The sequence below is a fragment of the Solanum verrucosum genome, unplaced genomic scaffold, assembly GCF_900185275.1.
Source record: "Solanum verrucosum unplaced genomic scaffold, falcon-dt-bn FXZP01000064.1, whole genome shotgun sequence".
In the NCBI taxonomy this organism is placed as follows: Eukaryota; Viridiplantae; Streptophyta; class Magnoliopsida; order Solanales; family Solanaceae; genus Solanum; species Solanum verrucosum.
In genome coordinates this window covers 1219632-1287502 of record NW_026020144.1, presented here as the reverse complement: position 1 = coordinate 1287502, position 67871 = coordinate 1219632, and the positions used below count along the sequence as shown (strand labels likewise).

At 33.9% G+C, this 67871-nt stretch overlaps 12 protein-coding genes across 16 annotated transcripts in view; 7 read left to right on the top strand and 5 right to left on the bottom strand.

The window, feature by feature from the left end:
- LOC125827683 (transcription factor E2FC) overlaps positions 1–1883 on the bottom strand; it is a 6750-nt gene extending 4867 nt beyond the window's left edge. The window contains exon 1 of the mRNA XM_049507002.1: positions 1664–1883. Within this exon, the coding sequence (XP_049362959.1) occupies positions 1664–1873 (210 nt within the window). The 5' untranslated portion in view covers positions 1874–1883. The remainder of the gene's footprint in view (positions 1–1663) is intronic.
- A 1532-nt stretch (positions 1884–3415) lies between these two features.
- Positions 3416–10409, bottom strand: LOC125827676 (uncharacterized). 2 transcript variants are annotated; one of them, XM_049506994.1, is made up of 13 exons: positions 10140–10409; positions 9860–9987; positions 7812–7920; positions 7289–7370; positions 7148–7218; positions 6451–6492; positions 6037–6161; positions 5625–5718; positions 5427–5493; positions 5123–5310; positions 4933–5038; positions 4280–4366; positions 3416–3890 (listed from the first exon to the last, which is right to left on the bottom strand). In XM_049506994.1, exons 1-13 carry the CDS (start codon positions 10271–10273, stop codon positions 3783–3785), a joined length of 1341 nt encoding a protein of 446 aa, XP_049362951.1. In that variant the 5' UTR covers positions 10274–10409; the 3' UTR covers positions 3416–3782. The 2 variants fall into 2 exon arrangements, with proteins under 2 accessions (XP_049362951.1, XP_049362950.1); XM_049506993.1 differs by having other exon boundaries at positions 3563–3890; positions 5625–5721.
- A 3771-nt stretch (positions 10410–14180) lies between these two features.
- LOC125827674 (uncharacterized) lies at positions 14181–17861 on the top strand. The gene is made up of 4 exons (XM_049506991.1): positions 14181–14618; positions 15129–15380; positions 15485–15585; positions 17022–17861. The coding sequence occupies exons 1-4, from the start codon at positions 14290–14292 to the stop codon at positions 17705–17707; spliced, it is 1368 nt and encodes a 455-aa protein (XP_049362948.1). The 5' UTR covers positions 14181–14289; the 3' UTR covers positions 17708–17861.
- A 4729-nt stretch (positions 17862–22590) lies between these two features.
- On the top strand, positions 22591–23004 carry LOC125827726 (uncharacterized). Its single transcript, XM_049507054.1, has one exon. It carries the CDS (start codon positions 22591–22593, stop codon positions 23002–23004), a length of 414 nt encoding a protein of 137 aa, XP_049363011.1.
- A 698-nt stretch (positions 23005–23702) lies between these two features.
- On the bottom strand, positions 23703–25255 carry LOC125827717 (WEB family protein At1g75720). The gene is made up of 2 exons (XM_049507044.1): positions 25043–25255; positions 23703–24164 (listed from the first exon to the last, which is right to left on the bottom strand). Exons 1-2 carry the CDS (start codon positions 25187–25189, stop codon positions 23703–23705), a joined length of 609 nt encoding a protein of 202 aa, XP_049363001.1. The 5' UTR covers positions 25190–25255.
- A 1748-nt stretch (positions 25256–27003) lies between these two features.
- On the top strand, positions 27004–30957 carry LOC125827667 (hexokinase-2, chloroplastic). The gene is made up of 8 exons (XM_049506984.1): positions 27004–27341; positions 27984–28134; positions 28224–28406; positions 28956–29030; positions 29129–29284; positions 29370–29701; positions 29814–29895; positions 30342–30957. The coding sequence occupies exons 1-8, from the start codon at positions 27058–27060 to the stop codon at positions 30678–30680; spliced, it is 1602 nt and encodes a 533-aa protein (XP_049362941.1). The 5' UTR covers positions 27004–27057; the 3' UTR covers positions 30681–30957.
- A 1446-nt stretch (positions 30958–32403) lies between these two features.
- LOC125827725 (AP-2 complex subunit sigma) lies at positions 32404–36034 on the top strand. The gene is made up of 6 exons (XM_049507053.1): positions 32404–32543; positions 32697–32795; positions 32881–32931; positions 34133–34306; positions 35240–35299; positions 35782–36034. The coding sequence occupies exons 1-6, from the start codon at positions 32541–32543 to the stop codon at positions 35821–35823; spliced, it is 429 nt and encodes a 142-aa protein (XP_049363010.1). The 5' UTR covers positions 32404–32540; the 3' UTR covers positions 35824–36034.
- Positions 36035–36816: 782 nt separating this feature from the next.
- On the bottom strand, positions 36817–40876 carry LOC125827656 (uncharacterized). 3 transcript variants are annotated; one of them, XM_049506970.1, is made up of 11 exons: positions 40425–40876; positions 40278–40335; positions 39778–39899; positions 39436–39643; positions 39172–39338; positions 39042–39096; positions 38849–38918; positions 38682–38772; positions 38235–38585; positions 37975–38166; positions 36817–37384 (listed from the first exon to the last, which is right to left on the bottom strand). In XM_049506970.1, exons 1-11 carry the CDS (start codon positions 40518–40520, stop codon positions 36953–36955), a joined length of 1842 nt encoding a protein of 613 aa, XP_049362927.1. In that variant the 5' UTR covers positions 40521–40876; the 3' UTR covers positions 36817–36952. The 3 variants fall into 3 exon arrangements, with proteins under 3 accessions (XP_049362927.1, XP_049362925.1, XP_049362926.1); XM_049506968.1 differs by having other exon boundaries at positions 36819–37384; positions 39172–39350; positions 40425–40874; XM_049506969.1 differs by having other exon boundaries at positions 36820–37378; positions 39172–39350; positions 40425–40874.
- A 3931-nt stretch (positions 40877–44807) lies between these two features.
- LOC125827718 (mediator of RNA polymerase II transcription subunit 7a-like) lies at positions 44808–47505 on the top strand. The gene is made up of 5 exons (XM_049507045.1): positions 44808–45196; positions 45792–45861; positions 46397–46563; positions 46670–46743; positions 47109–47505. Exons 1-5 carry the CDS (start codon positions 45062–45064, stop codon positions 47167–47169), a joined length of 507 nt encoding a protein of 168 aa, XP_049363002.1. The 5' UTR covers positions 44808–45061; the 3' UTR covers positions 47170–47505.
- Positions 47506–47875: 370 nt separating this feature from the next.
- Positions 47876–52583, bottom strand: LOC125827659 (probable alkaline/neutral invertase D). 2 transcript variants are annotated; one of them, XM_049506974.1, is made up of 5 exons: positions 52217–52583; positions 51104–51579; positions 49887–50318; positions 48466–49024; positions 47876–48306 (listed from the first exon to the last, which is right to left on the bottom strand). In XM_049506974.1, exons 2-5 carry the CDS (start codon positions 51527–51529, stop codon positions 48011–48013), a joined length of 1713 nt encoding a protein of 570 aa, XP_049362931.1. In that variant the 5' UTR covers positions 51530–51579; positions 52217–52583; the 3' UTR covers positions 47876–48010. The 2 variants fall into 2 exon arrangements, with proteins under 2 accessions (XP_049362931.1, XP_049362932.1); XM_049506975.1 differs by having other exon boundaries at positions 52196–52303.
- Positions 52584–55025: 2442 nt separating this feature from the next.
- LOC125827693 (uncharacterized) lies at positions 55026–58589 on the top strand. The gene is made up of 5 exons (XM_049507011.1): positions 55026–55312; positions 55432–55543; positions 57280–57353; positions 57489–58064; positions 58403–58589. Exons 1-5 carry the CDS (start codon positions 55109–55111, stop codon positions 58514–58516), a joined length of 1080 nt encoding a protein of 359 aa, XP_049362968.1. The 5' UTR covers positions 55026–55108; the 3' UTR covers positions 58517–58589.
- A 5623-nt stretch (positions 58590–64212) lies between these two features.
- LOC125827708 (uncharacterized) lies at positions 64213–67198 on the top strand. The gene is made up of 4 exons (XM_049507034.1): positions 64213–64567; positions 64645–64767; positions 64849–64919; positions 66843–67198. The coding sequence occupies exons 1-4, from the start codon at positions 64307–64309 to the stop codon at positions 67162–67164; spliced, it is 777 nt and encodes a 258-aa protein (XP_049362991.1). The 5' UTR covers positions 64213–64306; the 3' UTR covers positions 67165–67198.
- Positions 67199–67871: the final 673 nt, after the last annotated feature.

The following is a 67871-nucleotide window of genomic DNA, read 5'->3' as shown; positions in this document are numbered from 1 at the left end:
CAGTTTAAAAAAAAAAAAAAAAAGCATCAATGTACCACATCGGGGAGGGATGAGATTCCTGAACTCCTTTTAAGGATTGGGGAATCCTCCTCCTTTGCGCTAACTTTTACGGAAATCATTTCATTTAAAATAGGAGAAAAGAAAAGCTAAAAAAAAAAGAAGAAGGAGAAAGCCTCGGTGTACCACATCGGTAAAGGATGACATTCCTGAACTCCTTATAAGGGTTGGGGAATCCTCCTCCCTTTGCGCTAACTTTTATGGAAATCATTTCATTTAAAATAGGAGAAAAGAAAAGCTAAAAAAGCAAAGAAGAAGAAGAAAGCCTCGGTGTACCACATCGGTACAGGATGAGATTCCTGAACTCCTTATAAGGCTTGTGGAATCTGCGTCCCTTTGAGAAAAGGAAGGTAGAATCGGTAAAGCATTGGAAGATAAAGTTTAAGAAAAGAGGAGAAAGCCTCAGTGTACCACATCAATGATGAAGGATGAGATTCCTGAACTCCTTATAAGGCTTGTGGAATCCTCATCTCTTTGAGAAAAGAAAGGTAGAATAGGCAATTAAATTCAAGCATTGGGAGATAAAGTTTAAGAAAAAAGGAGAAAGCCTCAGTGTACCACATCGATGAAGGATGAGGTTCTTGAACTCCTTATAAGGCTTGGGCCTCTCTTTGAGCTAACTTTTACGGAAATCACTTAATTTAAAAACAGGAGAAAAGGTGAAAGGAAGGTAGAATAGGCAATTAAGTGCAAGCATTGGAAGAGATAAAGTTTAACTTGGATTGATAGAGTTACTATGTATCTATGCTGATCGAGATGAAGGATGAGGTTCTTGAACTCCTTATAAGGCTTGGGCCTCCTCTCTTTGAGCTAACTTTTACGGAAATCACTTAATTTAAAAATAGGAGAAAAGGCGAAAGGAAGGTAGAATAGACAATTAAATGCAAGCATTGCGAGAGATAAAGTTTAACTTGGATTGACAAAGTTACTATGTATCTATATTGATCGAGATCACAGATACACAACAAAGAATGTACAAGAGTCAATTAAGTGCAAGCATTGGGAGAAAAAGTTTTTTAAAAAAAGGAGAAAGCCTTTTTCTCATTATGTATAAGATTGGATTCACATAGCTACTCCGTATCTATGCTGATCGAGATAACAGATACGCAAAAATCAACTGATATGTGCACAACGGTACGGAAATCAGCTAAAAGCTTTTTCCTCATATATCTAAACTTGGATTGACAGAGTTAATCCGTATCTGTGTTAATCAAGATTCAAGATAACGGATACACAACAAATTAACTGATATGTGCACAACGGTACAGAAATCAGGTAAAAGCTTTTTTCTCATATATATAAACTTGGATTGACAGAGTTAATCCATATCTGCGTTGATCAATACTACTCATCGGAGCAAAAAGGAATGTAGAACAGCAAGCATTGGTAGATAAAGTAAGAAAATTAAAGCAGAAAAGCCGTTTACTTATATATCTAAACTTAGATTGTCCGAAATACTCTGTATCTGCATTGATCGATCGAGATAAAACGATTCTCAATTAAAAAAAAAAAAAAAAACTTAGATGCGCACAACAGTACAAAACCGTACGGAAATCACGTAATTTTAAAACAGTAGCAAAAGCGATGAATCCACAATTCAACTCACCGGAGCAAAACCGAATGTAGCAGATGCACGAGGATTTCCGGGGACAACAGATAGAGATTCCGAGCAAAGATTGGAGAGGAAACGGGGATGGCTCCGGTAAGGTGAACTGGCTGTTACAGCAATGGCGGAAGGAGAAGGCGATGATCTTAGATGAAGTGGTGTTGCTAGTGATAAGTTGAGATCAACGTTTTCACCGGCGGTAGCAGACATAATTGAGCAGGCAAAATTATCAATGGCGGAAAATAAAATAAAAGAGGGCTTCAAAACAGCGGGAATGAATAGGTGGTAAACTGTGAGGAGGCGCTGAGTTTCGATTCGAATAAACGAGGGCCCGCTTCCGCGCCTACCTTTTATCAATATTTTCGGAAATTTATGTGAGCCCAGGCTACTAAATGGGCCCATATCTCTCTGTAAACCTGATTCTAATTGGGTGAAGATAACAATAATAAACAAAGCTAGATCTCAGGGATCTTTGCATTTTTAGCTTACTCTATATTTTCTCCTGTCTTGTTAATTTTACTTGTAATGATTATAGGTTAAAGTTACTTTGACATTTTAGAAATCAAGATAGAATTTTACTTATTAGGTTTATTTTTAGTTGTTACGTTTCATGTTATAAGAGTTAATTTGATGAAGCAGAATTGAATTAGATTAGATCAATATTTAGATGTTTGAAAATTATAAGAAAAATACTATAAGTTGCAATATTTTTTTCTATCCTAATATGATGCATGATCAAAAATCATGTAGTTTGACTCTTGAAAAATGAAACGTGAAAAAAAAGTGGAAGAAGAAAGTAATTGATTTCTACACTTTTATTCTTGTGATAATTAATGTGGTGAAAGGAGAGTATTAAATTGAGATCCAATAATAAATTTATTGATTTAGTGAAATTTATCTGTTTAGTTAGTGATTTTTTAAGAGAAGTGCGAGAAGTAAAACATAATAAGTAAAATGAATCGAAGGGAGTATATGAAAAGGGTAGAATGTAATAAGTGTAATCAATGTTAATTGTATGATAATTAGTGATTATACGGGGTAAAACTTATTTAAAAAAATAAAAAAAATATTGTTATATTTTTGGGTAGTAATCTTTATTCAACTTCTTTGAGGTGTAATAATTTATAAATTTTCATATTCAATTAAACTATACCATTTAAATTGAAACGAAAGCGTACTAAACCTGTCCACTCCTCCAAGGGTGTGACATGAGTCATGACAAGTGTGTTGATAAACCGACACTCCATGGATTTTTTGAATTTCAAAAGCTTGCGTCTTAAAATCTAGGCGGCACTCCGCACAATCTGCTCATCATGTTTAACTTACTACTCCAAATTATTTTGGCTAGCGGGATAAAGATAATAATTTCAGAATATTTTATAGAATTACTATATTTTATATTTGATCATTAGTATTATTTAGTTTTGGAATAAATTTATTCCATCTTTTATGTAAAAATGATAGGATAAGTTCTCTCATATAAAAGGTGGATAAATAATTTCATAGAATATCTCAAATCATGAAATATCCTTATCTATCCTATCCTACGGAGCCCCAATCAAACAATTCATCCTAATAAGAGATCGTGTAAAGATTATTTACATTTTTATTAGTATTAGGTTTCTTACGCTATAAGATTTTGAATTCAAGGCCTGAATATGAAAAACTCCTTAGTAGGTAGCAGCAGCCCCTAATAGAGGTGATTAAAAAAAAACATAAATAATAATGATTCATATAACTAGCCTCGATTTGTTTGGAGTTTGAAGAATAATTGTTAATGTTGTCTTACATTTTTTATATTTCTTCAACAAAACACACTTCAATTGCTTACTCCAAGAAAGGCAACAATATAATTCGACGATTTACCACTTAATCTTCAAATACTATATCATATAAAGTAAGAGGAAAAAGACTCTTTAGTCTATTGATTTTACAGAATTGCTCATACAAGCATACATCAATCAATGAATAAAAGTACAACATGAGTTACCTTGATTCAGCCCCAGACAAGAGACAAGATAATCCTACATCTATTCTAACAGACAATATTCTCGAAAGAGGAAAATGGTATCGTCAACACGACATGTACAAGCAGAGTGAGATGCCAAAAAAAGTTATCCTAGTTGGAGCTGGTAACGGAGTTGCTGCTAGATATTTTCGTGCCACTTAGTATATAACCACCAAATGCGCTCATCTGCATATGTGGATGGGTTCTTGATGGGAGTACCTGCATATTTTCAAGTAATTCAGGCACAATTAACAAGCTAGCAAACATAGGTAGATCTAGAGCTGGTTCAGTAGGTTCAACTGAACACATTGTTTTTGGTTCGATCCATAAGTACACATGCAAAACATGCAAGTTTTTGTGTGTGTATTAGACTCAGTTTAAACCTATTGACTTTAGATCCTAAATTCTGATCGCAAGTATAGAAAAAGAAGTTGTAAGTAAAAAAAAAGTGTATGCATGTCAAACAACTTCAAGTGGAGCTATTATTAAATTTCGATAATCTGCTCGACAGAATCTGCCTGGAGAATGCAAATAAATATGAAGTTAAGTAATCGTGCAAGTGTGCAGATTCCCTTTTTCGGGGTGGTTTGGGTTTAGTTAAAACAAACCTGATATTCACGTAGCCAAGGTTCAGAAATTTGTAATCCAATCGCCATTTTCTCAATCTGCAGGTTGTGCATACACGTAGCTAGAGGCTGCAATGAAAACAAAGGATCAGTTTTATCTTATTTTTCCAACAGAAAGGGAAGGTGATGTAAGTCTGTAACAAGGAGTGAGCTCCAATTAGTGATTCAACAGAAGACACAACAGCCGCCCACCTACCCATCCACACCAGCTAATGGGAGAAAGCAGAGTCTTTTAACAAATTTAGCCAAAATATAAGCAGTGTCGGGATCCTATTGCAGGATCTCCTCTCGAATACCTTGTATCGCTCAAATGGAACATGAGAATGATACTTCTAAAAATCTGTTTTAGTTCTTTGACTTATTTACTCAGCTTTGGACAATAAAGAGCAGAAAAAAGGATGTTGATTTGCTACCACATGATCACTACAGGATAACTAAATCCAACAACGTAAGGTTTTACTAAAAAAAAATGTTTATCTAAATTTCATTCGTAGAAAATTCTTTTCGACATATAAAGAACACAGAAGTTGGGCTATTGCATAATTGAATTGAATAAGAAAGGGCTTGTGTATGTGAACAATGAATGAGCAGCCTGGCAGGCTAAGAACATTAGATTGGCAAGTGAAGAACAATACCTGAGCATACTGGTGATAAACAGCAAAAGGAGCGGAAAATGATACAAGAGGAAGCACTTCTTTAATAATGCCCCATGGGTCCAGTTCCGGAGCAGCAATTATTAGGCTGAAATATTAAATTGGAAATGAGATAGAAGGCAGCAATATTTTGTGTCAAAAGAAAAGAATAAAACCCAGATTATATTCAAACCTGGAAAAACCATTTTCTTTCCACAACTTGATGGCCTCGAGAGGTGCTTTCTGACCTGGTTTTATGGATTTAACAGGCTTGATTATTGGAGAAGGAACTCTCTCAGGTGTTATATCCATGCCACCATCTACAGCTGACATACCAACTTCTTCTAGACCGCTAGAATGAGTGACAGGTAAGGTTTTTTCCTGCAGGAACATGTTTTATTTAGAGAGAAGTTTAAAAGTCATCCACGGGCACACTTACAGAAGACACAATTTACACCAAAAAAGGATCATTTTTTTATATTACAACTTGATTTTACCTGACCCTCAGACACTAAAGCTCCAGTTTGAAATGAATTCAGGTCGGTCAGTGATGCATGCACAGTTCTAGACCCGTGGACAAACAGCAAAGATCATAGTTAGTACCAATGTAGTAAAACATATCCACTGAAATATACAATTTTTTTCATTGTGTACTAAATGGGTTATTTTTCTATTTCATTGGAAAAGAAGTGCACCTTTTACAGATTTCATCACTTAAATTAAACATCCTTGTGATATCAACAGGATATGGTGACGATCCACGATAAGTATTGCACACATAACCAGTACCTGCTAATATCATTGTCATGAAAAAATTATAAGGTCATTAACTTCATTGCAATTAGCACTATTTGACAATACGATAAGTCTATAACATGTTCGACATGGTTTCACAACTATGAAGCATCAGCGCTGTGTACATCATGATAAATTGACAAACATATGATCAGTATCAGTAGCAATAATCCACAGGCATGATACAATTTCCAATTAGTATAGGCTGCAAATCTGCATGATCAAATTTTATGTGTATAAAGCAATGATCACAATTCACAAATAGCCCTTGATGTTCTTAATGTAACTACAGTGAAGAACAAATAAACATACCTCCTAGTCGTTCCGCAATAGCACCAGTAAGAATACCACCGAGCATGTCCACTACAAGTACATCTGCATTTGCAGTAACATTCCCCAAGCAGAGTAGTAGAGATAGTGCATCCACTCGCATGAATCTGATGGAATCAAGAGAATATAAAATCAACCCCCTCGTGTGTCAAAAACCCAGAATCATGCAAAGCAAGATGAACAAGATATGAAACTTAGGGTTATTAGACTACAATGAGCATCTGAACCACAACGACAAATAGTATCTAGGAGAATATATCAGATTTCAAGATTTTCTGATTCTAAAATAAGTTATCAAAGTCTATCCTTCTTTCCCTCCCATCAAAAAGATAAATCACAACCAGAAATAACGGATGAAGATATTTGATCAAACACAAGAAAAGACCATATTATTACCCGATTTTTTCAGGATGTTTCTTGAAGTAGGCCTCACAAATGCTGAAAAATGCAAGATACATGTTAGAAATTAAAGAAAAGATCGAGGAAGACAACGACTAGGGGATTTGCAACTAGAAACCAAATGTAGTATTACGACTTTCTACAACTGACAGCACCACTAATAGCTTGGGGATTTCAAGTTCAGAAATTAAATGCAGAACAATCAATTATATGATTTAAAGAACAATAGTGCTTAGAAATTAATGCAAAACTACCACTATGCTTTACTTATCACCTGAATTAAAAAAAGAAAATCATAAAAAGTGAAACACAATCCACGAGCCCTAAAATGCTTTACTTATCAAAAAGCAATACGAGGACATACTCATCCACAGAAAAACTGAGTGTTCCACGTGAATGAAGTGGTATAATCTAGTTACAACAAATAGACAGTTACTGGATCATTGCTCAACTAAGAAATACTGCCTTCTTCCACCTGGGGAAGGCGGGCAACATTTTGCAGCATATGAAAGTAACTTGTTTAATTTTGATTACGTTACCATTCTTAGAGTTTTATTTACTAAGCTATAATAAAAGAAATGCAGTGAAAACATTATCCAATCTCGTTCCCCCTTCCCCTTCTCCAAAGATGAAGTAGTACATCTAAATAAAGATCTCCAGAATAACAAAAGGAAATTTAAAGACAGGAGTGTACCTTCGTGCAAAGGGACGCCTCAATAGTACTCGAGGTGCATATTTCTTCTGTTTCTTAACCCTATACTTTTCCTGCAAACAATGAGAGGTCAGCATATTTTCTCAAAGAAAAACTAATCAACACCAAAAATGCCAAGCTCACTTGTGAAAATAATGTCTTCTTCTCAAAAGTTGCACTGTTTGCAATGAGTGCTTCAACTATTTCATCCCCTTTTGCTCCCTGCCTGCAACATAGTCAGATTAATACTTCTCTTCAAAACTGCTAAATGAAAACCTAAGAATCTTGCCGCCTTTTCTTTTGCTTAAGAGAACTCTTTTGCAACCAAAATTTTGTTCAAACATATCAGAAGAAAATATAATATAGATCTAGAGAAATTCTGGATTCAGAAAACCTCCAATTTTTCTGTTAATATATCAATGAAATTGGCCAAAACAGAGTGAAACAGCGGCAGATGATGCATACCACCATTCCAAACTAGTTTGTAGTTCCCAAACCTAGAGGTCGTCTAATTAACTGAAAGTAGACATTATCAATATCCACTAAAATAGAATCTTGAAACTGCCCGTGAAAGATTCTTATGCAAGGTTTTCACACATCTCTTGAAACTGCCCACTAAAATAAATAAACAATACCACATAAAACCATGAACCTCTGACAAACTCACTTTCGCATCTCGTCAATATCTTCACTAGTGAGACTCTGAGCAGTATTATTATCAACAAGCGCACGGTTGTCTTTAGATCCATCCACATCTTTTTCTTCAAGGTCGTTACCTGATAATGAAAATGCACAAAAGTTACTATCAATTCCACATAATTTGTTAAAAAGAGACTAGAACAATAAGAGAAAGTAACACGAGATGTATAAGGGTAGATTGTCTACATCAAACTCCTAGGGGTGCAGCCCTTCCCCGAACCCAGCGTGACACTCGGGATGCTTTGTGCAACGGGATGCCCTTTGAACATGAGATGCATAAGCATATTTAGTTTGGTTTATCTTTGCATATTAGCTTGGTCAAAGAACTATATACTACCTCTACATCCTAGTCTTCTTGTCCCGCTTCAAATGGTTCTTTCTCCCAAAAGCTTGGAGAGAGTAAGCAAGAAATACACTGTAGTGAATAAACACAAGCTAAAAAGAAGACTAGTTCTGGTTTTACTAAAAATGTTTGAGTGCGTCATGGAAAGCAAGGGCTCATTCTTTGGCACTATTCAAAAACAAGATATTTGCAATGTGGCAGTAAGGTCCACAAATGTAACCCCTGAAAGTCATTTGCACAGGCAAAAATATCATCAACTGCAGTATAAGTCCTCCATGTAATCTTCCTTATTATAAAGTAAAAAGGTTATGTTAATCGTGCTTGCTCCTCCGAGTCTAAAAGAGTCTATGATGATGATTATCCATACAAACCAATGCATTTTTCTGAGAAAACCTTGCATTAGAATCTTTCAGATGATATTATAATTCTATAACATTAAACATAATAGGCTGATTATCCATATTATCTGTAATGCTATATAATTACATTACACATAAAATTGTCAGTCTGTCGCCATTTTTTTTCAAAATAGTGATTGGCTACTTCGAAGGGGAGTCTTGATGTAATTAGTAAACATGTGACCTCAAGGGTTCGAGATGTGAAAACAAACACTTGCAGAAATGTAGGATAAGGATGCGTACAATACACCGGGATCGGCACATAGCAAGAGCTTAGTGTATCAGGCTGCCTTTTTTAGTTTTTGACTACTTCAAAAACTAAATACTCCCAGTAAATGACTACCGCCCCAAGTTGAATAAGCAAGGTTCCCGCGGTTTGGTCTGTTAAAGAATTTCGAGGTATTCTTTATTTGAAAAGAGGGTATATGCTTTTATTTTGTACTCTTTGGTCATTATCCATATTCTCTTCTTTTTTTTTGGAATTATCTCTTAGACGTTTTTTTTTTTTTGGTATTAGTTGCAACTTAAAATTATTATGAGACATTTTTCATGTGATTAACAACCAAATATCTTATTATCTCTTATCTAAAATAATTTCAGGAGCATGTGTATGTATAAGTCATAGATTCGACTTGTGGAATCAGCTGGTGATGCAACTCTAATTGCAAGATGCTTTGGGCAATGATCTGCCTTTCTGCAACTTTGACTACTTTAATTTCTGCATTCTTTGAAAGGAATGGACAGTGGGAAACAAGACACAAGTATAAGGGGAGACATTGTGTGATTACTATGATCTTTTTGTCTGGTTGTGCTAGTCTCATTGAACCAATGACATGGAGAAGTGGCCCAAATTCCTAGAACTACTACTTTTTATGAGTTATAGTCCGCACTAAGCTCCCACTATGATCGGAGTTCTAAGAAGGACCAGACCAGAAGGGTCTATTGTATGCAGATGGATTTTATACTATGCAAGTGCAAATTAACAGCCAGATAAAAAAGGCTTAAAGTTCCCTTAGAAGTAGAGAACAGTACAGGAGAAAACATTGGCACCACAAAGTTTGACTCCAATTTATTGATACAGTCATTTCCAAAGAACAAAATAATGATTCACTACATATAGTATAAATTGTAGTCAGACACACATAAGAAACTTATATAAATACTTATATCTGAAAGCTTAGTTTCTCAGTGTTTGTGCGTAGCATGTGAGACCGATAATAGGTAACAGAGATAACAGCATTCAGAGCAGATGAAAAAGCTAAGTCAGAAGAATACCTTCTGCATTCTCAACAAAACGAGTCAAAAAGGTTCCTTCTTTTCCCGACTCCACTTGAAACAGAGACCCGAATGGACAACCTATAAGAGGCTGAAGAGAACACTTCTTATTCCCAATTTTCAATGTCCTGAATGCACAACACAACTTCTCCATCAGTTCAAAAATTCATAATCCAGTTAAAAAAACTGCATCTTTATGCACTAAAATCAATCAACTATATCTCAATTACAAAACTAAATGCAGCAGACAGAAGCAAAAAAATCGGAAGTAATTACTTACGAGGCAGCAGTAAGACGAGAAAAAACTAAACGGTCGCCATCATTGATGTCAAGCAATACATTGCAACCTTCATAAGTTAATCTACTATTATGATTTTGCTTCAAATCCTCATCAACTGCTTTTTCAATCGACATGTTGTTGTTTTTTGCTGCTAAAAAATCAATCTTTAAGCATTAGATGAAGCAGTAGAGAAGGAAGTTACACTATAAGCTTCAGTTCTCTGTTAGTTTAAACCCTAGAACCCTAAACGATGGGTAATTTACAAAACAGGGACTGTAATTTAAACAAATGAATATTTGGGCACTAAAATGGTGGGGGATTTAAAATTGGGATAATTCACGAAAGGGGAAATTTCAATTTGCCCCCTAAACTTTAGGTATTTGGTAAAAATCCTCGAAAGTTTTTATAGTAGCAGTATTACCCCCTAATTTATGAAGGTTGACTTCCAATAGACATCAAGCCCAATGTAAGTCAATATCATATATTAAGGGTCAACTCAATTTATGTTAGATCTAGACTTATTTCAATCCAACTTGTATCTAATAATGTTTTGTTAAGTAAATGTTAGTATATGCTAAACGAGAATTCAATTATTTATTATTTACTCAAATCATTGAGTTCGATTGTTTTTTATATATTGGCATATTGAAATATCATAATATGACAATTTTTATGATGTATATATGCATAAGAAATCATAAAATATCAAATATCGTGTCTAGAGTGAGAAATATTGTATTAAGATCAACCAAATTTCTAGACTCGGCTCTAGATATAACTATTTTGTATGAAATTTCATAATAACAAAAAAATAGATCTACTTATATACTTTTGTTATAGGAATTAAGGGTATATTTTTGAAATATACATGCACATATAAGCAAGTGAATATGAAAATTAAATGTTTATACTGGTATTAAATCTGTTGATACTAGCAAAAGAGTTGGTATTGGTAGTTGTGACTAAAATTAAATCGATTATTATTATTATCCGGAGGATGGAGTAATAAGTAATATATTATCACTATAAATTATATTGATTAATATATATAAAATATTTGCATTATTATATACTTATAGTGTCCATTAGTGAATTAATTAACAATTGTATTGTATGTGGATGAGATGAGAAAAGGGAAATGGTGAACAGGTCCGCATATTTTGGGACGACAAGGGAACACCTTCTGCAATATCTTCTCTTAGTGAATGGTTGGCCAAATCAACATCTGACTTCTAACCACTCCATTAAGATGCTTGCATTTTTTAATAATTAACTTGATAGTAAAAACAATAAATATATAGAAAATAATATCCGTAAGGGGAGTCTTGAAGCAACAATAAAGTTGCATCAGTATAACCTATAGGATCACGACTCACGAGTTTGAGTTGGAGAATAACTGAGTACAAATTCTTACATCAAGCTAAGATATATAAACTGTCTACATTAACCTCGTTGGGTGCAGTACGTCCCTCCTTGGACGATGCAAACCATAATTTTGAGTTGTAGAATATATGAGTTATTGATGCTTGCGTCAGGATAATCTTAGCCATTCGTCCAACCAATTTTTTACAGCCAAAAAGATAGTAATAATAAATTATTTAATTAGGGAACAAGTATTTAGTTAAGTATTTTTTTTTCCTGAGGTTTTTTGTTTATCTGCTGGCTATCCACTTAAACTGCAAGTTGTCTAGATCTATAGGCAAAGCATGTTCCAATTTCACATGTTGCTAAGTACCTAAGGCCCTAAAGTGGCTAAAGAGAGATAGGAAGACATTGTGGACATATAATAGGGATGTTTTTTGGGAATTTGTACTGAAAAGAGAGGCACTTTGTTGAATTTGAGGGACCTAAATGGATATATATACATATATAATAATAATAATCATTCACAAAAGTCAGTCACCCTGTTGGTGTTTACTAGTTTTCTTGGCAAAATATGTGTGGTTTCTTTTGTCATTTTTCATTTTTCATTTTGCTAATTATTGGAATCTTCAAACCCACCATGTGTTATGAGGAACAAATTGACTAGTCATTCCAAACTAAGGAGAAAGTGCGTACATATAAACATTCAGAAGCTTCCAAACGTTTGAGAGTGATCCCATATAAGATACACTCCCTTCGTTCCCTTGTGTCATATACGACGAGTGTATCTCACGCGAATTGTCATGTACGATTCATGTGTTACCTTGTTTAATTTTATCAAATTTAAATGTTTACTTGTGCACATTCAAAATTTGATTGTATAGATGTAAACTGAGATCAAGTTAAAGAATACGTTTATGTATTATATCATGTCAAAAAAATAGTGTGTTAATATTAAAAACGGATTAATTTCGTCGATTTTCTTCAATTCTGTAATTATAAAATGCATCCATAGATTTCCAAGCAATTATTGCATGCGAGGAAGTGCGTAGATATAAACAATGAGAAACTTCCAAAAGTTTGAGAGTGATCCCAAAGGCCATAAGATGTATAAAGTGGTGAAAGAAAAGATATTAATGTGAAAAAATGGAAAATGACTTAATAACTTGTTCTTTCTTGAAGTCTCTTCTTTTACACTCAAAGTCATTGATTCTTGATTTTTTCTATTATTAAAAAAAAAAGAAAAAAAAAGAAGATAAATTTATGGATTTTTTCGAGTACTATTATACAAAGCAAATTTAGAATGTAGAGTTAGAAAGTTTAGAATGTGTCCAAATTTATATTATACACTTACATGTTTTGAGGGTTTTTTACTTTCTTCTTTTGCATGTACATACATATAACATATCTCACGTTGTTCATAATTCGTCTAAAACACAAATTATTTGGACTAGTATTCTACATGCGAGGTCTAACCGAAAGCAAAGAGTACATGAGTAAGTGATTAAGAAAATAACGTAGAAAAACTTCATAATATCATACTCCTAAGAAAGAATTAGATATAGTAACATTTCACATTAAGTGAAACTAGTTATTTGAAAAATAAGAAGATAGACCAAAATGGAACAAATTAAATTGCACGTTATGTACTATGAATCTGCCTATGAAGTGTTTTAAAGTGATTTTTATTAAAGAAACAAAAAAATGTGGAAAGAAATATAAAATTGAAGGTGCCTTTAGTGTGTGTATATACTATATGTGTTAAATTTAATGCAATTTTCTTTAAAACGAAATAACTTAAACCGGTAGTCAACATTTTTAAAATCGAATGTGTACATTTAAGTCACTTCATAGTGTAGACTCCACTATGGTTGATCAACTATCAATTCACTCGGTCTTGCCAAAGTCAAATCTAATTAAATTAATGGTTGAGATTAGAAGGGAAAAATCAATTTGATCAAGTATAGATTAATCAAGATATACATCAAAGACAAAAAAAAGTAGACAAATCTATGTATACCATCAAAAATTATATGTGATAGAATAAGATTCCTTCATTTTTAATTATCAATCTCGAGTAGTAGTGGAGTAGTAAGTATTTTTGCATTTTTAATCATAGGTCTCGGGTTCGAGTCTTTTTGGGTATGAAGTCGTGTTTGTTAGAGAGCGTTCTACCCCAATATTGAACCTCCCAACGCGAATTCGAATTTAGTCGAGCTCCAATGTGAGTATCAGATACCGAATAGGAAAAAAAATATCTCAAGTTCACATTCTAGTTATGGAAAAAGTTTAAGTAGAGAGTTTTCCCCCTTTTAATAGGTTTTAAGTGATGCTTCCTTAATCAAAAGTCTCAGCTTCTAAATATGAAAAAGGTTCCGGTAGAAAGCACATCCCTTTTTAATGAGCCTTACACAACACAACGTGATGAATAGAATTATTCTACCTTAATCAAAAGTCTCATATTTTGAGTAAAGAAATTTGTGACAAGGAACACGTTTTCCTTTAACATGTCATACGTAACACAAATCTAAATTAGTCAGACTTCAATATGAATACATTACACCAGAGAGCAGTAACTAGAAAAAGACAAATACATCAGGATTATATTATTATGCTAAGAAGCAGCAAACAGAATATTAAATACAGTAGAGGGGGAGTAGATAATAAAGAAGCCCAACTTTTTTTTTCCCCATCTTGGATCCCTCTCCATTAATAAAAAGAAAGAAACTACACACTCTTTTACAGTAATATAGAAAAGTTAGAACAAACTTCTCTCTCTTTTTCTCTTATGAAGAAGAGAACTACTTCTTCTTCTTCAACAATTCCTCTGTTTTTTTTCCATTTTCTTGCTCTGTTTTTAATGGCACTTTTAACATTTTTACCAGAAAATACCCAAAAAGATCAACCTTCAAAGAGAAGGAAAAAACAACAAAAACAGAACAAGGAGAAACAAAAGCAGCCATCTTCATGGGATCAATTCAAGAACTTATTGACTTGCAAACAAATTGAAAACTCAACTGTTCATGATCCTGCTTCCAAGAACCCTCCTTCTTCTTCTAATGCTCCTGCTGGAGCTTATTCAAAGTTGAGTTCTTGTAGCTCCATATGCAGTTTCAGGTATTAATTACTTAATTATATTATATCTCGGTAACGTGATTCTTTTTTCATGGATCAAATATGTGGGATTTTTTTTTACAAATTTGAACATCTCCTTTTGTACCATGTTGAATGCGTAAACATCTTTAAAAAACATTAAGTCAAGAATAGCCATTTTATGATCTTGTAATTAAAAAATAATCATATATACTATTTTTTTTAGGATTCATACATGCATTGATCTAATCGAATAATCTGCGCTATCTATATGCACTTTCTTTTTTACCATATGCGATAAAAAAAAATCATTTTCATATAGAAGCAAACTCTTCAAATTAATAATAGAAACTTTGTGATTGTATCTTAAAATTTCATTCTAAGAATTTGAAACTTTATAATAATGATTATTTTTTTCAATTGTATTGACTAGAAAGTGATTATTTGTGGATATTATCCAATTTTAAGTTGTTAGAAAAAAATTACTTCGTATAATTTTAGTTATTTAATTATATTATGTCTCGATATCATCAGGGATGTGGTACATGGCAACACAAGAGTGGTACATAGAGCTGATAATTCCCCAGAAAGTAGCAGTTTAGGCCAAGAAACTCGTCTTCTAAGCAAGAATAAAACATCTCATCATGGCCCTTCATCTTCAAGTTCGAGGTCTCTTGCTAGATCAAACGGTGGTGGTAGCTCCACGTGTACTACTTCATCAAGAGGAATGCAGTTTCGTAAGCTATCTGGATGTTATGAGTGTCACATGATAGTAGATCCTAGCAGGTATATTTTTAATTTTAATTTCATTTTTCTAATACATTTTATTTGTGATTAATAATCTTGATATATAGTATTAATGAGTGAAAATATTAATTAATTTTTTATAGGTATCCTTTACCAAGGTCAACAATATGTGCATGTCCTGAATGTGGAGAAGTTTTTCCAAAAATTGAGAGCTTAGAACATCATCAAGCAGTTAAACATGCTGGTAAATCTTTTATTTTCTTAATTTCTTGTTTTATGTTTGAAAAATCTCAAATACTCCCTTAAAAATAAGTATAAATAATTTTCTATAAAAACTTTTATATATATATATATATATATAAATTAGTATCCTGAAAAACATATGCTTTAAGAAGTTAAATAGATACACTTAATAATATCAAAATGATTGTCTATTATTCGTATCTATAAGTTAAATCCTTATATATTATATTTTCTTTCCTAGTTATACTCATATTCCTTTTGTTTAGCTTAGGGAGGGGTGGGAGTGGGGGTTGTGTGGAAAATCTCTTTTAGAAAAGTGACATAAAGCTAGTCCACACAAAATAATATATAATCGACAGATATATAGTATATACACATTATATATGTATATTAACTAGTAAATTTTGATATTTTTTATTGAGCAGTCAAATGTGTAACTTTTCGTTTTTAAATACTTAATTTGCTCATATTTTTCCTAGAAAAGCATGATTTCAATCTAGTAAAAGGAGACAAGCTTTAGACAACATTTAAGCTTTGAATTGTTTTAGGCAAAGTTCAAATTGTGTTAGTGGAAGCAAAACGGAATTGTTAATACAATTTTTATAAAATAATAATGTAAAGTACGTTAATTAAATGTATATTTGTGATACACTGGTTGAACCCCCAATAAATACTTTGCTTTTTTTTTCTGTGGACCAGTACTTAAATATTTTAAGGACCATCTAGAGTAATATTTGCCAACTACCTCTTCATAAAATTGAAAAGAGCTATACAGTATATATTATTACATGTAGGAAAAATTTAATTGCCGAATAATTATTTTCTTTTTTTATTATCATATGTCACACCGACAACATGACACCCTAAATTACTCATACTAAAATTAATTAAAATCTTAATTAGTTTAATAATGTTGAAGATTATTTTATTTTGTTTAATTAAGAATGCATACATAAGAAGAATCGAATCTTTAATACTGAGATATTACTTGTCTTTGAATCATCAGCATTTGGTAGCCCACTCCACTTAATAATTAATGTTTTCTTATCTTGTTTAGCTATTTAAGTTCTAATTATTTATCATAGTACTAAATATGGAATAGCTTATTCCTAAATAATTTCATAATTAGTTAATAAACATTAACACCCATAATTGGTTGCTGGTTGGCCATTAAGATTTGATATCTTACCAACTAGAAATGAGACCCCATTTATTTTCTTCGGTTTTCTTTGTTCACATATTTTTTTGTTGAATGTTGAAATTGTCATGACTAAAACAAATTGAAAATAAAAATTCATATAAATTATAATTAGTTGAATTCATTGTTTACTTTTCTTAGTCGATATTTATATATTTGTTATATGTTTGCGGGTTAATTTTAATTTAAGCGATTGAACGAAGATTATTTACATAAAAAAATTTATAATTTATTTTCAGTGTCAGAGTTGGGTCCGGAAGATTCAAGCCGTAACATAGTGGAAATAATCTTCAAATCAAGCTGGCTCAAGAAGGATAATCCAATCTGTAAGATCGAACGGATATTAAAAGTCCACAACACCAAACGTACGATCCAACGGTTCGAGGACTGCAGGGACGCGGTAAAGATACATGCAGTGGCCACAGGCAAGAAAAACCCAAGATGCGCCGCTGATGGAAATGAGCTGCTTAGATTTTACTGCACGAGCCTTACATGCACTCTCGGTGCACGTGGCTCGTCCAGCTTGTGTGGCTCCGTACCCGGCTGTGGAGTTTGCACTACCATACGCCACGGTTTCCAAGGAAACAAAACTAGTGGGGTCCGCACTACTGCTAGTAGTGGGCGGGCCCATGATTGTCTCGGTAGTGGTATGGCCCGACGCAGAGCGATGATCGTGTGTCGGGTCATTGCTGGTAGAGTCAAGCAGACCGCAAAAGATGTGGGGGCTTCTCCCACGACAGAGGAGGAGAATTGCTCTGGCTCTGGTTCTGGTTCTGGTTCGAGCTTGTCAGCTACTGACTCTATCGTATACGATTCAGTAGCCGGACATGCAGGGATCTACTCGAATCTCGAGGAATTATACGTATTTAATCCAAGGGCTATACTTCCATGCTTTGTCGTGATATACGAAGCATTGGAATCTTAGGCTTAACGTTTTTTTTATTTGTACTTGAGCTGTTTGTACGGTTGAGTTTGTTTTTTCTTTTTTGTTGTATCCTTAAATTTATGTAACTAATTTCAAGTTAGTTAAAAAATTGTAACACCCGTGAGGTAATGCTGATCCAACTATGATTTTTGTACATATTTATTTATTTTATTTATTTGCCTTTTTTACATATTGTTAGTTAGTTGAAGGTGAGTAAATACATTGATGTTTTAAGTTTATCTACCCAACTGTACCATAATAAATAGTATCTTAAAATGTGGCCCCTCAATTTATGCTTGAAAAAAAATGCCGTCCTTCAACATTTAACTTGTCATTTTCTATGTCAATATATGTTACCCCACCAAATTCCTTTACTCTTTCACGATTTAAGTTATAAGTACTGACAATACAAAAATATTTATGTCGTAATATCAATTTTGTTATGAAGATTTATATATTTAACCTGATCGTATAAACAAATTATACATGATAGTGTAGGGAACTTCAACTCTTTTTTTTTTTATTGAAGGTTTACGTTTCTTCTTCTAAAGCTGCAAGAAATAAAGGTAAAGAAACTGAAGGATATGGATAGAAGTAGGGTAAAGGAAGCATTATAGTACTCAAAAGGATAACTTTGAACTGTAGATAATTTCTACAGAGTTGGGGCCAGAAATGAGTCAAAAAAGAAGACAAAATGATGATAGTAATTTTATTGAAGTAGTACCTAACTGATTGATTAATTGATAATTAATTACAGTTCCTAAAGTAATTACCAAAATCAAGGAAAAAAGTTTGGTTCGCTTAGTTACTATTTAGCATGTTTTGTTGTGCGTTCATATTTGTTACTTACTAAAAGATATACTAGTAGTAAAAGCATTTAAGGAGTGAATTCGTAAAATTATTTGCTTATTTATGATTCTTGATATGCATTTAAATAGAAAAATAAATACACTTTCTCTTTCCGGGCTCCACTTTTTGTGGCTATATACACTGAGTGAATATGTCTTAGTGTACCAGTAAAAATTGTAATGAAATAATATTTCATTTTTAATCAGAGATTATGGTGAAATGATAAATATTCTTTTGTCTTTAGCGAGAGTTTGTATGGTTAGCAAAATTAAAGGAAAAAAGTTGTTGAAGTAACCGCATGAATCAATCAATCACATAAATGTATTTTTTTTTTCTTGTTATTACTGGATGAGCTGGGAGGGCACGTGGGGTTAATATTGGGACCACTACAAAATTAATTTTAACTTTAGAATAGAAAAGAGATGATAACACTTTGACTGCAGTGATGAACTAAAAATATATACTCAATTTTCCCCCGTAACATTATTGCTTACACATGCAATTGCATATTTTATTTTTCTTTCTCTTGACTATCATTTGATTAATAGAAATAATTCGAACTTCAAAAATATTATCACCCGTCCACAAATTAACGTGTGGGAAACTCAATAATGAGTTTTATTATATCGGGAAAAACACATAGGTATACACATGCATGATGCAAATAAGCTCTTAATTCAGTAAAGTTCAAAACATTTTTGCTTTTACTTACTCTGTCCCTGTGCTTGTTAAATTTTGACTCAGCACATCCTGTAAAAAATAATAATGATTGATATAGTAAATTTATCATTTTATCATTATTAATTGATACTTATAATTTTAAACATATTTACTCACTATATTTTTCAAATACATTAACTCAACATTAATAAATTGAGTGTAGTAGGAAGGAATAAAATTGTTTTTCCTTGAGTTGTCAAAAATGACAAGTAAAAAGAGAAATCAAATTAGAAAATATTTTACTAGTAAATAAAGACGGAGGGGGTATTTATTTATTGGGTAATACTAAATGGCCAGAAAATTTGGTCAGAAAATTTTTAAAGTGTATAATATGTTTTTTTATTTTAAAATAAACTGTTTTTTTTTTTTTCATATTTTGATTAAAAGGGTAAAAATATTCAAAAAGATAAAATAGCATAGATAAAAAATTATTCTGGCCAAAAAGATTTTTCCTTATTTATATTGGAGAATGTAAAATAGACCATGGGAGTAGCGATTCTTGGTTTCCACCCTCTCGTTGTAATAGATAATTAATTATGAATGAAGATCACTGAATATCTTGCATTTACTTGTTTTAAATGGTGGGAAAATGATGAGTATTAAATTGTATAGTTTGAAATGGAAACTTAGCACATCTCCCTCCTTATATTCTGATTTTTGAAAACTGAGATTCGCATTAATACATTGTTGTACGTGTACACGTATCCACCATTCTGCCAATATGTTCTTTATTGTTTAAATATTACTCATACTTCTTTTGTTAGTTATTCTTAAAACTGAGCTGGCACTCATATAGCTATATTACTTATGTGATGTAAAAAATATTTAACAATTACTTTGTTCACACAAAACAAAATTTGCAAATGAATCTCACATTACACGAGTTCTTATAAGGTTTAGATAATTCTTCTCGATCTCTTTGAATTGATTTTTGAGGTGTGAGTTAGGTTATCCAAAAATTAATTTGACATGGTATCAGAATCAAACTTGATTCGATGTGGACCTCCAAGTCCCGAACCATGCAGGGGTGGAATGTACTCCATAAATGTGCATGCACCGGATCGGACAATGGAATTCCAATTTCCAAATAAAGAATGTCCAGATTTGGGCATGAGGGGGTGAAGAATGGATGAATCCCACATTGGTGAAGGACGAGAATCCTAAGTTTCTTATAAGGCAAGGACAATCCTCCTAGGGTGTGAGTTATGTCCGAAGCTTAATTTGACAAGTAAGCCAACAATATACCCAGTATGTTATTGTAAGTGGAGTCTGGAATACGCAAATCTTATCCTTCCCTCGAGTGTGAGAGCATTGATATATGGTAGGATAAACAAACTTAGGCAAGCACGCAGATAGATATATAGTGGCTTGGAGGATTGCTATTTAAGGCATATCCAAAATTGTAAAGTTTTTAATGTTTAACCGTTTCAAAGTCAACTTCACACCTTACGAGATTGAAATTGAAAATTTCAGATTAAGATTTTTAATTGAAAAAAATCAGATTTGGATGCAATTTAAGACCTCTGATAAATTTTCTTGTGATGTAAATTTAGTGTGATATGAATATGTTTTTTCATGAAGATTGGACGGACAGTAGTGATTATAATTTGTGAATTTTGATTATAAATTAAATACTTTGAGAAAGTTAGATATAACTTAAATATTACACCTAAAATCGGCTACATGTTTGCAAATCAGACGGTTGAGCCCACCAAGTTATCTCAGGATTGGGCTCTAGTTGATTGCAGGTTCTTGTTCCATGGGCTTGGTTTGGGCTTCCTACCACATTGGATTAGGCCTTCTTTTTTCATTCCTCCAATGAAGATTTTCATACATTGACAATTAATACAAGTAGTCCTTTTACTAAAATTCTATAACTTCTAGAAATAAAATAGAGCTTTTATTGATCAATTTATTTTCATCTATCTAAACCACAATAGACAGGGTTATTCGATATTTATTATGGTCGATACAATGAATCTTCACAGATAGTTAGTCCATACTAGTGTTGATGGGAGACAACAAATAGTTGATGTGCGAACTTAGTGTTGGTGGGAGACAACAAATGTTTGACATAATATAGTAGGTAATTTTTTTTTTTGTATGCCTAAATCTCGATAGACTAAGTTATTCGATGACCGGAATACAGTTAAGCCTTGATAAACAAAGTAATTATTCAAGGTGAGAGATAATAAATGCCTGAATATAATTAAGGTGCGAACAAGATAATTTGAATAAGATATATAGTTGTAAAAAAATCAACTTCATCCAATATCCAATGGTAAAACCAAAATTAATCAAGCTAATAATTAACCTTTTAAAACAAACTATCTCATAGAATTTGAACTCAAAACAACAAATAATTTTTGACGTATAATAAAGGCCCAAGCACATGCAGTACTCATTTGGGAGTGATTCTTAGAGAATATTATCTTAGGAAAAAGGCAAGTTATTATTGATCATACTCATTAATGTCGTACTTTTAAAACTTCTTTGCTTTTAATTAAAAACTAGGCCAGTCAATCATGTCTTAGTGAACTTGCTGTCTATTACTGATTTAATCATTTAAATATAAATGTGATTAGCAAGTCATCATATATAATTCTAGTTTTTTCATCTCATAAATGGCAAGTAGATAATCACCTTATATGCTTTGTCGTTACCTATAGCACAAAAATTCACCTTTTTTATTGGATGATATTTTATTACTTTTGAATCAATCTATGCATTATAAAAATATTCACAACATATACATAAAATATAATCACACTCATTTTGAACGTCTCAGTAACTTTAAGCTAGACTATAGCATACAAGTTTGGCCGAAGTCAAGAATTTCAATCTAAACTCTAAATTGTCTTAAGTAATTCATTCTAGTTACATGTATAAATTAGTAATTTAGAATAGATCGAGTAACTTAAAAGACTCAAATTTTCGAATCATAAATTTCAAATTTTAATTTTACGTGTGACTTTAATTTGAGTTTGTCAATAATTATTCATAAGAGTTAGTTTAAGAAGGATAGAACCAATGATATTAATTATTACCATGCTAACATGATTATTTTGAGTTAATATTATATCATAGTACAAGACATGATTATTACTTGGAAGTTAATGAAATTAACAATATAAATAAACAAATGTACTTTGAAAAGACAGCAAAAGCCTATACATATGATTTGGTCACATGGTTAAAGAATTAAAACATCATCTTTTTCCAATTTTCATAAATATATATAACCTTATTATAGCCAAAACTTATAACAAAATACAAAGGCTTTTGTGTTCTAACATCAAAGAGAAACAACAATAATGTACACTAACAAAGCTTCTATTCAAAGAGAAAGCTTTGTTATTCAAGTTTCAGAAAATTTTCAATCTTCATCACAAGCTATTAGCCCTTCTTCTAATAAATTAATCAATTTCTCCGCCATGAAGCTTTTCGATCGCTTCCGCAAAATCGTCATGCGGTTCGTTTTCCCCGTCCCGACGTCCGGCCGAAGGAGGTCGAATCGGGCTGGGGAAACAATGTCGGCTTCCGGGCCGGGCTCAGGACAAAGACGGAGATCCTGTGACCGGCCCGACCCGCCGAAGACCTCATGTAGCTCCTATTATTCATCAACTTCTCATTATAATGAAGCTATTGCTGATTGTATAGAGTTTTTCAATAAGTCGTCACAAGATCAAGGGATTTTTAGTGGTAGAAAATCGGACGTTATTGTGTGATTATTATTTATTTATTTTGGCTAAAGTAATTAATTATGTGCAACCATGCTTGTAGCTTGTGTTGTTTTATATATTTTTTTGAATTTTATGAGTTCAAATTTGATGTTGTAAATTTAAACATAGTTGTATATGTGGAATAGCTGATTTGATTTTCTAAATCTACACAATCTATTCAATTACAGGATTCCCATAAGAAAATATGAACAATAATTCCCAAAATATTAATTTCTGAAAATCGAGTCCAAATCGACCTAAAAAGTCGTACATTTTTCCTTGTCAAATTAACTTCAAAACTGGAGTAAAATATTACTATATAATTAACTCTATTAGAACTTCATTTTCCGATTAATTTTAAAGGAGATTCACCGCAAAAACCTTGTCTTTAAATAGATACTATCGGAGAATGATTTATTTTTAATTTTTCTGACGAAATTTAGCTATTCTCGAAATTTTGTAAAACTCATTCGAGATTTATATTATTACAAGAAGCAAAAGGAATTACATGTCATAATTAATAGTATATCTCTTATTGAAAATTTTACACAAAGAAATCAAATATGAATGTTAACCAACCTTACTTTTCACACTTTGATTTCAAGCAAAACCATTGGAAAATTATAAATGAAACTCCTTCCACATCAAGTTATGAAGATCCAAACAGGACACAAGCCTTGAGATCTCTCTTTTGTTCGCGCATTTTAAATTCGAGAAGATTGAATATTATTATCAGAATTACTACCTCTCTTCCTAGAAAAAAATCCCCCAATCAATGGAATAATTAGGGGTATTTTTATCTTCTTCTTCTTGTTGATTGAAGGATGGTTTTGTAAGACAACATGATCATGATCACCTTGTGGAGGATTTGCAAATGTGACATATCTTTTTTTGTGAAACTCAACATTATTTTGATCATGTGACATAATTTGTGATTTCTCTATAAATTTTAGGTCTTCAATTTCTGATACCATAACTTTTTGTTGCTCAAATTTTAGCTTATCAAGCTCATTTCTTGTGCGTTCAAGTTCTTCTTCTAAAGAAGAGAGACAAGTAGCCATTACCAATCTTTCTTCTCTTGCCCTTTCTAGTCTTTGCTTTGTCTCAATTAACTCATCATTAAACGAGTCGTCGCTTTCGTCTTCATGACTCGATCCATCTTGTTTCTGAAAAAATAATAATTAAGTTATATATACTGACAGTGTAAATAATATTTATAACATCTACGTGAGTTACATACCTTGTTGTTTGCAAGTAACATAATTTGATGATTTACTAATATTTGGTGAAAATGTAGGGAACTTGAACTTCATAAAATGAACTACTTCATTGTATAGTTAAATATTAGAATCTTTAATCTAATATATCTATAAATACTTTATATATGCTTGAAATTAAAAGATACTTTGGTTAGTTGGTTAATCCTCTTTTTCACTATATATATCAGTCTTAAATTTATTCTCCAACATAATGAAAAAACATATACTTGTATTGCAGCTTAAGCAAACGTTTCTTTTCTTCTTTTACTTCTTAATGTTGCATATTAGAGATTATACTTGTATGTGTTCAAGCCATATGAAAATAGCCTCTTGCAAAAGTAGTTTCATACAATAGACTTAATACATTAATTCATGATAATGTATGCGTACATCCTATGTACCATCCCAAAACGGACACTTTTTGAACACTACAACCCATAAATGAGCGAAGTGTCCATTTTGGTATGTGTTTTTAGGGAGAGTCCCTTTTAGTTTGTACGTCCAAAAGGTGCCTGATTTGGGGCCGGACTCATGATACCTAAACCCGTAGGGTAAGATTATACTGGATAGATTATTATTTTATACGGTATAAAGCAAATATACACTATTATATCCCCTAGAGACAACTACATATAATTGTGACACAGTGATTTAATCACTAAATTGAAAAATAATAAGACAAATTACGTGCTACAAATATATTAAAAGTACTCTTATATAGTTTAAAAATTATGTATATTATCCGTATATATAATATGAAGTGGAGAATAGATGATGTATATTACCTGTTTAAGCTTATTAGCAGAGTAGAGTTCTCCAGCAAGAACTCTTTCTCCGAACAACATGACTGCCTCCTTAACCGAACGAAATGGAGCACTCGTATCAATTTCCGCCTTTCCCATCATCGTCACTCCTCCTTCTAATTCCTCCATATCGTTTATTATCAGTTTCAACACTATTATCGATCAAATGTAATGTATGTTATGTTTGTAGGAGTGTGTTAGATGAATGAGAGACTATAAAAGAGCTCAAAAAGTGGAAACAAAAGAAGATGAGTAAGTGGAGCTTCGTTTCTTCATGTCCACTTCACTAGAATTATTCTTCCTTGTAAGTTGTACCACTTTCTTTTGGTAAAATATATAATTGATTCAAGTAGAAGCTTAGGCAAATTGGGCTGGACTGTATGGGCTTTTTTTTGGTTTATTTATTGGGCCTACTTTGATTTTGACTTATAAAAAAGACGTTTTTAACCTTGAGCCCAACCCACATGAATAAGTAACCTTTACGGGGTTCAAGTTCACAAAAAGCCGCTCTTTAACCCCACTAATTAAAAAAATAATCGCTATCATAAAGTTTTAATTTTATAGGTGATTATAGTATGGTTTTACTTAGTGAAATTTGAAAGTTTATGACAATTGATATTTTCGGCTATTTTCTAAAGTAGGGCCAAAATTAACAATTCTTGTAAAGTTATTACGTAATTTTCTACGGATTGAACCGACATCCGTTACAATTATGATCATTCAATCGAAAGAATCTCTGCTGTAAAAGCTATTTTTAACACTTTTACAAGACTATCCAGGCAAATAAATAGATTACCAATTTGTACACGTTTATAAGATTTGCCTATTTCAAAAAATGCACAACACACATTTTTTTGATATACAATAATAAGAATTTCAGTTGAATTACGCTTATATATTATACAACATGTGAATTATATATATATACCCTGAAAAATATAAAACATACACACTTATTGCATATTTGATACAAAAATAATACAGTAATTCTAAATAGATATGAAGTCTAAATAGATTTTGTTGCAGAATAATTATTTTTGATTGCATAAATATTTTCAATAATTTTTCACTAAGTATTAAAACTGGCATTTTATCCACAATAGTAAGGACACACTCAGTGGGTCAAGCATACATTTGAAACTCCGACAGAAAACCAAAAGCAAACAAAAAAAAAGTGAAAAATCCAAGTAGCTCTCTTGTCAACATCGTCTTGTCCGCCACAACCTGGAGAAAATTTGGCACTCTTGTCATTTTTTGTATGTTCTACAAATTTTTTATAATATTTGTTAAGTTTAAACTTCTCTATTTTATGATATATAAATATAACTGTAAAAAAATATAGTATTATGATATGTCTAGAATAGTAAGTTGTAAGTGTACTTATATGCCAAGAGTTTTATTTCGTGTGCTTTGGTTTAACATGAGAACATGAATTTTAAGAAAACTGACTCGATAAATGAGCAAACTAATTCATAAATAAAGTATTGGAAAAAATTTATTTGTAACAAATTTTAAATATGCGGAAAATAAATTAATAATGAATAAGATATGAAAAAGTAAGAATATTATAACAAAAATCCTAATTGAAATCGAATATATTTTGTAGAGTTTTTAAGTAGAATTGAACGCACTAAATTCTCAATACACATAATTTTATAAAGATCGAGAAGTAATCAACAACAATAGTATCATACAGAATTGATATCTCCGAGCAGAGAAGGGAAGAAAAGCTACGGTTAAGTTTCAGCACTGTGAAAGTAACGAACAGTTGGGTAGTGAGACAGCCATATACCAGATTCTTATATTCTTTCATTAAATCCCCACACATACATTATTTTATTGAAATCCAACTGTTCAAACTTACTATCAATTACTACTTTTTAGTGTTAAATTAAAAGTAAAGATCTTCACACACTCTGTTTCAACCTCACCATTTATTGTCCCCCTTTTTTTCTCCGTCACACAATTTAATTGAATTGATCTCACTGTTACCCAAAATGTCGGTCACCGTCAGCTCGCCGGCCGTCCGATCGTTCCATGTTTCACGATCACCTCATAAAACGATCTATAGGCCACGTGTCATTATGTGTGCCGTCCGATCTACTGATAGCTTAGGAGTAGCACCAATTTTGACTAAGTTGCAGAAAGACTGTGCTACTCCTCTCCCAGTTTTGCGCCACGTGGCGGATGCAATGGCCGATGATATGCGGGCCGGGCTTGCCGTCGATGGCGGCAGTGATCTGAAGATGATCCTTAGTTATGTCGACACTCTACCAACTGGGTAAGCTACTAATTTATTTTTATTTTTTTTTGGTTCAGTTGCTTATTGAAGGTGATATTTTTGTTGCTATTATAAATTGCCCTTTTCGAAGAATTAACCTGAATAGTAATATATGTATTCTGTGCATACTGGCTAGAAAAAATAAACAAGTTGGTTGGTCAGCTAATTGGGTAAAGATCCCATTATTTTTTTTACCTATTTTAAGCTATAGTTACTTTTTGGTATTGGGTGTACTTCACAAGTTTAATTTGATGGGCATAATCATAAGGAGTTACATGGTTTAAAGACTTGCCATGAAATGTGTTTGTCATCGCGTCTAAAAGCTGAAAGTTGAATAATTGTATTATGTTTGAACACGCGGTCACATATGAGCTTGATTTTTGTTCATGGGACGAACACATTGAAATATTTTTTACTTTTATGGACGGTGATGATATTTGAATCAATAATCTTTGTTTGCTTTGATACCATATTGATGTGTGTGACTATCTGGTCTAAAAGTTTGAGCATGTTTAGTGTCTTGACTATATATTACTCCCTTCGCTTCATTTATATGTCTCTAATATTTCCAAGTATGCTTTCTATTTGTTGTTCACTTGTTTGATTGTTGAGCTTGTTCTTATATTTTAATGATTAATGAAGGAATGAGAAAGGCTTGTTTTATGCATTGGACCTTGGAGGTACAAATTTCCGAGTGCTAAGGGTGCAGCTAGGTGGTAAAGAAGAGCGTGTAGTCGCCACTGAGTTTGAGCAAGTCTCTATACCCCCAGAATTGATGTTTGCTACCTCCGAGGTTGTTTAGTTTTTTCTTGTTATAAAGGGACTTGACCAATACTATCTTTTTTGTTGTTGTTGTATTCATCTTTGCATCGGTTATTGTAGGAGCTGTTCGATTTCATAGCTTCTGCGCTAGGAAAATTTGCACAAAAGGAAGGTGGTAATTTTGAGTTGCAACAGGGACGGACAAGGGAAATAGGATTCACGTTTTCTTTTCCAGTGAAACAGACTTCAATAAGAACTGGAATCCTAATCAAATGGACAAAAGGTTTTGCTGTCTCTGGAACTGTTAGTATTTCTTGACTCTCTTATTTGTGTAAAGGAGTGGCAGATTTAGACATCTTACTAATTTAGCCTATGACTGGTTCTGGAACCATACATCGCTAAGATGGTCAATCGATTCTGCATTATTTTAGTTTCAGTAAAGATGGTCAATTTCCCTCAAATTACTAAAACTTCCAACGAACGTTTTTACCTTTTTTTGAAACAAGCACCGGAATCATCTATTTGGTAAAATCCTGTAATTCCATCCCCAATCGATTGTGCATGTGAGATTTTCTGTTTTCTGGACAACAGAGTGTTTCATATAGTGAGTCCATTTTTTCCAGATACAACAATTTTTTAAGAGTACTGGTTACTGTATGATGACTGATTAGTAAGTTGTGTAATTAGAGGGATCATTTCATCACTTTGATCTTACAAGTCGAATTGGAAAATACTGGATTCCAAACTAGTAGAGAAGAGTTCCTTAACATTGATTTTTAACCGTCTCTCTTGTCTTTATCATTTTCATTTTACCTGTCGATTACTTTTTGATTCCATCATAACATGGAACAGGCGGGAAAAGATGTTGTTGCTTGTTTAAATGAAGCCATGGAGAGGCGGGGAATGGATATGCAAGTGTCTGCCCTGGTAGGTTCTTGCTCAACTTCATGTATATTGTAGAAATGTTGGAGAATAGTCTGGCGCTTCCTTAGTTCAATCGTTTCATGATTTCATTGTCAAGTTAGGTCAATGACACTGTGGGAACACTTGCCGGAGCAAGATACTGGGATGATGATGCCATGGTTGCTGTCATTCTTGGGACTGGAACCAATGCTTGCTATGTAGAACGTGTGGATGCTATTCCTAAGCTGACAAAAAGGATGTCCAAGTCTCCAATAACGGTAAGTAGAGCCCAAATCTCCTTCGTCAAGTTATTTCATGATCAGATTTTAGCAACCATTGAATTCGATACATCTTATATTTTAGATTGTGAATACTGAATGGGGAGCTTTCTCAAATGGCCTTCCTTTAACTGAGTTTGATAGAGAAATGGATGCCGAGAGCATTAATCCTGGTGAGCAGGCAAGTATTATTGACTCAAAATGTGAAAATTTCTTTTCTTCGTATACTTGGTATCACACTGTTTCTTCATGGTCTTTTCTACTGTCTTATTTCTTGATGAAGATTTTTGAAAAGACCATCTCCGGTATGTACCTTGGGGAAATTGTGAGACGGGTGCTGGTCAAAATGGCCAAGGTTGGGGGCTTATTTGGTGGCAGCTATGTTCCGGAAAAGTTAGTCACTCCATTTGTGCTGAGGTAATTACATTTGTTATATCAGAAGTTTATGATGCAAATGTTTTCGGAGAAGTATTAGTTAGTCTCGCACTCTTCTTGTTTTTACTCACTCTGTCTGATCTGCATCATATAGGACACCTGATATATGTGCCATGCAGCAGGATACATCAAGAGATCTTGAAGCTGTTGAGTCTGTCCTCTATGATGTAGCTGGGGTATATTACTTAGCTCTCGTGTTTTAACTTACATTGCAATACTCTTTCTGGTCACGTATCTTCTAGGCCAATTTTTTTCCGATAGAATACTTGTTTTCCAATAATCGATTCATGAAGAACCTTACATTTGAAGATCTATATTCATTCCAAAGACAACATTCAAAAGGATAGTTTACCATCTGTTTCCATAAACATAGAACATTTTCCAGAGTTACGTTTATAGATATGAACACATAATAACAACTACTATTACGCCTCAATCCCAAGCAAGTTGAGGTCAGCTATATGAACTCTCATTGTCCATGTTGTTAAGGTCGTCCATCCTATTCTAAAAAATTTAGTCTCTCTAGCACTAGAAGTTCTTTACAAAATATTTTCATAGAGTATGAAAGAAGTCTATGAACGTTTTGATGTTCACAATTTTGCTTTCGATTATTAATTATCAGGTAAAATCCGATCTAAGTGCAAGGAAAACAGTCGTGGAGATTTGCGATACTATTGCAAAACGAGGGGGTCGTCTGGCTGGTGCAGGAATTGTTGGGATTCTACAGAAAATGGAGGAGGATTCTAAAGGCCTCATCTTTGGTAAAAGAACAGTTGTAGCAATGGATGGAGGCTTATACGAGCACTATCCTCAGTACAGAGGATACCTCCAAGAAGCTGTCACAGAGCTACTAGGCTCGGAAATTTCGAAAAATGTAGTGATAGAACATTCAAAAGATGGTTCTGGAATTGGAGCTGCATTATTAGCTGCTGCAAACTCAAAGTATGAACATGATTATTAAGGAGAATGCTAAATTTCATGTCTTCAAAGGTTTGCTTGAGGAAAAATTACATGAACATTTGTAATTTTCTTGTAATTTAGAATGTTCTAAGAAGGATCGATCATTGGACTTCTCATTCTTTAAGTAGAGGCTCTTGTTTGTGATACTCCCATTAGTGAAGTACGAAGAAGTGAGGATTCATATAGCCAACCCCAATTTGTTTGGGACCGAGGCATAGTTGTTGTTGTATTATGCAGCAGTGACTTATTTATGTGATAAAAGCAGATGTATCAGTAAATATAGAACATCTTGTTTGTTTATAATTATGAAATAAGCACATTTCTTTGGTGTTTTAGAATTTTCTCAGATTTGTTTCTTATATTGGTTATTTTTAACCAAAATTTGATAAATGACAAGATCTTGAAAGTTATAAATTTTATGACATTCACAGATCAAAAGTCTAGACATGATTCACTGCCATATATGACTGCATAGTGACATCTATGAGACAAACTCAGAATGCAATGGATGACTTTAATTCAGTATTGAATGAAGAACATAAACAAACTGGCTCACCTGTACTAGTGCAGATTGAATGAATTTGATGTCCACTTCTCAGGTGCTAATTGTGGAACCACAGGTCTCGAGTTGATTTCGTAGATGGTGATTCAACTAATAGTTATTATCTCAGATGACTTTCTGTAGCTACAATCAACTGTTGGGTAGGACTTAAGTACAGAAATTACAGTCACACAGATAAAGAGATAAGTGAAAGAGTCAATTACTTAAAGGACAATAGAAAAGTTATTAGATGTAGATACTTGGTCCAGAAATTTTGTAACGAGATAATTTTCTTTGTTTGAGGCTTTAGAAGAGAGGGTACACTACCTGGAAGATGACTTAGCTTCCTAAAGTACTCTCTAGGTGTAATTATTTGGACATTAATAGTAATTCGAGAATGGTGGGACTAAACAAAAAAAGATTAAACTACAAAGGAAAAAAAAACAAATATACTCCCGAACTATCGTTAATGGTATGTAGATACTATCCGTCATACTTTTGGGACATTAGTGCCCCTGCCGTAAAAAAACTAGAGCATATATACCCTTTATACTAACGGACATATACGTGTCATAATCTTATCTACCGACCCAACATTTATTAAATATCGGATCGACGGATAAGATTGCGTCATGTGTCCTTATTTAGTCTTCTGTTAGAGTAAAGGGTATATATGCTCTAGTTTTTGAATGCAAGGGCACCAATGTCCCAAAAAAATTAATGGAGGATATCTACATACCATTTAAGATAGTTCGGAGGTATATTTATCCTTTTTCCCAACTATAAATATCAGAAAGTCTCATCAAATCCTAGAAACTACAACACTAATATTATATGAAATAACAAAAATTGCAAAAATCATACCTCCTATTTCCAAATATGAGCTCCCGCTAAACCTCCCCACCCCATAATTCTCATCAAATCTAACAAATAAAATTTGTGAAATATTTAATGGAGATCAGAAGTGTTCACTTTTGACAGACATACAAAACCAAACTAATAAAAACATAGGAAAAAGGGTCAAAAATATTTCCAACTTTCATTTATTAGTTAATCTTATCTTGCCATTATTCAATACACTTACCGTTAATATTGAGTTATTCAACCCTTTTCCCAAAAACATATTGTAGGAACAATTTTAAACCATAACCCCAAACATAAGGGACTGTTTTGTCATTTCCTCAAAACAAGGTGAAAATTCTTCTCTGGCACCTCAGTTCTGACCCCTTGGGGCTTTTGCTAGTTTTTACAAATTAAAGAATCAAAGAGATTTTTTCAATTGTTTCTCCAGCTATTTTGCCTGCAGATCTTCTGAACAAAATGGTAACTTTTTCCTCTTCCCTTTGATCTCACTGAAAATTATTTGGTAGCAGAAATTACAATCTTTTTTGTTTTCAATTTGCTGTTTTCATTTCTCTTCTAGTGTATTGATATTTGATCGTTTGTTTTCAACTGGGTCATTTCGAAAATGGGTAGATCCGTTTTATATTGCTTCAGAACAGGCAAGGAAAGACTCGTTTGGCTAAGTATTATATACCTCTTGAGGAATCCGAGAAGCACAAGGTGGAATATGAGGTATTTTAGTTTTTTTTGCTTTTTTCTTACTTTGGTTATGTGAATTTGGTGATTTTTGATTATATGGTCAATTTGGATCATGTAGGTTCATCGGTTGGTGGTGAATAGAGATCCCAAATTCACCAACTTTGTTGAGGTAATGAAGTCTGAATTTTTTAATTTCAGTTGATGGAAGCTAGCATTTTTCTGATTAAGCCCTTTTATATCTGTGGAATTGAGTTTAACTTGATCAGCTTGAAATGCAAAAGGCGAAAATGTGATTATCTGTTTTGTTTTCGATCTATAGAACACCATACTAAGCGAATTTGCTGCAATTGTGCTAAGGCAAAGGGGAGACTCTTTCGCTAGTCTTTAATTTTCTAAAAGTATTAATGTTTAACTATCTTATCGTATTTATCTTCCATTGCATCATAAATACTTGTTATCAAAGGAATAACTTTGTGAAATGATTGAAGGATAGGGAGTGGTGGGGGATTCAAGAACAGTTTATTGTTCAAAATTTAACTTCTGTGTAGAGTAACCTATGTTATGGCTGAGTATGAAATTCTTATTGAGGCATTTCTCCATACCTACATGTTGTTTCCTAATTCAATCTCTTGGCTTTAGAAAACTTAGAGGTTGGAAGAGAGTGGGAGAGTGGAGGGAGGGAAGGATCAAGAAAGAAGAGCCTTTTTCCCTTTTGCTTGTGCATGATAAAAGGATTTGTTTAGAATCATATACCGACCACTTTTTATGCATTCATTCTGGCTTCAATATTGGTGTTATATTCCTGGATCTGATTTCTTTAAGAATCGAAAAATGTCAACCTGCAAAAGGAAACAAAAGATGCATTGTGTTTTAACTTTGTTGGGCAATCACTTCTCATCAGATGCTCCGTGAAGCATAACCAACTATTTAAAAATCCTTAATGACATAAAGTACAAAGCAAGATATCGGAAAGAAGCTCTTTTGTTCCTTAAGTAAGTGATTTATCCTTGGAACTGTAAGGGGGAGGTAAAGCAAAGGAAGGGAGAGAAAACAAGTTTGAGGTTTGAACTTGTGTATATTATATTTTGTAAAATAAGATAGAAAACAACTGAATGTGAATACTAAAAGGGAAATCAATACCTTTTCTGCTGAAACCTCAGCAGAATTGATGAAAGAAGTGAATCTAGCGATTTTTTTTTTTTTTGATGATGGAGCTGCGTAACTTACTTCAATAATAGGTTGCATGAGATTTACATATCTGGCTGATTCACTATTAGTTTTGAGTCTCCACTTCTTTTCAGTTTTTGTGTAGATATGTTCCTTGATAAGTCACTAATAACTAACACCTGCTTGTTATATCCTCTTTGCAGTTCCGTACCCACAAGGTAATATACAGAAGATATGCAGGATTATTTTTCTCACTTTGTGTTGATATCACAGACAATGAATTGGCTTATTTAGAGTCCATCCACTTGTTTGTGGAGATTTTGGATCACTTCTTCAGCAATGTCTGTGAGCTGGATTTGGTTTTCAATTTCCACAAGGTTAGACATTTCTCATCAAACGTTGCTACTTACAGAAGCAGCAAAGTTTATAACATCTTTCTTTCCTGTGATCCCTGTTGTGACACAATGGTCCTTTCATTGGTTGTAAATCAATCAATATTCTCGTTGAATTTTCTAAGATGCCTGTTAAATGCTGCTGTATTTTTCTTTTTATATTTTTGTGCCGGCTCTCCAACTTGGTGCTTGTCGTCAAATCCTTAGCTGAACCTTATAAGTTACATACCTACTTAGTCCTGCAGCTTGGGTTAAACTCAATTACTTTATATGCCCCTTGGTTCTCCATGAGGCAGCCTTCCCTGTTTGAACATGGTTTTAGGCAGAGATGGAAGGTTATCAAATGAAGTAGAAGAATCAAATTTAATTTCTGTGAAGAAATGGTTTACTGCAGGATTTACCATGGTTTCAAAGTTAAGATTCTTAAAAGGAAGAAACTGGTGGGTACCATAACAAGTGGTGGTATCCAAGACTTGTTCATTGTCCCACTTGGCTATTAATATAGTAGGATTTCATCTTCCCATCCAACACTTACATCTGTAAATATTATTAGCATCCCGTCCTGCATGAAAACTCAAAGTACTCCCTCCTCATCGCTTGTGATATTTTACTATTAGAATTTAGTAGTTGATATTTCCTCTCTGTAAATCATAGATCTTCTGATTTTCACAAAACTTAGCTCTAGGGAATTTTGTAATAAGCGAGAACTTACGTTTCTCTGGCTGGTGGTAGATCATTCTTTCAACAAAGAATCAGATGGCCAGGAAAAAGTAGTAATGACGTTTTCATGCCTCATCATGTGCACTAACTAAAAATACTGGTTTGCTAGAAATGAAGAAATATGTTTTTCATTAGTAGAGTCAATGGCACCGTTCTTAACTTGTTGTATCATTTATGCTCAATTTCTTCCCTCTGCAGGTATATCTGATATTAGATGAGTTTATTCTTGCTGGGGAGCTCCAAGAAACAAGTAAGAGGGTAAGAAATCTGCTACCCTAATCACCTCTTACCCCCTCCCTCCCTCCCTCCCCCAGACGTAGGGCCTGTAGCTGGCTAATTTTTTGATCTTTTGATGCTCGCTAGGGCCTGTAGCTGGCCAATTTTTTGATCTTTTGATCCTCGCTAGGGCCTGTAGCTGGCCAATTTTTTGGTATTTTGATGCCCGCTCATGCACGCACACGCACACATATGTATGTGTATATACATTTGTGTATTGACTGACATGTACATGCTAATTTCATGGTGTTAATTTTAAAAAGCTATTTAGCAGTGGTCCAAACTATTTCTGCTGAAGCAGGGTAACTAGATATTAGGTGTTGTTTGTCCCTCAACCATGAGAAGACAGATGTTCTGGTTTTGTATATATATTCCTTTGCTCTCATTCCTCACGCCCTGCCCAATGGAAAAAAGAAGTTGATGCATACTTGATTCTGCCTAAACAACATTTTTTTACACGCCAGGCAATCATCGAGAGAATGGGAGAGTTGGAGAAGCAGGAGTGAAGATTTCCGTGCTTTGCTCAAGAGTCAAAACGAACACTTGCCTTTTCCTTCATCATCTGCACTTCTCTTCCGGCTGGCTGTATTTACTGCATTAGACATTCTGTATCCTGTTGATACTTTCATGTTGATGTGGCCTCATTTAATACAAGATTTGTTCATTCATACATTTAAAGGTAGTTTGCAAGTTTAAATATGAATATCTTTATCTTTTGTCAACTCCAGAGGCTATATTGTTGTTGAAAGTGGGAAAAAGGGTTATTACAATACGAAATTTCTTTATTTTTACTGGCCATCATACTTTGGGACAACTTATATTTGCCCTTCATTCAGAGGAACCTCCAACTCGAAGTATAATAGAAAGTAATTTTATAGTCAAAATTAGACTTTTTTTTTTTTTTTGAGAATTGTAACACGTGAAGCCCACTCAATTCATGTTATACCTCCATTAAAGTAAGAAGAAGTATTACGAAACAGTTTGCCAAACTGGGGTAACTGCCCCCAAGTAACAGATAGGAGAAACAAAATTCAGATAGTTTGAGTAAAAATAGAGAAAATAAGTTTGACAAAATAACATTCCAATTGATTATATTCTTTCTCCCTACCTTCGAACATGTTCAACCTCATCTGTGTAGCCCCCATCACATTGTATTTATCTATTTTATATACAGAACAATTTTAAAATAATATTTTTTACTTATCTATCAAACACAAGAAAATAAGTTTAAAAAAAACACACTTTCCTGAAAATTGCTGAAAGAAATTTAAAGCAGCAGCAAATTTTTTCATTGCCATTCTTCTTGTGTATACTACTACATGTCTTCCAAGTCAATAACCTTCTCAGACAGATAGACTTTCTTTCCACGGAATCCATCTAGGTGAAAACCAACAACCATTTCTGAAGTTGTTTCTCTATAATTAATTGAAACTGAAACAGAATAAATAAGCCAAAAACATCTAATGAGGGACACGTAATTTACTATATCCTCCCTTCTTTTGTGTTCCTTATATTCATGAACAGAATGAACACCTACTCTCATGCATAAGCAAAGAAAAGAATAAATCAATTATGATTTGCAGGAGGTCCGGTCTGATCTTTGGAGATGGCGACATGGTGCCATGACTCTCAGTATTAACGACGATCATTGCAAAGAAGCTGCAATGAAGGGACACTATTGGGGTAGAGTCCATGTCCGCTTCCTTCCAAGCCAGAAGGTAAACTGTAATATTGTCCTCTGATCCTTGAAGTAGCTCGTGAAGTAGAAATGGACATTAGCTCCTGCTCGTTCAACAAGGGTGGAACATACTTGGAAGAAAGTGCTTCCATGGAGGAAGAAGAAGCTGCCAATTGAGCTTGAGAAGGCCCAAAGATAGGCATTGGTCGCCCTGCATTTTGCCAGTCTCGCATTTGTGAGGTTGAGACTCCACCAAACTTGTACTGAGCAGCAAAATGGGCATTTTGTAGTTCATTCTGCTGCGACATTTGTCTTGGTAAGGCCATAGTAGCTTCTCTTGACGGACAAAATGACGCACCTCCAAGATATAGAGGCAGCAGAACCTGCAACTAGCCACAAAAGAACTGCCTTAATCTTCTAAACAATGTATTTATTAGTAGTCCCACCACGAACTTATTCCTGAATCATTTTATGAATGTACGGCCCAGTAAAATGCAATAGATGACCAAATTTTACTATAAACACTTCTCGAACATTCCAAAAAAGGAGAAGGGGGATCAGAATGAGCTATGGTTCTGGGAGATCTATGTTGGAAGCAGAATAGTGTTATCTAACACATGCTTTGCATATAAATACATAGATATGTATGTGTGGGCAGGTGTCTTTAAATAGGCTCATGTATTATAGTCCCTAATAACTGCAGCAGGAACCATGACTGGCATTATGTTGTTTTTGTTTTACTTGTTCCATCCCCAAAGGTCAAGATTTCAGCATGTACCTACGCTGTTCTCATCCTGATACTACACATAAGAGGGGTAAAATAATCTATTTACTCGTGTTCTGTAAAAAACAGTATTTCGGAAGTTGAATTCAATTTAAAGAATATTCAGTATCTTAACAATTATTAAGTCACGAAACTGAGAATCTGACAAACTAGTTATGTTTCAAATGCAGCAAAGTAATTTTAATTAGAAGTCACCTGCTGAGTTGCTGCTGTTGCAGGATTGTAACGATAAGGTGCAGATGAATAACCATTCTGGGGAAGCAAGAAATGCAGGGCGGGATGTTTCTGTGAGGTTACAGGCATTTCAAGGTTATGACCAGCAATAGTAGCACCATTAGTGCCTTTGATCACATAACTTCCAGCTGCCAATGAAAGGAAATCTGCGTTCTGCGAAAGAAAGTGGATTATTATCGTGTATGGATGAAGAATATCACACATTACTGAAGATAACTAACCTGCTTTGCTAAAGAATTGAACCCAGATGTAGTAGAAGCCTGTTGCTGATCTTGGAGGAGTCTTTGGTGCAAAAGGATTGCATTTCTAACTTCAGTTGGATTCTTCTCAGCAGTAGAGGCAACATTCCCAGTAGAAACAATTCCATGCATATCATTCACCTTTACAGTTGGGCTGTTCTGAATTATAGGAGGCTCTTGCTTCACTCCATCAGGTGATGAAGACTGAGAAGGATGCGAGGAGACTGTGTCACCTCTCATCGAAGTCTGTATGCCTTTAGTCAGCCGACTTATATAAACATGAGCAGCACACCTCTTAAATGACTTCCTCAAATCAAGTGGAACTTGAGAATCCTGCATAATCAAATCAAATGAGTGTTCCACATAATTGTTCAGAATGGAACAAAGTACATGAGAGTAACTGAAAGCCATATTGAAGTGCTAAAACACCTTCATGGTTGGGAGACAAGATTTTGCAGTTTGAGCTTGAAGATCAGAGCCAGGGCTTCCAATCCAGACAGGAAATTTGCCAATTGGAAACCTATCATTACTCAGTGCATGAGAAACCAAACAATATTTGTAGGCAAGAAAGAGTGCAGTAAGAAATGGGAACTTACTGTGGTGAAGAATCAAGTATGTCGGAACAAGATGACCCTGCTGCAGACAAGCCTGGCCACAACAATGAACCTGATCACCAAAACAACATTTCTGTTAATGTAGATATAAAATACACATGATTTGGATGACACCGTCTCTGATATATTACAACCAGTCATCAGAAAATTTGAAACTTGCAGGCTATAGTTATACCATTATTCCTCTTCTCCTTGTGTGTGTTTTGTTGGTTGGCTTGATAAGCAACAACCTGAATACAGAACAGTAAGATCAGCATTTATGTCACGTATTAACCAAAGAGTATAGATGTCCAAATGAAACATACTTGTTGCGATGAAATTTCGAGCTGCTCTGTGTTGATGAATGTATCACATGGGGAAGCATCATGAAATGATTTTGATTTGGCAGCTTCTCCAGCAGAAACAGCCATGTCTGGAAACTGCTTCAAAGCTTCAGCACTGAATTGGGAGCTGTTTGTCCTTATGTCCTGCTCTGTTGTTACAACTACACCATTTATGAAATACATTAGTTCGGCAAATGACCAATTATGGAAGAGACCAACATAGAAACAAAGAACTAACAAGCAGACCTCCACTTGCAATTACAGAAGCCTCAGGTTCCGGTAAGTCCAAAGATTTCACTTCCGGAAGTTGACTATTTATTTTGCTTTCGCTCAAGGTGTCAACGTCTGGGATCATACCAGCCAAAGCATACAAAGTTTCAGCCACTTCCTCTTCATCTTTGGTGATTGGACCATCAAGCTCCTCCTTTATACACCGACTTGAACCACAATGAGTCTGCATTTAAATCTCATTATCATAGACGAAAATTTTCCATTGAACTGCATACCATTCAATTGTTTGATAGAGGAACCACAGAGGCAAAAAGAACTAGTAAAAGGAAAAAGCTGCAAAATTTACAAGTCACTAACCAAATTAAGCTTAGACTTGTTGCCATATTTCCTTAGTGTTTCAGCTCCATCTGACATGCGATTCGCCTTTTTGGAAATCGGCAAAGGTGGAGAGATGAGCTTGTTAATTCTCTTCTTGATAACTACAAAGGGAAAAGAATCCAAGTAAACAACTTATGATCAATTGGAAGTCCAAAGTTTAACTCAAACAAGAACCATTTCACCTAATAAGAGAGTAAAATCAGAAACTTGGCCAGTACAATCACCCAAATTGCAGATTAAGTACTTTTTAATGATTCCAAAGGTATAAAAAGCGAAAGAAGACGAAGAAACATACAGAATCTTCTCATGCTTAAAAAGAAAGAAAAGGTGAAAAGGAATTTACTATAATTTACAAAATAAAGCAACAAGTGACCCACTTCCAAGCACTGGGCTCCAACTAAAACATAACTACTCCAAATAAGATAACAAACATAAGCAAGTCAGTAATTTCCAAATTCAATTCACCATAAAATACAAACCTGAACGAACTTTCCGAGGAACAGAAGCATGATCTACTCCATTACACTCATCAAAAAACTGCAAATCCAAAAGGGGCTAATAAATAAACAGACCAATTCCTATTTACGATGTTTTCCAGTATACCTAATTGAGCTAAAATATCAAACCTTTTTGGGAAACTTAAATCGCTTCCGAACAGAAACATTGGGATGAATCTCATCGTTATCATCAGACCTTGAACAACCCATTTCAATGTTGTTCATACTGGATTAGACTTCACCAGCACCACTAAATTTCCCCTCTTCCACTTTCTTCGCAATTATTTCATTTCCTCCCTTACAATCTAAGCATCCAAAGCAAAACCCAGAAATATTATCAGAGAATTTTGTGTGAAAAACAGAAATCACAAGTAAAATCAAAACAAAAAGAAGGATAAAGAACTGTAACAGATAACCAAAAAAGAAAAAAAGAGAGGAGAAAAGGAGGAATACAAGACGACACGCGTTTCTCAGCCTCGCAAACACCAAAATCCACATACAGATGAATAAGAATAAGAATATATTTGCAGAAACAGACAATAGACGCATTGATGGGTTTTGTTGTTTAGTAACCGTTTGATTTTATACGAAGACCAAACAATAAAATTCACTTTCACACTTAAGCATTACCGATTCTTGTCCATTTCTGGAAAAACTGCAACATAATTGAATTGAAAACATTTTTTTTTTCCAGACCCAGCTACAATCAATTCTCTAATCATCAAACAATTTATACAAACAAAAACCTCCAAAATTTCAGAACTTTTGGTAGTGAATCTAAAAAAGCCCGAAACAGAAACATTAAAGGCTTTTGGGTTTTACAGTACTGACATTAAAAAAACTCTGAGAATGGTTAAAAAAGGAAGAAGAAGAAGAAAAGTGAATATGGTCCTTTATGTACAACGAATCGGGTTCTTCTTCACATAATAAAGCCGCTCTCTCACTGTGAGTCTGTCACACTCGTACTCATCAACCCCGAAAAAGAAAAAAAGAGAGAGAAAGAGAAAGACAACACACACGCAAAGTACTAAAAAAAACAATCAACCCCATGTAGAGAAATTACAGTACCATCTCTATTCATCAACAAAACCCCATTAAAACAGATTAACAAATCAGATTACACGGATCAAATGCGCAGTTTCTTCAGAAAAAAACAGAATCTCATCACTCTTTCAGATCGAAAAAGCAAAAATTCAAAATGCAGAAAACAAAAAACTCACTCATTTCCATGAAAAACAACAGAGAATCATGAAAAAAATAATCCAGCTTACAATCTGTTGCAACAACTCATAACTGAACAAGAACAAACAAACCAACAAACAAAAAAAAGAATAAATTTTGATTTACCCAAATAGTAACGATTTAGATATCTGAGAATATTTCTGCTTAACAAACGGAAAAACCGAAGCTTTCGGTTTTTGATTACCCGATTCTCTGAAGATTTCACACAAAAACGATCAGTTACATACTCTGTTTTCTCTCTTTCTTTTGTGTTATAAAAGGAATATTTTTAATTATTACGTCGTCGCAATATCTACGGACCATACAAACGGGATTTTCGCAGCCGTTGGATCAAAAGTTCCCTAGTCCCACGTGTCATCTACGTGGCAAATATATTTCTTACCCAAAATGCCAGCGTGTACATGCTCGAATTAATCGGCGATTCACTATGTAGTACTACGGCGATAAATACTTTTAGGTTGGGCCCCACGTAGGGTAATGATTTTGATTCTCTGGCGCTGGGTGAAAAGGGAGTGCTTCATGAATGATGCGTGAAGTTGAGAGCAATTCGGTTGAAAGGGACTGTGAAAATGACTATTCTAACCTTCGTTCACGATATCAAATGACGAAGATAACCTTCCATTTGAATTTAGAATGTATTCAACAATATTCAATATAAAGAAAGATTTGATTAAGTTATCTTATCTCTTTGTGAATGTGTAATGAATGACTTAGATGCTTTTGAAGCTATTAAATAATAGTAACTTCTTCGTGAGCTTTCTTGAAATTATGGATCTTGTTGTAAATTTTTAAGTTTTGAATTGAGAATTTTTAATGTGATCTTTAAACTTAAAATTAATTGATTGACGTGATTGTAATGTAAAGTTTTATTATGAAATTTAGAGCTTTAAGTGAGTTGGGTTTAGTATGTGGACAATACAAATGAACTAAAAGCTTAGTTATATAGTCAAAATATGCACCAACCTAGATCTTAGATATTGATCGATTAAAATAACAATGAAGTAAAATTGAATAGCATATCAAATAATCTTAGTTTTTTTTTATAAGAAAAAATCATAAATAATGTCTCGGATTAATATATGTTTTTTCACTCAAGTGGGAACAATAGTTAGAGTCTTTTTTGCTATTAACTAGGGTTATGCTGGAGTGATAAGTATCCCTTTATTCTTAACTGGAGGTCCAGATTTGAGTTTCCCTAGATACGAAGTCGCCTTTTTTAGGAAACGTTTTATTCTTCGATGTATGACTTTGGGGGGGGGCTCCGGAGGAGAAACTCTTTGCATTTTATGCTCCTTCACTTTTTTTCTAAAAAAGAAAAAATAACTTTTAACAACATGAGTTTTGGGTTAGGATAACTGGTCTGGATATACGTATAGGCCCAATACTTCAGCCCAAAACTTAGCCCTTTGACTCTTTACCCGTGAATGTAGACGTATTGTTTAGGCCTTTAGGATCCAAATTAAGTCCCGTTCATTGACAGTCTCTGCCGTGCCTGCTCTGTCGCCGGTTGTCGCTGCTCGCACGTCTTCCTCTTTTTCAGGTGAGTTCCATCTTTGTGTCTTATTTTTTTCCAAAAGGAACAATTGAAGATGAAGAAAAAATTTCAACTTGAAAAGAACACACCATAATTGAATCCATACTAGTTCGAGGCGTGATTTATGCTAGTTGAAGACGTGATTTCGAATATCATTCTCATTTCTCTGTATTTGAAGTTTTTGAACTCAATTTTCTTAGGTTAAATTGATATTTATCCATCATTGATTTTTGAATGAACAATTGCATAAAAATCAGATGTTGATGGTTACTTGTTAGGTTAAATAGATTTCTGCTGCTGATTGTTTTCGTGGATCTTTAAGTATTATATAGCTGTACTTTGAGATAGAAGGGAGGTGTTTGAGCTACTAAAAGTTCATTCCGCTTGTAAGTTTTTGATTTGCTTCACTTGGAACTAAATTCGAAGCTAGCCTAACTTATTTTTCTGTTTACTTGTCCCTGGGCACGTAAGTAGAAAGTTTGAGTATCTTCTCTTTACAAGAAAATAATGATAATTGCACATGTGACATGAGTTATGTGGCACCTTAGACTACAATTTGTATTTTATGCATGACAGATACTATTGTAGGGCATATAATTTAGTTAGATTCGTTTTTGGTTCTGTTTTGGACTGTTTTTTCTTTGAGCCGAGGGTCTACCGGAAACGACCTCTCTACCTCTGAGGTAGGGGTAAGGTTTGCGTGCTCTCTACCTCTGGGTATTTTGTTGTTGTAGATTTGTTTCTAGTGCATATGGTATTACAACAACATATTGAGTGTGTTCCCATAGTGGGGTCTGGGGAGGGCACAAACCTTCCTCTCCCACATGAAGTGCTACAACACTCTGCTACTTACTAGCCTTCTACCCTAGTCCTCGACCTTGAAACCTTCCTATATAGGTCATATCCCTAGTAAGTTGAAGTTGTGCCATGTATGGCCTAAATTCTAATCACCTCCCCCTAGTTCTTTTTTTACCCATCCCTACCTTTCTAACTCCTGTGACCACCAATACTGCAATTGCACAGTTACCATTTAATCATTGAACAGTGAAATAGCCTTTCCATGAGAAATCTTCGAAACAAAAAACGTGAACTGCTTAAAATCATGGTGAATTCCGATGCACCAAAAGACAAGTATCATGACAAAACTGAGCAGTCACTTAACACTAATGACAGTTACACATGTGACATGGGTATCTTCTGTGGTACTTGAATGAACATTCTTCTAGTTTAAGTAGACATTTAGTCTAAGTTGCTCGGATTCTTCACTCCGTATCGACACGACATGGTGGGATCTGTGTCCGATTTGGTCAACCAATTTTGGGTACTTTGACCAAAATCTATGGGGAATGTCTTGACAGTTTTAATGATTTCTGTAATCAATACATAAGGTAAAATGGAATACCTTTTATATAGAAATTTATGTCTTTCCTTTTCCTTCCATCTCCTTCCAAGATTCTCCTCAAGTTCTCCACATAATATAGGTTTTATAACTCTATTTTTAGATATTTTAATTATTTTTAGGCGAATCCCTGCACCCGTATCCATTCATAGATCCATATCCCTGAATCTGAAAAATTAGATCACAAAGGATCCAATCTCTGGATCCACACCCGCATTGGACACCCGCACCCGAGTCCGAGCAACTTAGCATTTAGTTCTCCTTTCTTCAGATTGTATATTATAAACTTGTTTTGATACTTTGACCCCTCTGACTTTTGAAATTGTTGCTTTTTATGTACTGCAGCTGATATAAGCCCAAAATTGTTGCTTATGTTTGGACCAAACTACAAATTGGTTTAAGGTGCTCCCGTCGACAATACACTATTGCAGAGCGAGCGCAGAGGTCTGATATTTCTTGTCCAAGTGTTAACTCAACGCCGAGAGAAGTCACCTTTTTTGGTTTAAAAAACCTCGAAACTGCCCTTTGGCTCATCTTTATGTAACTATTATTGGGACAGAGAAGATAAGAACATTGTTTTTGTGAAATCAGATGTCGACAGCGACATACCCACCACCTCCTCCGTTTTACAGGCTGTACAAGGACTATCTTCAAGACCCCAAGTCTGCTCCGGAACCTCCCCCTCCAATTGAGGGCACCTATGTCCTCTTTGGTAGCAACTACACTGTAAAGTCTCTCATCCGTTCCTCTACACCCTTTTGAAATCCACTCCCAAATGGGAAGGGGTGAAAAAGTCATGATACCCAATTGCTTACTTGTGCTTAATGTCGATGTATGAATGTATAAGGTGTATTTGAGGCCCATTCAAGTTTCTGGGTACCTCTTTACCTCGAAAGATTTGGTTTTTACTTTAAAGATTGAATCATATTCTCAATTTCATCACTTTGATATACTTTATATTGCTTATGGGGTAAAGGTATGGAGTTGATTCAATGTGCACTTAAAAAAAATACAAAAGAGTAGAGGGGGAAATGTCTGATGCTAAGATGAGGTTCAGTGAGATATTCAATTGGCAATGATTTAGATTTTATCTATTCTGAAATATGAATGAGGTTTCCGTTAACGTTCTCACCTTTATCTTATGTTATCTTGAACTGCAATGCATCAAGAGTATTTTTTCTAGTCACTCCTCTGTGTGCTTGTCTTTCGTGAATTTTGTTTGTCAGTTGTATTGCTGAAATTAAGCTGTTCGTTGTGGTTTGTATTAGATGACTATGTACAAGTTTGCTCATTATTGTTTTTGCCATTGCGGTATGCGCAGACTGATGATGTACTCCCAAACTTGGAAGAGCAGGGCGTGCGTCAATTATACCCAAAAGGGCCTAATGTTGGTAATGTTCACAGCTATTCTCAAAAAGCCGTATTTGTTCCTACTGTGATATGTAACATGCATTTCTTTTTTGAACATTTATGGTTAAAAGAATATAAGAATGTGGATACACACACAACACATTTGTACCTTATATATCATCCTGCATTTTCGATATGAATCTGCATGGAACATGACACTCGTTTTTGTTTCCTTATCGTAAGTTCCAAGTAAATATCCTCTACAAGGTCAATCTATATGTCTAATCATTTCTGTTCTCTTTCCCCAAGCCAGTGACCAGAATAAAGAATAGGGAATTAGTTATAAAGTTTGAGCCCTTTAGGTTATCCAAAGTCTTAGACAAAAGATAGCAATCAAGTATCCTACGATTGCAAAAGTTAATTGCAGAATCAATTCCATAGTTGAAAGGATGTACCATGATGTCCCCTTTATTGGATGCTGCTGCATATGGGATGCTTCCAGAGATAAATTTAGGTGCTATTTTGTTGCTTCTCAGAAAAAAATATTCATTCTTATTCTGCTGATTCATGTTACAGATTTCAAGAAAGAACTAAGAGCACTTAACAGAGAATTGCAGCTACATATATTGGAGCTTGCTGATGTTCTTGTAGAGCGCCCTTCACAATATGCCAGGAGAGTGGAAGAGATATCTCTGATATTCAAGAACTTGCACCACCTTCTCAATTCTCTGCGTCCTCACCAGGTGATCAATTGGTGAATCTGAATGTCCAAACATTTCTGGGTCTTAGCATGGCTATAGAAGATAGATGATCTCAATTATCATTTACCTTTGTTTCTTTCTTTTACAGGCTCGAGCCACACTTATCCATATTCTAGAACTTCAGATACAACGACGTAAACAAGCAATAGAGGATATCAAGCGGTATGATGTGGTTTGCATGTTCTTTTTATCATATATATATTTAGCTTCTTCCTTCATTAGATTTAGATGAAAACTCGTGAGTTTTTTAAATGAGTTCATAGTGTGCCGCAACAAACAGTTGCAAGTGAAAGAATTCAGTTTCCCTTTAAGCTGCTTCAGTCACTTTCAATTATACAGATTATATATGTAATTACTATATCAAACTACCTCTCAAAATGAAAAGAGATGTATTTACCGTTACTCTAATAATGTGCATAAATTCACAAGTTGTTGGAGTTGAGGCAGACTGTTTAATTCTTTCTCTATCTTTTTATCGTGGTTACTATGATTTAAGTCATGATGTTGGTTTCTAATTGCTTGTATAGGAGAAGGGAAGAAGCTCAGAAGCTTCTAAAGGAGGCACTTGGTACCCTTGAGGGACAGTAGCATGCTGTTTAAACTTTACACACAGCTGGCAAGAGTAAACTTGACGAGTTTCTTGACAATTAGAGTGTCCAGAATGCTTTGAAATTACAGTATAGAAATCATTCAGTCCTAATGTGAAATTTTCTTTATACAGTGACAATGCTTTTATGTGGCCAGTGATATGTCACAATCCAGTGCCAAAAATTTGACGCTTCAGTCATTGAGGCAATACACATGTGTTTATGTATGGTTCGATTAAGGGTGTGTAAAAAGATTTAGGTGATCCATCAAACATGTAACTATTCTGATATTATTTTTATTTCTTAAAAAGTAGTCTCATCACTACTATTGAACATGTGATCTTCCTCATCTTTTGTTGCTGGGCGGTGTGAATAGCTCTTCTAACATCGACATGAATCAACCTTGGAATTTGAATAGGCGTCATCGCAGATGTTGTTGAGCAAATATTTGAAAGGATTGTGGCGCAAGGTCGACCATTTGAAAAAGAAAAGTGTACATAGACTACAGTAGAAAGCAGTGTTGATCAGCAGACGCACAGTATCCTAAACAACAACAATTACTCAGTCCCTCAGTCCTAAGGTTGAGGGAAGGCTTACAATTTTTTATTCCTGTGACATAACCCAGTAGATCAGCTAACATCACACATCTATTGGCATTCCACATACACCCTTAGACGAAAACCAGATTAACTGGAAAAAAACGAGGGAAGTGTACAATCTCGTAGCCAATTCATAGAAAATTCAACATCTTTGCGACAAACTAAAAGAGAATGTTTACGAATTGCGAAAAAGAAAAAGAAAAAAAAGCATGCCATTCGAAAGAAAAATTGTGTACAAGGATATTAACAAGTCCAAGAAGCAGATCTTTTCATGGTAGGCTTCATCTGCTTATCTTCTTCAAGTGATATCATACCCAAATGAGATGGATCTTCCAGCATCATTCTAGCTACCAAGTAACCAGCAATGGACCATGTCTGGAACTTACGGGCCTGCTTTCCGATAAATCGACCAAGCTTTCCGTCGTAATACTCTGGCCAGCTATCTTTTAGTAAACGCGATTCAGCTAGTTCAATGGCCCGTCGTGCTATTTGGGGTCGACCAGTCTTGATAGCTGCTGCAGTAAGGAGCCACAGAAGAACTAGACACAAAACCACGCAAAGCAGTATTAGCATAAACTCGTTAAGCTACCAAAAAGTAGACAGATATATTGGTCATCGTGATGTGAGATGAAATAGGAAACTATTGTTAAATAGATTCAAGTACTTTTGGTGTTATATAAGTAGGAAGAAAGTATAACCTGGCCAAGTTCCACCATTGTGGTAACTCCAACTAGTGTTTTTAGGATCGCATCCTGTTACAATTCTCCATTCATGACCTTCCATAGCGGGATAACATATTTTCAGCGGCATTTCTCCAACTAGCTCTTGCCATCTTGATTCAACAAGATCCATTATGGCGGAAGCTTGCTCAGGTGTAGCCAAAGATGACAAGATTGAAATACAGTTACCCAAACAAAACCAACGGAAGTCCATGTGAGCAGGACTAACATTTCCGATGAAGTAACCACCACGAGTTGGCATGAAATCAAAAACCCACTCCGGAAGGGAATCTGGCATAACATTAAACTTGTTTACTGCAGTGTGAGAGTACTCTTCCGTTTTGTAGCGGTATATATCATTCAGTTGTTTTATGTCGAGCCAATAGTAACTTCTCATGTGAAAGCTCAAAGCATGAAGGCGTTTAATTATTGCATCACAACACTCTCTGTTTTCTTCATCGTGTTTAAGGAGAAACAAGGCACATCTTAGGGCCATAAAGAAAAGTGCTTGTATTTCAATGGGATAACCATAGACACCCTGGGAACAATATGAAACAAAGTGCTTATAACATGTGAGTAGTGGATAGTTTAAAGAAAGTTGAACTGAAATAATTGAGAATTTTAAGATGTACAAAAAATCATTATGAATATGAGAAAGAGTAGAAGAAGCAGTCTTCTTATTGATCCAGTGTAATCCCACAAGTGGAGTCTGAGGAGGATAGAGTATACGCAGACCTTACCCCTACCTCGTGAAGGTAGAGAGGTTGTTTCCGAAAGACCCTCAGCTCAAAGTGCAGCATATCAAAGTAGTTATGAAAAAGGAGATACAGCAGTGAAGAAAAAATGTAAATTAATAAGGAAAGCACTACATAGCACATCGAACTCAAGCGGTAACTGAAACACAATAGAAAACAGATGGTAACAGATATCAAAAGCAAGAAACTACGTATATACGACTAATACTATGACAGACACACTGCTACCAGACTCCCACCAAGCCTAATCCCTCTGGAAAGCGAGAAAAAGCTCAACCACCTATTTCTTAACTTCTAGCAAAGGATGTGACATCTCAGCAGAACTCCTGTTCGAAGCCTAACTTACCTAAGTCAGAATCAGAATCACTGTCATTATGTAATAAGAAATAGAAAATCAAGCATGTAATAAGTATGTGGGCTAACCAAATCTTGACAGATTATATATATGCATTCGATCAGTATACCATTCTAGAAGTAACAGTTGATAGCTATCTCAGATCAAGAATAAGAAGAACTGAAAAATCACTGTCGTCATGTAATATTAAGTAGAAAATCAAGCATGTACTAAACAGAATATAAGGCATGACCATAAGTCAGATCTAGTTAAGAAACGATAAAGAGCGGGTAGTAGTACATCAGACTGACCATTCTGCGATCAATCATAGAGCATCCATCAGCACACAGCAGGGTTGGGAATGTATCAAATCCTTCAGAAAGACATAATTCAAGAATCAGCCTTATACCCCTTTGGCATTCTGGCATCTCAGCCAAAGAAGTGTCCCCTGTAGACTTTGTGTATGCACGAAGTAGTATAATCCACCAGAACCCTGAATCAACAGGAGCAACTCTACCAATAGCACTTTCACCGAAATCAGCAGTTATAGTCTCATAGTTCCTAACAGGATCATGAGATACTTTAAAACTTGCAGGCATAACTCCATCCCCCAACTTGAACTGGTCTATCTTCTTCTCCCGAGATTGGAGGCGCACGGTTTTCAAAAGAAAGTTCTTCACTATATCAGGTTCACCATTCATCAAGAATGCCAAAGCGCTGGGGACAAAATCTCTGACAAAAACCTGGCAAATTTTAAGTCAGCATTGCAAATTGCAAGCAGAATGGTTGTCCTGTACATAGAGAAAGACGACTATGAAAGGATTTCAGAAAGCTGGGCCCATCAGTAAGCTGGTTTTACCACTGGAGAATATCTAGAATCTGGTTTTAGATCAGAAGCAAAAAGGCTCAATGGTTCATTGGGGCTTTAAGCGCAAATAAGCATGAATAACAAATATGGACAAAGAAAATGATTATTTTTTTTGTGATAAAGTGAAATATCAATTGTTTAGTGTCGCCTCTTCATAAGAGGTTCATTGGCAATGAAAAGTATGTCTTAGAACCTTGCTAACGACACTGAAGCGCACATTAAGCGAGAAAAAGCACTCGACACATTTTGAGTCCCACTTCATGGCTTAAGTGCGCCTTTGACAACACTGGTTCTACGTAAGTTTTTATGTAAACTATTTGAACAATTTTTGATTAAGTGTAAACTATTTGAACAATTCTGTCAGTCAAGCTCAGCTCAAATTCATTGAAATAGCTGGGCCTGCAAACTATACCCCGGCTTCATCTTATCAGTCAACCGTAAACCAATCAATTGCACTGATAACTATAGTGTGGACATAGGAATTCAACATTTTCTGTTTATTACGTAAAGAAACATCTAGTACAACTTTTCAGAGGACATCCGTCAAATCAAGTTCCATTGCAACACATGATTGACCTGCTTCACGGGATATTAAATCGCAACAAAATACATAAAGACAAACTTGTGTCCATCTAAGAACTAGAACAGTAAGCATTTTACCTGATCATAGTTAAGTTCCTCAGCAGAATTATCTATAGCAGCAATAGTTCCCACAGGTTGATCTCGGAAGTTAACAATAGAACGCCTCAAAGCTTCCCATGCTTCGCCTATTATAGGATGCGGTTCATATCCGAAGGTTGATCTGGGTGTGTGTATGCCGGACCACCTTCCTGGTGAATACACTCCAACCATATTGTCAAAAACACGAGAAGAGTTCTCCGAATTTTTGTATACCTGACGTGGCGGTGAATGAGTCATTGACATTTCGCTGAAAGATCTTTCATCGAATGACCTCTTCCTTTCAATATTAACCTGTCTTGGCCTTTCCAGCAATCTGGCCAAATCTTCCTCGATTTCAAACAAGGATGGAGCAGCTTCCGCTTGTCTTGCATTCCCATTTTGAGACACATCCACAGGGCTAGGCATCTTTCGATACTTCTAAAAGTCCTGGACAATAAGAAATCGAACCCAAAGATCTGCATATCACCAATGAAATAAGAAAACTTTTAAAAATTCGTCCACGTAACAAAAGCTTAGTAAACACAAAGCTATATAGCTCAGACTCTTCAAAAACATCAAACAAGTGTGTGTCGGATCCTCTTTTGGAGGATCCATGGGGCTGCAACAACATTTTTGGAGAGTCCGAGCAACATCGAACGAGAACTTACATAATAAAGAATGCAATCAACTTGTAATAAAGAGTGCAATTAATGCCTCTTAGACTAGGAATACATTAAATTGAAATATATACCAGATCAGAAAATCAACATTTTTTTCCTTTACAAGCAATATTCACTGTAAGTTTGGTTTAACTCAACTTGAGCAAAATTAGAGCAAGTTCATTATACATAATTTTAATTAATTATTCATAATCATTAACTTAATCAAACAATCAAAGTCAAACTACTGTTAGATCTTCTTTTTCCTTTATCAATTTACTTATTTCTTTTTAATTCATATTTTGATCAATCTAGCAAAATACTCAAACCACCACAAAATGAAAAATCTCAAATGCAGAAAAACCTTAATATCATCGAAACAAACGGAAAAATGAAAAATTAAGGAACATAGTTTGAACACAAAATAAATAACCTAGGAGCTGGTAATAACAACCTCAAAGCTATCGGCGGCGGCGGCGGCGGCTACGGCGAACTTCAGTGAAATCTAAGGTTTCCGAGGAAGGCACCAACCATGAACTACCAGAAAGACTTTAGGACACAATGGGTCTTTCACTATATACAGTATGTTGGAACTGTGTGAAAAAAATTAACCGGGAAATGAAGGTCAAAAGACAAGTTGACTGGATATACCGGTAAGATTTTGTGCTTGTGACGTATGGGATGGTAACTGACACGTAGGATTGTCTGGGAATATCCGATTAGCAGTTCTGGGGTAATCTCCGACCAAACTTTGTCCGAAAATGGATTAGTTGTAATTGTAAATAGTGATTAAGGAAATTATTGTTGTTGTTGTGAACGATTATTACGATCTTAAGTATGATTAGTGATAACGATTAATCCCAGATCCTCGCGACCTAATAAGTTTTCATTAAAACTACCTTTAGTTTTTTTCTTAAAAAGGATGAAATTATAATTCTTTTTATCTCAATTTATACTACTCACTTTCCATTTTGATCCGTCTCAAAAAGAATCTGACATTATTATATTTGGTAACAATTTTAACTTTAAATTATTTGTTTTAATTTAATGAAATGATTTACAATTACATAAATATAAATAACTTATTTTAAACAGTAAGTTTCAAAAGTTTTTTTTTTCTTCTTAAATTATATGTCAAATCAAATTACCTCACATAAATTGTGATTGAGGGGGTAAGAAATAATGGTCAAGAACAAATTAGTCATTTGTTCCTTTTTTTTCTTACTTCAACAATGATGATAGTTGAGGTTGGAAAATAGAATAATTATAGATGAAAAGTGTTTTAATATACATATGGTGATAATTTAGATAAAATAAACAACGGATAGTTGAAATGTGAAAAATTCACAAAAAAATGATAATTCTAGTTTCTACCATTAGCTCAATTATTAATGTTGGAGAATTGATAATTTCTTAGATGGTAATTTTCTTAAACATTTATTACTAAAGAGATTAACTAGAATGTAATTTAAAACATTCTTTATGTAGTTTCTAAGTAATCAGACTTAAACTTCGTAGATACTGATGTTAGTAATCTCAACGATTAGATGTGCTAATTGTTCCGTTTTAAAAATCTGGATGAATTAGCCTTTTTTTTCTAATGAAATGATTTTGGTATTATTTTGTGTGTGAGAGAGTTATAACTTTTAAAAACTAGCTAGACAAAGAAACATGAAAAATAAATTAAAATAATCTACGTAATATAAAATATTAAAATAGGAAAATCATGTAACTTTCTTTTTCATTTAATTTTGATACTTTTATTCATTTTTTGTGCTTATTTCCATGCTTTATATTGCTACCTACTCCTTTGTCCCATTTATTTTTGTTGTTATTCTTCTTGCTTTGTTTTCAACGATAAGATTAATTTAGTCATTTCATAACTTCGATTTGCATGAATCTTCCCTCCTTTAAATATATGGTACAAAAATTAATTAATTATACCAAGTTGATTTTCTTTATTATTTATTTAAGCGTCCAATATAACTTTGTTGAAAATTTGTATTGATGTGAAAGCTGACTTAATATATTCTATGTGTAATTAGGTGTCGTTTGGACGGCGATGCTGATTTTTACAACGTGAATGTGAAATTATATTAATTAATTAGTAAAAGATTAATGTTAAGTAATGCAAATCCTATTTTTGATGCCAACAGATAATGTTGATGTATCTATTTCAAATTAGACCACCCTGTAAAGATATTACCCCACACTAACCTACCCATGTTTCACTTAATATATATTATCATGGGAAACAAAAAATTTAAATAAACGTAAAGACTTTTGATATACTAGTCTTTAATTATCTCTTTTTCTATCTGAATCGAGATCGGCAATAATTTTTTTTATATATATAATCAATTTTTTTTTCCAATGACATTGTTTGTTTGGATATCTTTTTAATTGCTATAGTAAAATGATGTAATAGAAAACATATCACATAACATAATATAAAAGTCGGTTTTTTAAAAAACTTGACAATTATAAATTTATAACTAGTAAAATATTGCTATAGGTGATGATTATTATAAGAATATCTTATGTTATGCATAAGCGGATTAGAAATTACTCGGCATATCCTCCTAAGAAATTACTATTCATCTTTGATTTTTGCATGCGTTGCGAAAAGAAGAAGAAGAAGGTGCAATTGAGTTTACAGGCTAGGAGAATGACATATGTGACTAATCTAATATGCATAATATAACATGTTAGTTGAATAGGTTTGTTATTACTCATTATTCACATGTCACAAACATTTGTATTTATAGTTTTGAAATCATAATAATTCGATATGATTTCCGAGTAACCTAACACGACATATGTGTTGAGTGTAACAAGAAGCCATATCTTTGTCATGATTTTCATGTTACGACTTTAAAATATATCATTTATAACTTTGAAATCATAGAAAGATGTATTATGAGTAAAAACGAATAAATAAAGGTAAGATACTAAAAAAAAAAAGAAATAAGTTCAAATAAAGTACCACAAGTTAAAAAAATTCAAATCATGATGATTTTATATGATTTACGAGTTATTAAATATAATAATTTGATTGAATATAACTAAGTCATATTATATGGAACGTAGTTAGATTTCAAATTATATTGTATCACGATTCGTGTAGTATGATACAAACACTTACAAGGGCTCAAAAGGAAGCAAGCCCAAGCCCAAACCGTAAGTTCAGGCCCAAGCCTCTGACTCCTACGCTGTAATTGTGTTCGTTTCAGATATCATAAAGAGTGCTGTATTTGACCGTTGAGAAAATTTTCGAAACTCAACGGTTCTACGCTCCATTGCGCTCTCTTTCTCCTTCAAACTCTAAAAAATTCTTCATTCTGCAATGGCGAAGTCCAGAAAACCAAAAAATTCTTCGGATAGAGAAAAATGGAACAAAGTGTTCAACGCTTTAGTTCACATGTTGAAATCACAGCAGACGCAGCTTGAATCCCTTGCAAAAGAGAGAATGATACTTGAAGATCGGATAAAATTACAGAATGATCGATGGGTATCTGATATTGATAGATTTCAAGAACAAATTTATGAGGTTACTTTGATTTTCTTCTTGAATTTTGCATTTTTACTTTATTTAGGGTTTTGATTCGTTGGAATTTTAGGGATTTTTGGTATAATTGGGGTTTTTTTTTTGGAAAATTGGGTTTGCAGATGAGGAAAAAATTTACAATTCAAGAGATGGAGCGCATGCTTGAGGTTGCGAAATCGGAGTTCGTTGTTGGTTTGAAGCAACGAGATGTTGCCGTGTTCCAAAGAAAGTTCGGTGAGTTACATTTGAAAAAAAGAAACTTTTCCTTGCCCTAAGCTTTGTTTGGTTTATCTGAAATTGGAGGATTTCATGGAAATTTGATCAAATTGAGTATCTTTATTTCCATTGTTGTTTATTTCCTGACTCACTTAGTTTAAAATCAGGTAGGAAGTAAATTTCTTATTGAGATGGACAGGGGGGGAGCCCAGTGGGAGCATGGGGGTTCACGAACGTGTTAAAATTATTTTTTATGCATATATAGCATATGTTGAATCTCCTTGGCTTCTTTGTGTGTTTACTCCTTCGTACTTTGAACTCCCTGAGTAAAAGTTCTGGCTCCGCGCCACTAGCTATGTAGAGTTCAAGGATGGTAACTTTCACTTTAAAGTTGCCCTTTTTTTTTTTTCTGTACTTGGTAACAATGATGCAATTTCGTGATTACTGCCTTTGATAACTTTTATGAGCCTTATTTTGCCTCTAGTTTGTGTTGGGTTTTAACCACAAAGTACAGTGTCACTGCCTAAACTATGGTGCCTGTTTAAGACAATCAATTTGATAGTGGAGCTTGAACATACAATTTCTTCACTTATTCAATATGGCTATCTCAATAAACTTTTACGAACCCAACTCTGAATAAAGTTGCATAAAATGATTATTATTTTCTTTTAATAACTTAGAAATCCTAGAGGACTAGTGGTGCTCGTGTCATATAAATTGAGAGGGAATAGAAACAGTTATGTGTTAGGACTAGTGGTGCATGTGTCATATAAGTTGGAGTGGAATAGAAACAGTTACATGTCAGGGCTTCTATCAGTCCACCCTATTTCTTGCTAGATAAGTTAAATTCTTTCAACACACTTTTATGAACCCAGCACTGAAATAAAGTACGTCGCAGCACTTCATTCAATTTGCTGAAGTCTATAAAGGTCCCCAAGAAAGCTGAATGGCATACAATCCCCTGATTATTTGCTAACTTTCTCCTTCTACAAACCATGGCTTTAAGTCATTAACTCAAATAATATAGAGAAGGAAAAGGAGTCTAGGACAGAGAAGTTATGGTCTTCTATGGCGTTCATTCATGTTTTTTTTTTCCTGTCATGTGAGGGAGTGAGGGATGGAAGGAAGGAAGGAGAAAATTAAAGGGAAGAGACCTTAGGGTGGGGGCTTTGACATGAATGGTTGAATTCTCAATCTGAGACTGGAAAAAGGGCATGTTACTTCTTTCGTTTTCTCTAGTTGACTCACTTTCTCGGACTGACTCACTTTCACTTGTACACATTTCAACTCTAAAATTTTCTCTTTGCAACTCATCTCAGGGCACACTAAACGTTCTTTTCACGTATCTTCAAGCTTGTCTAAGTGGATCATTTAAATTAGCAGAATGGAGTTCTGCGTGTTAATCAAAAAATTATGCAACCACATATCGATACACACTTGAACACACTTCTTTATGTATAAAGTTATCAGTTCAGTTCCAATTTAATTTCTAATGACCCTTAAGAGGTCTTCTTTTTTAATCGGTTTTTTCAAGACCAATGAAACCAAAAGCAAAATAGAAAAATTTAAAGTAACTATTTTTTATTGCAAGAGGCTATTTTAGATGTTTTTACTCTTGAAAGATAGATGTCTCCCCATCCCAGGGTATCAGTAGCCTTTATTGTTCAAGGATAGTCGATAGACATGATATTTTAAGTTATATCATCCCAGCATGCAATTTGGGAACTTACTTACTTTTCACCTAAAATGTGCAGAAAATGCAGATAGTGAACTGGCTGACTTCAGAGAATGGTTTGACTACCTCTCTCAGAAATGCTCTGAACCAAATGTATGTTCTTTCAATTGCCTTTTCTTTTATGAATTTCGTTTCTCATTTCTTTTCTGAGTTTTTAGTTTATTATTTGCGCTAGTAATCATTGAAAAACTAGAAGATAAGACGTATGAATATTCATTTGATCCACAGGATGTACCAAGGGCTGCAACAAATGAAAAGTCAGAGACAAGAAAAAAGGCTTGGGAAGATGAGGTGAGAAGGCTTAAAACAGAAAATGAGAAGCTTACTTCAGAGAAAAATTCTGAGATATCTGCCCTCTTGGCAGAAAAGGATTTTATTTGGAACCAGTTCAACAAACTGGAGCACGACATGGCTGAGCAATTGAGGAGAAAATGTACTGAGCTAGAGCATGCAAATGGTAAAATACAGGCATTTACGTGGAACATTGAGGAATTACAATCGTCCAACGCTAATAAGGATAATACAATTGCAACATTAAGAAGTCAATTGGATAATACAACTGCAACATTGAGAAGTCAAATGGCCAAATTGGAAGCTGACTCCGTCACTAAGAGTGGAGAGATATCCAAACTTTCTACTGAACTAGCGTTGCTAAAGAAGTGCGGAAGTGCCTCTGTCACTCCCGTGCTGCGTCGCTCCACAACTGGATCAGGACCTTCGAAGTTGGGAGGCACGTCCCGTGGAACAGATCAGAAGTATTTAACTGTCAAAGTAGAAAAACAATCTTCACATGCCCTTGAAAAGGTACCCTTGTCTTAACTTTAGAAGAAACTATTCTGCAGCTGTCCTTTTCCTGTTACATAATTTGTCCGTGTTAATGTTGTTGTTAATGTTCTTCTTTGAGGTATCTCGCCTAGTAGTTAAGTAAATTGGTTATGCATCTCCACAATTATTTGATCTCATTTCAAGAGCATGTCAGTATGTCAGAGAAATATGTTATGGCTTATGCTATATGTTGCTCAGATCCTTCAAAAATGCCGCTAGACATGTTTTTGATCCTCCAACACGATTATAGTGGCACTTTAGAAGATCCGAACAACATAGGTCTGTTATGTAAGCTGATAGATATTTGGTTTTTGTAGGGACAGAGAAGTTCCAAACGAAAAGCTGGTAATAGTATCTTGGGTGCTCCAAATCTCTTCACATCCTCATTTAAGGTACCTAAATTAAAAATGTCATCTCCCTGTGTGACATGACCTCGTCACCAGAACTTCGGTTTGTATCTATATTAGATGATAGATTTTAGGTACATACGTTCATTTATTGGATCTTGATCATCATCTGTACTGACCCTTGGATCTTGGTTCTTCAAGCCTGTGTGACAGTAAATTGTAGTCAGTACTAGATGTTTGATATTGTATACTAGAGAGATGTCTGTGTATGTTGTAACTAATTTGTTGCAAGATTTCATTGAACTTGGAGACTGACTAATCAGTAAATGAGGATCAGTTATTTGATTTGTGCATTTTTCTGGTTTTATAGTTGCACTATTCACGCATTTTTCTTGTTTTCTAGTTACACTTTTCACTTCCGTTGCGGACTCGACAGGATTCTCCATAAATACACTACTAAATTTATCTGCGCTTTGCGTTGTGTATTAATAAATTTAAAATGATTCCTTTTTCTAAAAGAAATAACAGTTTAGATAATAGAGAAATTTTCACAAAAGCTAAATTCAGTAAATTGACGAAATTTCATTCAGATAATGAACAAGATATATCACAGCAGTTCTTGGCTTGTTTTTACTATACGTCATAGAACACTTTTTTGCTAAAACCCAAACGCTATATTGCTAATTTTGGTATGGCTTGTTTTAACTACCCCCTAAAGTAGGGGTGGGGGTAAAGATGGAGGTTTTCGTAGAATTAGTCGAGGTGACAGATATCTGTAGAATTAGTCGAGGTGACAGATATCTGTAGAATTAGTCGAGGTGCATAAAAGACGGCCTGGGCACCACGGTGATCAGTAATAATGGCCGAAAACACTCATGATATTGACAAAAAATATAAAAAAAAATCGACCGGGCATAAGTTTAATTTTCGTATGATAACATGCCACAAGTTATGCTTACAGGGTATAACAAGCTTGACCCACACATTTTTCTTAAATGAGCATTTACGAATCATAATATAACACAAATTATATCTTACCAGGCAGAACAAGTTTGACCAACACTTTTTTATGAAGTGAATAATAGAGGCAAAAATTAAATATCATCATATTTGAGGAAAAAAAATTAAAGACCATATATTATCAATATGCAGATAAGATTATTAGAAGATAAAAATACACTTACATTAAACAACACATTCATAACAATCCATATATTATCACTCACTGCATAACGATTCATATATTATATTACCTCAGAAAACCAAATATTACCTCTCTAAATATTATCTAAAGAAATGAAAAACAGTTCCACCCTAATCATACTAATCCTAATATATACCTAATCCTAATTATGTACAAGCTACCACCCAATACTTTCGACACAAAGGATAACAACATACATGAAAACTACTACACAAGCAAAAATAAAAAAACTAAATATTGAACCTCATCGAGTGTAAATTCTGGATCCGCCTCTGCTCAGTATCGAACATGTTTTCAAAGCATACGAAACCAAGTAGATTGAAATGAATCTTGATAATGAACCATGACCAAAAGCAACACCAAAAGCAAAGCAATTCCCCAAGGAGATCCACCTTCTTGGCTAGCCAAATGGTACACAACTGGCCTTGTAACTCCTCCATAAGGATAAAACCATCTATTACTATCAATCATTATATAGACCAAAAGTATGATAAGAAAAGGTAATAAGAAAGACATAAGCTTCATACTAGCCTTTGATTTTTCTACTGTTGCTTTGTATTCTGAATATGTAGACATAGACATCAAGAAAATTACTAAGCCAAATAAAACTATCAAAGCTAATGGAGGTGCTGATATTGATTCTAGAGTTTGGTCTCTCCAACTAACTCCTCTTCTTTCTCCTATGAACCAACCCATGATGATATCAATATGGAGTAATTCTTATTTTTTGAAATAAGAATGGTTTTTTTCTTCTTCTTTAATTTAGTTTTCTTGAAGGACTATATGGAGCAAAGAGGAATATGTGATTATATATAGAGGAAGAAAGGTGGTGTCTACCTTGTGGTTAGAGACAGATGGAGCTTTACTTTGGATGGGATCTAATCAAAGGCGGATTCAGAATTTAAAATTTATGGATTTTTACAGCAAGTTTGGAAATGCTTTATTTTTAAGTCGAGAGTTTATTAGAAACAACCTCTCTATTTTCTATGAGGTAGGAGTATAAGGTCTGTGTATACGTTATCCTCCCCAGACTCCACTTGTGACATTGTGAGATTATACTGAATATGGTGTTGTTATTGTTGGTTTCTGTAGCAACTTCACGTTTTTTTGAGAATTCGTTATGAAGGCTACCACAACTTTCTTCTTGTATTTGAATTTGAGACTGGTAATATGAGTAGCTTTAACATGCGGATTATATATTCAAGTTAATATATAATAATACCTAAATTTAAAGTCAAAACAAAATATTTAGTGGAATTCTTAATTAATACATACAAATGATCATTACAAAAGTTATTAAGTTCACGTGAACTCGTAAATTATAAGCTAGTTCCACATCTTTGATCAAATTGAACTCAATATTTTATACGATATGAACCATAACATGATGAATTCAATATCAAAAATTTTAAAAATTGAACCCGTTAAATTTAAATTCAATATTCGTACTTGGTGTGATCATAGGCTATGGTATAAATTCTGCCTTTTTGGATTCCATCAATAGAAAACCGTCCTTTCTTTGTTTAGATTCTTACACTTTGAGAAAAGGGGATTGATTCGAAGATGATAGTAAGCAAATGGGCAAATAAACAAAAAGCAAAGTATATATTCTTTTTTGATCATTATTGTGTAAAGTTACAAAAAATTTCAGTATAATTGGTGTCTCACAACTAAGGTATTGGTCCATTTACTTGCCCATTAAGTCTAACGTTATTCTGATTAATCACCATCTTAATACCCACTGATTAAACTATAAAACTATATAATATAATTATGATAGATTATTTGGGAAGTGAGTGTCTGAGCATTATAGAAATAGAGACAGTTAGATTTAGGATTTAAATTTAATAGGTTTCATTTTTAAAATTCGTAATATATGTTATACTAGTTATACTATTAAAGTTATGAGTTCAAATATAATATTCCTTGATATTTTAGTTATTTTTTAGATATATATTCATACTTGGTATTGATTGGAAATTATGACTTTAGATAAATTCAAAAGTCAAAATATTACACCCACTCAAGAGGCTAAAATTCATTTGTTCTCAATTAGGAAAGCAGCATATATGAGTTAATATCCAGATGATCGCTTATTCGAATGAATACAATTTTATTATATATTTTTTTAAATAATTTCAAAGAGATAATTGAATCAAAGCAATATATTTAGTTAAATTGCCTTAAATTCATACATCTGAATAGTAACAAGTATGATGACAAATCTACCTAGAAAGGTACAACGTGTTTATTTGACCTAAAAAAAGACATCGATGCAGAAAAACTTATGATTACTTCCAAAACGCGGAAAGTATAACGAGAATATAATCTTTCTTCATCCTCTTTAATTCTCCTTTTATAATTCTCACATTATAATCGATGGATACTTTTAAAGATTTCAACAAAGTGGTGTTACGTGCTATGGGACAAGGTGTATTTACTTCAGGATATATAAAATTATAAGAGAGGTCCTTTGATATAAATTTAAAGTTATATTTATCTCATTTAATTATTTTATATTGATATTAATAAAAAACTTACATAAATTTAAACCGAAATTTTGATATTAATTATATGGGATGTATCACTGATGAAAGAGGCCAAAATTTGATCCTTTTCCATTAGGAAAGTGCATAAACAAATATTAAATTTAAAGTTTTAAACTATTTCCTCAATTGAATAGATTTTATCATACGTATGTAGTGTAATTGAACCAAAAATCAATATATTTGATTGATTTCATCACTATTCGCCTTAATTTTGTATATTTGAAAATTGAACAACAAATTTGATGACAAATGGCATGCATGCAAAGACGCAAACGTATTATTTTGACTTAAAAAAAATTTGCTCACAAGACGGCTTTTATGAATTTATCGTAGAAAAAATTTATGATTGCCTTCAAAAATAGAAAGTATAAATATAATAATTATAATCTTTTTTCATCTTCTTTAATTCTCTTATTATAATTCTCACATTATAATATGTGGCTGATTTGTTCTCAAACCAAACTAACCCCTAAAGAATTGAATGTTAAAGCATGATAAAGGTATGAGAAAAATCAAGGTCCCAATAATGAAGAAACTTTAGCCTGAAATTTAATGCAAAATATTATTACAATGAGTTAGGCAGCTTAAATGGTGCCACTTATAAATAATTTTGGTGGATTGAAATGAAATGAATTGTTTTGATTTAGACAATTGATTGAAATCTACACATTATTGTTTTATGCTTATTGGGTTTGCAATCTCCAAGTCAATGCATTCAATCAATATTGATATTATCTCCATCTTAATTTATATGATATCATTTGACTTGATATAAAATTAAAAAAAGAACGAAAGATTTTTAAAATGTGTGATATAATATGCTTCTGCATTTTCTTGAATGAACTGGAAACTTCATCATATTTATTTTTTAAAATAAAAGGAACAAATAGTAAATTCTTAAAGTTGTGTCATACATATATAACGAACCAAATATGTATATCTTTTCCACTTTAATTCTTAAAGTTTTTTTATATAAAAAAAGGGACCTATTCAATAATTGAATTCTAGTACCATCTACATGGAGATGGTGGACTGCATTTGATTCATCCAACAGCTTTTCTATTTGGTGAAAAAGAAAAAAAAACTTTTTGACATTTTAATGGCAGACAACAGGGTAGCAGTAGAATGGTTGGAATATGAGTGGTCACTTTTGAATATCTTTCGTCAAAATACTATATAAGACATATAAAAAATAATATTGTGTATATGGATCAAAATTAATTTCTTGAAGATGTATATTAAAATTTTAAATATTATTAACAAAATTTCTAGTTTCGCCACGGATCCTTCCACAGACTAGAGGGAATACGAGTTAAAATTTTCTTAGATCACAATCAAAATATCCTTTTTCCTTCTTTCTCTCTTAACATCTGGATACATACATCAACTTTGTTTGTGTACAATGTATCTGATACAAATGTTATTGTTGATACATAATCCTAATTATTTCAAACCTATATCAATATAAATTTGATTTACAATTATGTATCTGATACATAACTTATGCATGGTTTGCTATTGTATCGGATGAATGAGCAATATATCTGCGAGTTCTAAAAAATTCAAAATTATTGTAATTTGAGGAACTTTGGGGTAGGATGTAATTAACACCCAAATTATTGGGGTTTCTGTATTTTATATACTCCATCTGTTTCACAAAGAATGACCTCCTTTCCTTTTTAGTCAGTTTAAAAAAGAATGACCTCTTTCCTTTTTTGGTAACATTTTACTTTTTGCTTTCCACGTGGCATGTTTAAGACCACAAGATTAAGGGCAATTTTGTACATTTGACATAACTTTAATTTAGGACCACAAGATTTAAAAGTCTTCTTTATTTACTTAAACTCCGTGCCAAGTCAAATCAGGTCATTCTTTGTGAAACGGAGGGAGTACAATTTTTTCTTAAATGATGATCTAAAATTTCTGATTCTTAGCCCATTTCCTCCGTATTGGGCCTCTATCATGGACCCCATTATTGGGCTTAAAACCCGAGAATCTGAATGTTGTGTTAGGCCCAAATTAAAAACCAGTTAACCAGAATACCAAAAGCTTCTTCTTCGTTGAGAAACCCTCCACACTTCACCATTTTTACAGCTGATTTTTTCGAATTGAATCCTGAAAATGTCGTCTGAAGACTCAAAGCCAGTGAGGAAAGTGGAAAGTGATGACGGAGAAAGCATTGGATCTCTTCTGAACAGCAAAAAGAAACCTAACAACAATGCCGGTTCAAAATCTCAGCCTCCCAAAAATGCTAAGATGAAGAAAGAAGAAAAAGATGATGATTTTGAAGAACCCATTTCGAAAAAGAGTCCTAAGAATGTTAAGCCCAAGAAGGAAGAACCTTCACCCATGTCGAAGAAAAGTTCGAGTAAAACTGATAAAGTTGGTATTTTTTTTTTGTGCATTTTTGTTATTTTACTGTTTGATTTGTTGGTTTTTCAATTGGGTTTGTTGTGTAGAAAGTTGTAAAGAAAGAGGAAGAGGATAAGAAGAAAGGAACCAAAAATGGAGACACCATTGTGAAGAAGAGGGAAAAGAAAGTTTATGATTTGCCTGGACAAAAGAGAGACGCTCCTGAGGAAGTATGTTCCAAAAATGCATTTGCAAAAAGACCATTTTTTCGGGTTTTAATCTGATGTAATGTTACATTTTTGGATTTTCAGAGAGACCCCTTAAGAATTTTCTATGAATCCTTGTATCAGCAAGTGCCAGAAAGCGAACTAGCAGCTATCTGGTATAACATTCTCCCTTTTAAATGATTTTGGATAAGTTACTCGTGCGTAACTCTCTTGTCGTTTGTGTTTATGAATATCATGATACATGAAGCTGTCTCTATCTTCTTTGAGTTACTGATTGCTTGAAAAAGAGAACCTTGAATGTTATTATGCTCTTAAAGGTCAAATTTGGTTCTTGTCCTAACAAAGTGTGTGTTATTCACCTGGTTGATGCTTCTGTATCAGCTCATTTCATTTAGTCATATGTTTCGTCGGATGAGTAACTATTCTTAGTCTAATGGTCTAGATCTATTCATTATCAAACTGAAAGAAGAGTAGGGGTAAGAAAATTCTGTTTGTATCTGGGTGCCCCTTAGATTGCATAGTGTATTTTTGCTTATTGTACAACAGATAGTGGAAATACAAGGTGTGTTGCTTGAATGTCAATGTGCATGGAAGTGCAGATGGGCTGGAACTAGCTAAGGGAAACATGTGAAGTAAGCAGAACAGCCCTCGTTTGTAAACTTACAAGTCACGTTTTTTTCCCTTTTTTAAATAAAGAAGCATCAGCATGATATAAGTTGTACGTCTACAACTGAGAAGCTTGGTGAAGTTGCTAATTGAGTAAGTATCCATTGGGCAAGGAATCTGCATCTTGACTTTGCCCTTTTCGCTCAGTTACATACAATACATATTTTTTGATAAAGGTAAAGTAAGTTAAGTACAATACATATTTGGCCACTTTAGTCGTAATCTAAGAGGTTAAGCTTGCTATGATCATCTAATGCACTTCTTTAGATTTGTTATAGGAAAAAATCTACTTTAGTTTGAATATGCAGAAATCATCTTTCAAGTGTTGATTTGAACATAGGAAAAAATGAAATTGAAAGTATATAAGCTTTGTTATAACTTCATTCAAACTTCGTCTGGAATGAGAAAATGGATTGTTTCAACCTTTTGACACTTTATATGATGAGTTCAGCTGACTTCTGACTGAAATTGTGACATATGTAAGGTGAAAACTTTTCTGGTAGTGCATTTTCCCACTTATTGACTATGGTTTAGTATCATCCTTATGCAAAGCACTGTTTCACTGGGCACAGGCTTTTACATTGAGTACTTGGGGGATTAGGTTAAAGGTGCCACCAAAAATAATTTGTGATAGTCATGAGTGTTGGTAGTGGTTATAATGCAAAATAATGTGTGTGTCTGAAGCTTAAGATGGGAGCTTTCTGTGGAACTTTGTTGGTTGTGTTTTGTTATGTTCAATCATATGCCTTTTGCATGCGTAAAGAAAGATAGTTGGGAAGATCGATAACATCTTTTTCTTCATTTAACTGATGGAGGATATAGAGGCATGTGAGTTTAGACTGTTTAGTCAGCACATTTGACATGATTTTGATGAAATATTGTTGCAATTACTTCAACCAAGATCTCATGGCTTACTTATGGCTGTCCTGTTGCAGCACATGCTACGAAACTATTTAGCCCATTCTTTGCATTATCATGCTTAGACGTCACTCAATTTCTTGAGTTCCACTGTGGGTTGATGCTAAATAACTGTCTGATGTTGCTCATCTATTCCCTGATACAAATTGTCACTCTTCCATTTCTGTCTCTCTAAATCCACCCTGATCACCAAACAAGCATTAGAAGTAATATAAATTGAACTAGTTTCTCTAATGAATTTGGCGGCTGTCTCTGTCTATAAATGTTCATAAAACTGGCCAAACAATGTCTATGCATGACTGGTTCCTCCTCATCAGCTCTTTTGACAATTGGTGATGCTACAGAAAGGATCTTGATGGATCCTTATTCTTCAAAATGTCTGCTTGCAACTGTTAACAACCAAATCCAGAGTTGTTCATGATGGTTATAAAAACTACAACTGTTCCTTGCAGTTGAATTCAAGTAATTATATCCTGTTACTGTTGTTCTTGCAGGATGATGGAGTCAGGTTTGCTTCCCAAGGACTTGGCGAAGAAAGTTTTTGAGAAGAAACAAAAGAAGGCCCAGCAGCTAAAGCTTGGTTCACCTATGAAAACTGTTGTGACAGTGAAAAAGACCACTGAGTCTGTTACCATTAAGAAGACGACATCCTCCTCAACCTCGTTATCCACACAGAAAAAGAAAACACCAGATTCTGGAGCTAAATCAAAGCAGCAGTCAAAGAAACGGAAGCTTAAGGATGATTCTTCTGAAGAAGACTCAGATGATGATTTCGTTGCAACTCTAAAAAGCACAAAGAGACAGAGGGCCTCTTGATGTTTCTAATGGCTAAGCCAAATTGTAGATGAGAAATTAACAAGTCGCCATCGCCCAGTAGAGTTTGCCATGGCTAAATCTGTTATGTAAAAGTTCCTATTGATGAGCTATGAGATACTCTGTTACATGCATTTCAATTTCAGACTCTTTGAGTTATGGAGAAACCCATTCTAAAAATCATTGGTCTATTTTGACTTTTGTTCTTTCTTTTTCCCCATTTTGTTTTTTCAGGCTCTAAGTTTCGAATACAATTACAAAAAAATGTTTCTCAAACTTCATTGCCCCATAAGAAATAGGGGCGAGACAGGAGCTTAATTACTTCGAGTATTTATGACTCTGATGGCGACACATGACCGGTGAATCTTAGAGCAAGCACTAGAATAGTTGAAAAATTCTAAGTAAACATTTGATATGATACAATCAATATAGAAGAAGTTCAATTTTTTATTAGTTCAAATTCTTTCATTAAATTTGAGTTGGTAGACAGTGGATGAGTGTGTCAACTGAATAGTTGGTTTTCTTGAGAGTTAGCTTTATTAGAAATAACGTTTATTAGTCACTTTTTTTATCATCTCTTTAAAAAATAGTAACCATAAAGCATTTTTTTGGTCATGTCTTTAAGTGTCTTTTTTTTTTTTTAGCCATAATAGGTTTTAATTCTTCTGTTTTTATTTAGTTTTTCACCTTGCTTTCTTTCTTCAAAAGGT

Excerpts from the sequence above, each read along its gene's own strand:
- LOC125827674 (XM_049506991.1), top strand. The coding sequence starts at position 14,290 with ATGAAGAAGAGAACTACTTCTTCTTCTTCAACAATTCCTCTGTTTTTT. Across the intron at positions 14,619-15,128 it reads AGCTCCATATGCAGTTTCAG|GGATGTGGTACATGGCAACA; the intron begins GTATTAATTACT and ends CGATATCATCAG. Across the intron at positions 15,381-15,484 it reads ATGATAGTAGATCCTAGCAG|GTATCCTTTACCAAGGTCAA; the intron begins GTATATTTTTAA and ends AATTTTTTATAG.
- LOC125827717 (XM_049507044.1), bottom strand. The coding sequence starts at position 25,189 with ATGGAGGAATTAGAAGGAGGAGTGACGATGATGGGAAAGGCGGAAATT. Across the intron at positions 24,165-25,042 it reads CTGCTAATAAGCTTAAACAG|AAACAAGATGGATCGAGTCA; the intron begins GTAATATACATC and ends TTATTTTTTCAG.
- LOC125827659 (XM_049506974.1), bottom strand. The coding sequence starts at position 51,529 with ATGCCTAGCCCTGTGGATGTGTCTCAAAATGGGAATGCAAGACAAGCG. Across the intron at positions 49,025-49,886 it reads CTATGATTGATCGCAGAATG|GGTGTCTATGGTTATCCCAT; the intron begins GTCAGTCTGATG and ends TATTGTTCCCAG. Across the intron at positions 48,307-48,465 it reads CAATGGTGGAACTTGGCCAG|TTCTTCTGTGGCTCCTTACT; the intron begins GTTATACTTTCT and ends TTTTGTGTCTAG.
- LOC125827676 (XM_049506993.1), bottom strand. The coding sequence starts at position 10,273 with ATGTCGATTGAAAAAGCAGTTGATGAGGATTTGAAGCAAAATCATAAT. Across the intron at positions 7,921-9,859 it reads TTTTGTTGAGAATGCAGAAG|GTAACGACCTTGAAGAAAAA; the intron begins GTATTCTTCTGA and ends TTTCATTATCAG. Across the intron at positions 5,039-5,122 it reads AAAGAAAATGGTTTTTCCAG|CCTAATAATTGCTGCTCCGG; the intron begins GTTTGAATATAA and ends TTAATATTTCAG.
- LOC125827693 (XM_049507011.1), top strand. The coding sequence starts at position 55,109 with ATGGCGAAGTCCAGAAAACCAAAAAATTCTTCGGATAGAGAAAAATGG. Across the intron at positions 55,544-57,279 it reads CGTGTTCCAAAGAAAGTTCG|AAAATGCAGATAGTGAACTG; the intron begins GTGAGTTACATT and ends TAAAATGTGCAG. Across the intron at positions 57,354-57,488 it reads AGAAATGCTCTGAACCAAAT|GATGTACCAAGGGCTGCAAC; the intron begins GTATGTTCTTTC and ends TTTGATCCACAG.
- LOC125827726 (XM_049507054.1), top strand. The coding sequence starts at position 22,591 with ATGTACACTAACAAAGCTTCTATTCAAAGAGAAAGCTTTGTTATTCAA.
- LOC125827708 (XM_049507034.1), top strand. The coding sequence starts at position 64,307 with ATGTCGTCTGAAGACTCAAAGCCAGTGAGGAAAGTGGAAAGTGATGAC. Across the intron at positions 64,568-64,644 it reads GTTCGAGTAAAACTGATAAA|AAAGTTGTAAAGAAAGAGGA; the intron begins GTTGGTATTTTT and ends TTTGTTGTGTAG. Across the intron at positions 64,768-64,848 it reads AGAGAGACGCTCCTGAGGAA|AGAGACCCCTTAAGAATTTT; the intron begins GTATGTTCCAAA and ends TTGGATTTTCAG.
- LOC125827718 (XM_049507045.1), top strand. The coding sequence starts at position 45,062 with ATGTCGACAGCGACATACCCACCACCTCCTCCGTTTTACAGGCTGTAC. Across the intron at positions 45,862-46,396 it reads CCCAAAAGGGCCTAATGTTG|ATTTCAAGAAAGAACTAAGA; the intron begins GTAATGTTCACA and ends TTCATGTTACAG. Across the intron at positions 46,564-46,669 it reads ATTCTCTGCGTCCTCACCAG|GCTCGAGCCACACTTATCCA; the intron begins GTGATCAATTGG and ends TTTCTTTTACAG.
- LOC125827725 (XM_049507053.1), top strand. Across the intron at positions 32,796-32,880 it reads AGCACAAGGTGGAATATGAG|GTTCATCGGTTGGTGGTGAA; the intron begins GTATTTTAGTTT and ends TGGATCATGTAG. Across the intron at positions 34,307-35,239 it reads TGGTTTTCAATTTCCACAAG|GTATATCTGATATTAGATGA; the intron begins GTTAGACATTTC and ends TTCCCTCTGCAG.
- LOC125827656 (XM_049506968.1), bottom strand. The coding sequence starts at position 40,520 with ATGAACAACATTGAAATGGGTTGTTCAAGGTCTGATGATAACGATGAG. Across the intron at positions 40,336-40,424 it reads GATTTAAGTTTCCCAAAAAG|TTTTTTGATGAGTGTAATGG; the intron begins GTTTGATATTTT and ends TTGGATTTGCAG. Across the intron at positions 38,773-38,848 it reads ATACTTGATTCTTCACCACA|GTTTCCAATTGGCAAATTTC; the intron begins GTAAGTTCCCAT and ends GAGTAATGATAG.
- LOC125827667 (XM_049506984.1), top strand. The coding sequence starts at position 27,058 with ATGTCGGTCACCGTCAGCTCGCCGGCCGTCCGATCGTTCCATGTTTCA. Across the intron at positions 29,285-29,369 it reads TGTCCAAGTCTCCAATAACG|ATTGTGAATACTGAATGGGG; the intron begins GTAAGTAGAGCC and ends CTTATATTTTAG. Across the intron at positions 29,896-30,341 it reads TCCTCTATGATGTAGCTGGG|GTAAAATCCGATCTAAGTGC; the intron begins GTATATTACTTA and ends ATTAATTATCAG.